The 72089-nt window shown below is 35.7% G+C and overlaps 1 long non-coding RNA gene and 1 pseudogene across 6 annotated transcripts; both read left to right on the top strand.

Moving 5' to 3' along the window:
• Positions 1 to 34786: 34786 nt before the first annotated feature.
• On the top strand, positions 34787 to 38577 carry LOC114163197. 6 transcript variants are annotated; one of them, XR_003599382.1, is made up of 8 exons: positions 34787 to 34905; positions 35184 to 35245; positions 35567 to 35711; positions 35991 to 36144; positions 36434 to 36503; positions 36667 to 36919; positions 37451 to 37574; positions 38334 to 38577. It is a non-coding gene; the product is annotated as an uncharacterized LOC114163197 (long non-coding RNA). The 6 variants fall into 6 exon arrangements; XR_003599384.1 differs by adding an exon at positions 37294 to 37343 and having other exon boundaries at positions 34787 to 35245; positions 36667 to 36798; XR_003599383.1 differs by lacking the exon at positions 35184 to 35245.
• Positions 38578 to 52571: 13994 nt separating this feature from the next.
• LOC114188446 lies at positions 52572 to 58572 on the top strand (annotated as a pseudogene).
• The last annotated feature ends 13517 nt before the right edge of the window (positions 58573 to 72089 follow it).

Genomic DNA, 72089 nt, shown 5'->3' with positions numbered 1-72089 from the left:
GTTTGTTAATGTTTGTGAGTTATTTAATGGATGTGATATATTAAAATTTATATTCAAATCAAAGAAAAACAAGATTACCAAATTGTAATTTATTTTAAAAATAATTAAAATTTATGATTATATAAGTTTGAATTATCGTAAAAAAAAATATGAAAATGTATAAATGAAAGTAACATATTTTAATAAAAAAATATTTAAAAGATAAATTAAATAAAAATTTTATAATTAAAAATTACTTTTTAAATCCTATTTTATTACAAATTTCAAATTTTCGTTATTAATTATTTTTGTAAAAATAATTTGAAAAGTCTCATTTTTACATCATTTCAATAATTAAGCTGAAAAATAAATTGCGGACATCATTGTAATCTTGATATCAACCCCAAACCAAAACATAACAGAGATGATTTAAAAATATAAGAATTTCCCTCTTCCTTCCCCTCTCAACCTCAAGGTTGATTGGATGGAGAGGGAGAGGATGACATCAAGTGGATTAGAGTGTGGAGCTTGTATTGTTCACTATAAGGGGATTAAAGTTGAAAGTGAGTGGATTTAGAGTAAAGTTTGTTAAAGTTTGTGAGTGATTTGATGGATGTGATAGATTAAAAATTATATTTAAATCATAAAAAAACAAGATTACCAAATTGTAATTTATTTTAAAAATAATTAAAAATTATTATTATATAATTTTTATTATCGTAGAAAAATATGAAAATGTATAAATGAAAGTAACGTATTATAATAAAAAAATATTTAAAAGATAATTTAATAAAAAATTATATAATTAAAAATTAATTTTTAAACCTTATTTTATTACAATTTTCAAATTTTCTGTTATTCATTATTTTTGTACACATAATTTGAAAAGTCATATTTGTACATCATTTTCATAATTAAGCTGATAAATAAACTGCGGACATAATTGTAATCTTGATATCACCCTCAAACCAAGACATAACAGAGATGAATTAAAAATAGAAGAATTTCCCTCTGCCTTCCCCTCTCTCTCCCTCAAAGTTGATCGGATGGAGAGGGAGAGGATGATATCAAGTGGATTACAATGTGAAGTTTGTGTTATTCACTTTAAGTGGATTAAAGGTGAAAGTGGGTGGATTAAGACTAAAGTTTGTAAAAGTTTGTGAGTGATTTGATGGATGTAATAGATTAAAAATTATATTTAAATCAAAGAAAAACAAGATTACCAAATTGTAATTTATTTTAAAAATAATTTAAAATTATCGTAGAAAAAATATGAAAATGTATGAATGAAAGTAACATATTTTAATCAAAAAATACTTAAAAGATAATGTAATAAAAAAATTTATAATTACAAATTACTTTTTATACCTTTTTGTATAACAATTTTCAAATTTTTTGTTATTAATTATTTTTGTAAAAATTTATTTAAAAAGTCCTATTTTTACATCATTTTCGTAATTAAGCTGAGAAATAAATTGTAGACATAATTGTAATATGCATATCACCCTCAAACCAAGACATAATAGAGATGATTTAAAAAGAGAAGAATATCCCTCTTCCTTCCGCTGTTTCTCCCTCAAGGTTGACTGGATGGAGAGGGAGAGTATGACATCAAGTGGATTACAGTGTGAAGTTTGTGTTGTTCACTTTAAGTGGATTAAAGGTTAAAGTGGGTGGATTAAGAGAAACGTTTGTGAGTGATTTGATGGATGTGATAGATTAAAAATTATATTTAAATTAAAGGAAAAACAAGATTACCAAATTGTAGTTTATTTTAAAAATAATTAAAAATTATCATTATATAAGTTTGATTTATCGTAGAAAAAATATGAAAATGTATAAATAAAAGTAACACATTTAAATTAAATTATTTAAAAGATAATGAAAGAAAAAAATTTATAATTAAAAATTACTTTTTAAACCTTATTTTATAACAATTTTCAAATTTTCGTTATTTTTACATCGTTTTCATAAATATGCTAAAAAATAAATTATGGACATAATTGTAATTTTGATATCACCCTCAAACCATTGCATAACAGACATGATGGAAAAATAGAGGAATTTCCCTCTTCCTTCCCATCTTTCTCCTTCATCATTGATCGGAGGGAGAGAGATAGAATGAATTCAATCGGATTACAATATGAACCTTATCTTGTTCACTTTAAGGCGATTAAAGGTGAAAGTGAGTGGATTTAGAGTAAAGTTTGTTGATGTTTGTGAGTGATTGGATGGATGTGATAGATTAAAAATTATAATTAAATCATAAAAAAACAAGATTACCAAATTGTACTTTATTTTAAAAATAATTAAAAATTATCTTTATATAAGTTTGATTTATCGTAGAAAAAATATGAAAATGTATAAATGAAAATAACATATTTTAATAAAAAAATATTTAAAAGATAATGTAATAAAAAAATTTATAATTAAAAATTACTTTTTAAACCTTATTTTATAACAATTTTCAAATTTTCATTATTTGTACATCGTTTTCATAATTGTGCTAAAAAATAAATTACGGACATAATTGTAGTCTTGATATTACCCTCAAACCATTGCATACCAGACTTGATTGAAAAATAGATGAATTTCGCTCTTCCTTCCCCTCTCTCCCTCATCATTGATTGGAGGTAGAGGGATAAGATGAATTCAAGTGGATTAGAGTGTGAAGCTTATCTTGTTCACTCTAAGGGGATTAATGGTGAAAGTGAGTGGATTTAGAGTAAAGTTTGATAAAGTTTGAAAGAGATTTGATGGATGTGATAGATTAAAAAATATATTTAAATCATAAAAAACCAAGATTACCAAATTGTACTTTATTTTAAAAATAATTAAAAATTATCATTATATAAGTTTGATTTATGGTAGAAAAAATGTGAAAATGTATAAATGAAAGTAACATATTTTAATAGAAAAAGATTTAAAAGATAATGTAATAAAAAAAATTATAATTGAAAATTACTTTTTAAACGTTATTTTATAACAACACTAGTGTATTTTAGAGCTTTTACAGCGTTGTATATGCCTCGGTTCATGCGGACCCGCTGCATAAAAGCACGCGGTGGCAGTTTTGTAATTAAATTGAACTTTTATGCCTCGGTTGTCATAATAACCGAGGCATATAGAGCTAAAAAAAATTTGACTCAGCGCGTTGACCATAATTTAATTTATTTATTTTTTTCACTGATGCAATATGCCTCGGTTCTCTCTTAACCGAGGCAGTAGAGACACTTAATTATTTTGACCACTGCGTTGACCCCTAATTTGAATTTTTTATTTTCTTTAACTGAAGGAATATGCCTTGGTTCTGTAATAACCGAGGCAGTAAGTGTAATATATGCCTCGGTTCAGCGCCTACCCGAGGCAGTAAGTGTAGAATATGCCTTGGTTTCGAATAACCGAGGCAGTATCCCTTCGTAGGGTTAAAAAACCCAAATTCCTTCGTTGTTCTGCGATTTCATCTTCTCCGTTGTTCTGCGAGTTCGTCTTCTCCGGCCAACCTTCAGTTCTCCGACGACCAGCACCACCGTCACGCACAGGTCCCATCGTCCGGCGCACCTCCGACGCTCCAGCGCAGCTCTGCGCCACCGTCCCGACGCTCTAGCGCCGCGGCTTCTTCTTCTTCGACCAACCACCACCGCACTGCTCCGCCCTTCTCCGACGACCAGCGCAGCTCTGCGCCACCGTCCCGCACACCTCCGACGTAGAGCTCCCACCATCCCGCACACCTCCGACGTTCCAGGGCATCGTTTCGTCGCAGCACCGCACCGCCGCGGCTTCTTCTTCTTCTTCGACCAACCACCACCGTCGCTGCACCTTTGAGGAGTCGTGCACTGCCACCGGAGCCGCAGCGTGTTTGTTCTTCGAGCAACCATCACCAACGGCTACTGCAATTCTGTTCAGTCTGCCTCCACAGCCACTGCACGCAGCTCGAGAAGGTTCTTCCGGTGCCGTTGCCATTGCCTCCATTCAATCCACCGCTCCTTGGTATGTTTATTTTTACGATTTGGATTATTTTTGGATCTGCTGGATTTAATTTTTTTGGATTGCTTGTATGTTTTTATATTTTCAATCTTGAATTTGAGATTATTAAAAATATGGAAGAAATTTTGGATTGTTTGTACTAGAAGATAATTTGGATCCTAGGAGTTAGTATGTATCAATTTCATGAGAATTTATTTTAAACTTTTGACAGTGTTGACGTAGTATCCCTGTTGTCCGACTGTGGGTACAATTGATTCTCCTCCGTTGCTACTCACGTCTCACACTCTAGGTTCTTAATTTTATTATGAGCTTATAATTGTTTAGTATATTGTTTATTTAGTATGTTTTTTATTTATATTTTAAAGTAAATCAATTTATTTTGTTTGATCTCAAATTGTCGTTGCATGGAGTTAGCCATAGTTTCCCGTTTGAGATTGAATACGAAAATTATTTACTTGTCTCCAAGTATTTTTTTTAAAGAATGTGTATTTTTTTTAAAAGGAGACAATACTAATAATTTAAATGTATTCAATCTTGAATTGTCCGGTTGGACAGTTTAAGAAGATTAATCACTTCTTAATAGTTTATTAGTGCATGTCTATTTTAATATACATATCTCAATATTCATGAATATTTGTCAATTGTGTTTTGTATTGATCTTTGGGTGCATATTTGACTGTGGTTAATAATCACTTTCATTTCGTGTAACCTGAAGACCAATGCGAAATGCTGGCGAAATTTCGTGAAATTTAAGATATGTGTTTTAAAATTAATATGTACCAATAAACTAGAAGAAGTGAATCTTCTTGAATGGGATAGGGTCACACCTTAAATACAAAAGCGAGGTGATCATTCATTTAAAGATTACTGAAATTGTTCACACAATTTCAGTATATAAACGTATGGATCGAGACTGGATTTACTTGCCACGGATCAGTGTTGAGTATGAGAAAGGAGTAGAAGAATTTATACAATTTGCGCAACGTTATGAAGGTAGAAGTGATGATGAAGTGAAGTTTAGATGTCCTTGTGTGAATTGTTTGAATGCGAGAAAGTTGAATGCAACTGCAATTAGGGAACATCTTATTTGCGATGGTTTCCTTCCAAGTTATACAATATGGACATGGCATGGCGAATTAATAGACTTTCCAACTGTCTCTCGAACTGAAAATTTTGTGGATTCCATCGTGGAAGATCAACATGAAGAAGACAAATTAGAGGACATGATTCGTGATGTTATACGTGCTCGTATCACAAGTGGTTGGGAAACGGTAATTGTTTCACTATATGAAATACTTATATGCAATTTTGGCTTAGTTTATATACTAATTTAAATTATTCTCTTGTGTGCAGAGATTTGGTACCAGTACATCAATCCCCGTCAAGTCCATCAAATATTTAAGGATAACTTTGGCAAAGTATATTATTCAAATGTACAATAGTACTTAGTATATTTGTTTATGGAAGCACATGATATTGTAATGAGTGCTACAATATGAATAGTATTTAAGTATTGTAATGAGTCCATCAATTATAATATGATATTGTTTCTGGCTGGGTTTGTATTTCTGGTTCAAAATTTGCAGGTTAAATGTGCTAGATTTGAATGAAATAGGACTAGAATTTAAAAAAAAATTAGCTTTATGCCTCGGTTGTAACCAAAACCGAGGCAGAAGATCATCGAATTTTTAATTTTTTTTTTAAATGGCCATATGCCTCGGTTAGACCAGAACCGAGGCAGTAAAGTGCACTTTCTGTCGCGGTCAAAACAGACCCGAGGCAGAAAGTATATTAAATTTTTTTTATTTTTTGAATTTCTGGTACGCATTAGGCCTCGGTTGGGCGGAAACCGAGGCAATAAATATTTTATATGCCTCGGGTTGTAACCGAGGCATAAACTACTGGCTTTTTACCTCGGTCGTATATGCAGCGGTTGCGGACCCGAAGCCAAAAGCTGAAAATAACCGCTGTCATTTCCCTTCCCTGCACTAGTGCAATTTTCAAATTTTTGTTATTAATTATTTTTGTAAAAATAATTTGAAAAGTCATATTTTTACATCATTTTCATAATTAAGCTGAAAAATAAAATGCAGGCATAATTGTAATCTTGATATCACCCTCAAACCAAGACATAATAGAGATGATTTAAAAATAAAAGAATTTCCCTCTTCCTTCCCCTCTCTCCCTAAAGGTTGATCAGATGGAAAGGGAGAGGATGACATCAAGTGGATTAGATTACAGTGTGAAGTTTGTGTTATTCACTTTAAGTGGATTAAAGGTGAAAGTGAGTGGATTTAGAATAAAGTTTGTTGATGTTTGTGAGTGATTTGATGAATGTGATAAATTAAAAATTATATTTAAATCATAAAAAAACAAGATTACCAAATTGTACTTTATTTTGAAAATAATTAAAAATTACCATTATATTAGTTTGATTTATCGTAGAAAAAATATGAAAATGAATAAATGAAAGTAACAAAATTTAATAACAAAACAATTTTCAAATTTTCGTTATTTTTACATGGTTTTCATAATTATGCTAAAAAGTAAATTGCCGATATAATTATAATCTTGATATTACCATCAAACCATTGCATAACAACCATGAATGAAAAATAGAGGAATTTCCCTCTTCCTTCCCCTCTCTCCCTCATCGTTGATTGCAGGGAGAGGGATAGGATGAATTCAAGTGGATTAGAGTGTGAATCTTGTCTTGTTCACTTTAAGGGGATTAAAGGTGAAAGTGAGTGGATTTAGAGTAAAGTTTCTTGAAATTTGTCGGTGATTTGATGGATGTGATAGATTATAAATTATATTTAAATCATAAAAAAACAAGATTACCAAATTGTACTTTATTTTAAAAATAATTAAAAATTATCATTATATAATTTAATTTATCGTAGAAAAAAATAAAAATCTATAAATGAAAGTAACACATTTAAATAGAAATTTTTTTAAAAGATAATGTAATAAAAAAATTTATAATAACAAATTACTTTTTAAACCTTATTTTATAACAATTTTCAAATTTTCGTTATTAATTATTTTTGTAAAAATAATTTGAAATGTCATATTTTTACATCATTTTCATAATTAAGCTGAAAAATAAATTGCGGACATAATTGTAATCTTGATATCACCCTCAAACAAGACATCACAAAGATGATTTAAATATAGAAGAGTTTCCCTCTTCCTTCCCCTCTCTCCCTCAGAGTTGATTGGATAGAGAGGAAGAGGATGAATTCAATTGGAGTAGAGTGTGAATTTGTGTTGTACACTTTAAGTTGATTAAAGGTGAAAGTGAGTTGATTTAGAGTAAAATTTGTTAATGTTTTTGAGTGATTTAATGGATGTGATAGATTAAAAATTATATTGAAATCAAAGAAAAACAAGACTACCAAATTGTACTTTATTTTAAAAATAATTAAAAATTATCGTTATATAAGTTTGATTTATCGTAGAAAAAATATGAAAATGTATAAATGAAAGTAACGTATTTTAATAAAAAAATTATAATTAAAAATTACTTTTTAAACCTTTTTTTATAACAATTTTCAAAATTTCGTTATTTTTACATCGTTTTCATAATTATGCTAAAAAATAAAATGCGGACATAATTGTAATCTTGATATCACCCTCGAACCACTGCATCACAAACATAATTCATAAATAGAGGAATTTTTCTCTCCCTTCCCCTCTCTCTCCCTCATCGTTGATTGGCGGGAGAGGGATATGATGAATTTAAGTGGATTAGAGTGTGAAACATGTCTTGTTCACTTTAAGGGGAATAAAGGTGAAAGTGAGTGAATTTAGAGCAAAGTTTGATGAAGTTTGTCAGTGATTGATGGTTGTGATAGATTAAAAATTATATTTAAATCATAAAAAAACAAGATTACTAAATTGTACTTTATTTCAAAAATAATTAAAAATTATCATTATATAAGTTTGATTTATCGTAGAAAATGTATAAATGAAAGTAACATATTTTAATAAAAGAAATATTTTAAAAGATAATTTAATAAAAACATTTATAATTAAAAATTACTTTTTAAACCTTATTTTATAACAATTTTCAAATTTTCGTTATTAATTATTTTTGTAAAAATAATTTGAAAAGTCATATTTTTAGATTATTTTCATAATTAAGCTGAAAAATAAATTGTGTACATAATTGTAATCTTGATATCACACTCAAACCAAGACATAACATAGATGATTTAAAAATAGAAGAATTTCCCTCTTCCATCCCCTCTCTCCGTCAAGGTTGATTGGAGGGAGAGGGAGATGATGAATTCAATTGGAGTAAAGTGTGAAGTTTGTGTTGTTCAGTTTAAGTGGATTCAAGGTGAAAGTGGGTTTATTTAGAGTAAAGTTAGTTAATGTTTTTGAGTGATTTAATGGATGTGATAGATTAAAAATTATATTGAAATCAAAGAAAAACACGATAATCAAATTGTACTTTATTTTAAAAATAATTAAAAATTATCATTATATAAGTTTGATTTATCGTATAAAAATATGAAAATGTATAAATGAAAGTAGTGTATTTAAATCAAAAAATTATATAATTAAAAATTACTTTTTAAACCTTATTTCATAACATTTTTCAAATTTTCGTTACTTTTACATCGTTTTCATAATTATGCTAAAAAATAAATTGCAGAGATAATTGTAATCTTGATATCACCCCGCACCATTGCATAACAGACGTGATTGAAAAATAGAGGAATTTCTCTCTTCCTTCCCCTCTCTCCCTCATCGTTGATTGGCGGGAGAGGGATAATATGAATTTAAGTGGATTAGAGTGTGAAGCTTGTCTTGTTCACTTTAAGGGGATTAAAGGTGAGTGGATTTAGAGTAAATTTTTTTGAAGTTTGTGAGTGATTTGATGGATGTGATCGATTAAAAATTATATTTAGATCATAAAAAAACAAGATTACCAAATTGTACTTTATTTTAAAAATAATTAAAAATTATCACTCTATAAGTTTTATTTATCATAGAAAATATATGAGAATGTATAAATGAAAGTAACATATTTTAATAAAAAAAAAGTTTAAAAGATAATTTAATACAAAAATTTATAATTTGAAATTACTTTTTAAACCTTATTTTATAAAAATTTTCCAAGTTTTGTTATTAATTATTTTTGTGAAAATAATTTGAAAAGTGATAATTTTACATCATTTTCATAATTAAGCTGAAAAATAAATTGCGGACATAATTGTAATCTTGATATCATCCTCAAACCAGAACATGATAGAGATGATTTAAAAACATAAGAATATCCCTCTTCCTTCCCATCTCCCTCCGTCAAGGTTGATTGAAGGGAGTAGGAGATGATGAATTTAAGTGGAGTAGAGTGTGAAGTTTGTGTTGTTCACTTTAAGTGGATTAAAGGTGAAAGCGAGTTGATTTAGAGTAAAGTTTGTTTATGTTTGTGAGTGATTTGATGGATGTGATAGATTAAAAAGTATATTTAAATCAAAGAAAAACAAGATTACCAAATTGTACTTTATTTTAAAAATAATTAAAAATTATCATTATATAAGTTTGATTTATCGTAGAAATAATATGAAAATGTATAAATGAAAGTAACATACTTTAATAAAAACATATTTAAAAGATAATGTAATAAAAAATTATATAATTAAAAATTACTTTTTAAACCTTATTTTATAACAATTTTCAAAATTTCATTATTTTTACATCGTTTTCATAATTATGCTAAAAAATAAATTGCGGACATAATTGTAATCTTGATATCACCCTCGAACCATTGCATCACAAACATAATTGATAAATAGAGGGATTTCCCTCTTCCTTGCCCTCTCTCTCACTCAAGGTTGATTGGAAGGAGAGGGATAGGATGAATTTAAGTGGATGAGAGTGTGAAGCTTGTCTTGTTCACTTTAAGGGGATTAAAGGTGAAAGTGACTGAACATAGAGTAAAGTTTGTTGTAGTTTGTTAGTGAGTTGATGGTGATAGATTAAAAATTATATTTAAATCATAAAAAAATAAGATTACCAAATTGTACTTTATTTTAAAAATAATTAAAAATTATCATTATATAAGTTTGATTTATCGTATAAAAAATATGAAAATGTATAAATGAAAGTAACATATTTTAATAAAAGAATATTTAAAAGATAATGTAATAAAAAAATGTATAATTAAAAATTACTTTTTAAACCTTATTTTATAACAATTTTCAAATTTTCGTTATTAATTGTTTTTGTAAGGTTAAAATACCTTTTTAGTCCCAATTTTCGTCAAGTTTTTTCAAATAAGTCCTAATTTTGGTTTTGTGTTCAAATAGGTCCAAAATTTGGTCAATTTTGTTCAATTGGGTCCTTTTTTGCTAACACCGTTTAAATCATTAATGGCCATGAACAGTGACTGCCACGTGTCATTTCGTGGTTTTTTTGAATTTTTATTTTATTTTATTTTTTGAATTTTTTTAATTTTTTTTAAATGTACACATGTCAACCCAAGAACGTGCCATGTGTCACTTCGTGGTTTTTTTGAATTTTTTATTTTATTTTTATTTTTTTTTTAAATATCCACGTGTCAACCCAGTAGTATGTCACGTGTCAAAGTGAATATTCTATATTCAATTTGGTCCCTATATTTGTTATTTTTGTTCAATTAGGTCCCAATTTTTGTTAACATTAACCAATTTGGTCCCCATTGAAGATGTGACCAAATTTAATTTTTATATCAAAGTTATAATGATGTTAATTTTAATATATTATATAAAAATATTTAATAAAAAATGTGAATTTTAATATAAAAAATAAATTTGGTTTTAATTTGGAGAGGGACCAAATTGGTTAATGTTAACAAAAATTGGGACCTAATTGAACAAAGATAACAAATATAGGAACCAAATTGAATTTAGAACATTGACTTTGACACATGGTACGCTATTCGGTTGACACGTGGACATTTAAAAAAAATTCAAAAAAAATGTTTAAAAAAATTCAAAAAAAATTCAAAAAAACCACAAAGTGACACGTGACACACTCTTGGGGTTAACAAGTGTACATTTAAAAAAAATTAAAAAAAATTAAAAAAAAAATTCATAAAAATTCATAAAAAAAAAATCATAAAAAAATCAAAAAAACCACGAAGTGACACGTGGCAGTCACTGTTCATGACCGTTAATGATTTAAATGGTATTAGCAAAAAAGGACCTAATTGAACAAAATCGACGAAAATTGGGACCTATTTGAACACAAAACCAAAATTAGGATTTATTTGAAAAAAATTGACGAAAATTGGGACCAAAAAGATATTTAACCTTTTTGTACAAATTATTTGAAAAGTCATATTTTTACATCTTTTTCATAATTGAGCTGAAAAATAAATTGTGGACATAATTGTAATCTTGATATCACACTCAAACAAAGACATAACAAAGATGATTTAAAAACAGAAGAATATCCCTCTTCCTTCCCCTCTCCCTCCGTCAAGGTTGAATTGAGGGAGAGGGAGATGATGCATTCAAGTGGAGTAGAGTGTGAAGTTTGTGTTGTTCACTTTAAGTAGATTAAAGGTGAAAGTGAGTTGATTTAGTGTAAAGTTTGTTAATGTTTGTGAGTGATTTGATGGATGGGATAGATTAAAAATTATATTGAAATCAAAGAAAAACACGATAATCAAATTGTACTTTATTTTAAAAATAATTAAAAGTTATCATTATATAAGTTTGATTTATCGTATAAAAAATATGAAAATGTATAAATGAAAGTAGTGTATTTTAATCAAAAAATTATATAATTAAAAATTACTTTTTAAACCTTATTTTATAACAATTTTCAAGTTTCGTTACTTTTACATCGTTTTCATAATTATGCTAAAAAATAAATTGCAGACATAATTGTAAGCTTGATATCACCCCCGCACAATTGCATAACAGACGTGATTAAAAAATAGAAGAATTTCTCTCTTCCTTCCCCTCTCTCTCCCTCATTGTTGATTGGCGGGAGAGGGATAATATGAATTTAAGAGGATTAGAGTGTGAAGCTTGTCTTGTTCACTTTAAGGGGATTAAAGGTGAAAGTGAGTGAATTTAGAGTAAAGTTTTTTGAAGTTTGTGAGTGATTTGATGGATGTGATCGATTAAAAATTATATTTAGATCATAAAAAAACAAGATTACCAATTTGTACTTTATTTTAAAAATAATTAAAAATTATCACTATATAAGTTTTATTTATCGTAGAAAAAATATGAGAATGAATAATGAAAATAACATATTTTAATAAAAAAATATTTAAAAGATAATTTAATAAAAAATTTATAATTAAAAATTAGTTTTTAAACCTTATTTTATAAAAATTTTCCAAGTTTCGTTATTAATTATTTTTGTAAAAATTGTATCACACCTAGCCGGTTCTGCTAGCTTACCAACACATATCATCCTTGACCGACAACCCATATCGGACAAGGCTGGGGGACTGGTGTACCGTACCTAGCCAAACTCAACCAAGTAAACAGTGTGCATTTCGAAACCGCCTAGTACCCGAACATCACCAACATAAGCCATCTAGGCAAGTAGCCGGTCGAGACCGACTACTCCAATGAACTTAAGCTAACATCGATGCCCCCGCGTTCAATAGGTCTCAAGGGCCTGGTTTGGGGCCCAGGCCCATTCATGGCCCAAACTACAGCCCATGTCAAAACCCAGCCCATGAAATGGTCAAACATCATTAATGCCCTATAAATACACGTGGACCCCATCATTTAAAGGTACGCATTCATTAATCACTGATTTGACTCTCTGAGAGCTTTGACTTACTTGAGCTTCGGAGATTCTTCTGCAGGTAACCCCTCCTGGGTTCAAGTTGACATGTATCGACCGGGAAGAGGCCAACTGAAGAGATAGCGGACTACGTGATAAGGTGACGCTTGTGCCTAACCTCTTGTTTGTTCTCTGCAGGAACAATTGGCGCCCACCCTGGGGCACGAAACGAGCACCTTTAGTACCCGTTTTTCTCCGAAGATGGTTTCTACCCGTAGCAAAGCTGGAGCTAACAAGCAAGCGGACGCCGGCCCCTCTGGACCTCCCGGCATCACCCCCGACTTGGCCGCCATCCTAGACGGCCAGGTAAAGATGCAACAAGAACTCGCAGACCTGAAGAAGCACAGCGCTGAGGAAATGGAAGCGCTAAAACAAGAAAACTCTCGCCTCAGGAGAAGGATCGAGGCAGACGCCAACCTGAAGGGAAAAGCCAAAGAAACCTCTAAAGCTGTGAAATCTCCGGCCTTCCAGCCTACAGAGGAAGAAAGTGAATACAATCCCACGCCCCACACCTTCACCACCACCCAACAGACACCCCTTACCTCCACCCATCCCCATCACTTTCCATCCACTCAACCAGGGCTCACAGCACCCTCAACCACCCACGCTCCCCACAACATACCCCCGCTCTCCACACCACATATATTCCACCCTACAACCTACAGTATCTTCCCACAACCCACATCCTTCCTCATAACATCACCTCCACCTTTCCTGCTATGATCAACCACCCACCCCCACCCCACATTCCCCCCCCTCACCAGCCCAGACGCCGCCACCCATTCACAGATTTTATCGCTAACACTCCTCTCCCAGCCCAGTGGGAACCCTTCAACCTGGATCGCTACACCGACGAAACCGACCCCGACGAACACCTGAAAGTCTACATCACCCACGTTGCCCTGTACACATCCCAAGACGCAGTCTTTTGCAAAGCTTTCCCCACTACCCTCAAAGGCCCTGCCCTAGAGTGGTTTACCACCCTTCCACCCTACTCAATTGATAGCTTCGACACCCTTTCACACATGTTTTCCACACATTTCGCTGGAAGCCGCCCACATCAAACCACCACCATATCCCTACTAGGTATCAGACAGGAACCCAATGAACCATTCAGAACATTCATCGATCGCTTCAGTAAAGCCGCACTTCGTACACCACACCTCAACCAGGAGATGATACTTCAATGTATGACCCTCACCCTACAACCCGGCCCCTTCGCCAACAACGTCTACCTCCACCCACCCACCTCCATGCACGAACTCAAGCTGCGCGCAGCTGACTACGTTCGCATGGAGGAAATGCAAACTCTTCACACCAAATTCTGTAATGACTACGTCGCCAACACCTCCAACCCCACCTCCAATCCCACCCCACAGCCTCACCCGCGCCCTGACATACGCCCACGCGAACCCCGCCAACCTCGCTTCACCAGATATGCTCCACTCACGGTAGCCCGCTCCCGCATCCTAGACGAGGCCCTCCAAGCTGACCTCCTCCCCCACCACGAAAGACAATCACACCTCCTAACGCCGACATGACCAAGTATTGTCGGTACCATCGCAACCACGGTCATACTACGGAAGAATGCAAAGCGCTCTAGGATAAAATCGAAGAACTGGTACGTGCCGGCCACTTTCGCCGCTTCATCCGTAGGGATGACCACTCCTCCTCCTCTTGATCCCGCCACCCTCCACGGCATGACCACAGACGACAACCAAGCAACGCCCACCAAAATAGCCACTCCACCCAACCCAACAATCAACAACCAGAGCCCGCCCACACCAACATTACCCCTGCCGACCCCCCTTACGAGGCACCATTAACACCATCTCTGGTGGCTTCGCAAGTGGAGGCTCCACCTCGTCCGCCAGAAAGAAACACCTCCGCCATATACAATCCATCAACCATATCACTCAATCCCATCACAGACGACATATGCCCCCCATCGTATTCACAGACGATGACTTCCACGGCCTCGACCACCAACAGGACGACCCCATGGTCATCACCATCGAAATCGAAAACTATGCTGTTAAGAAAGTCCTTGTGGGTCATGGCAGCTCCATTGACATCCTCTACTGGGCCACCTACCAAAAGTTACAACTTCCTGACACCGCCATGATACCATATGATGAGCCCATATACGGCTTTTCCGGTGAACAAGTATCCACCCGAGGCTACATAGACCTCCATACCGTCTTTCGGGAAGGAACCCAAACCAATACCATCCCAATCCGCTTCCTTATAGTCGATGCGCCAACATCCTACAACATACTCCTGGGCCATCCTTCCCTCAATACCCTTGATGCAGTCGTCTCTACCCCTCACTTAGCCATGAAGTTCCCAGCCCCATCCGGCGATATCTTGACCATCCACTGTGACCAACGCCTGACACGCGAGTGCTACATGGCAAGCTTAAGACCGCAACTCCCAATCCAACAAACAAACCACATCGAACGACCACCTAATTCCCGCATAGCCCTATCCGGCGAGGACCTTGACCCCAGAATAGGCGGGGATGCCCGCCTCGAACCAGTCGAGGACACTACTCCCCTGGAACTCCCCAATGGCCATTCCATCAACTTGGGCATCGGTTTGAACTCTGATGAGCGTGCCACAATCACACCCATCCTCACCAATAACACGGATCTCTTCGCCTGGTCAACCGCCGACCTCCTTGGAGTAGACCCCAAGGTGGCGTCCCACAAGCTCTCGATATATAAAGAAGCCCGCTACGTATCCCAGAAAAAGCGCAAACTTGGGGAAGAACGCAGACAAGCAGCCAAGGTAGAAGCCGACAAGTTACTGAACGCAGGGTTTATAGAAGAAGCACAATACACCACTTGGCTTTCTAACGTTGTCTTGGTAAAGAAAGCCAATGGCAAATGGCGGATGTGCGTGGACTACACAGACTTGAATAAGGCATGCCCTCGCGACGCCTACCCCTTACCCAACATCGATCGACTCGTAGACGGCGCGGCAGGAAACAAGGTGCTTAGCTTTTTAGATGCATATTCAGGTTATAACCAAATACCCATGGCCACAGCAGATATGCACAAGACCGCCTTCATCACAGACGACGCCAACTACTTCTATAGGGTCATGCCCTTTGGCCTCAAAAACGCTGGGGCAACTTACCAGCGACTAATGGACAAAGTCTTCAGCCATCTGACAGGACACTGTGTCGAAGTCTACGTCGATGACATGGTCGTCAAGTCCCCAAGCCATCATCAACACGCTAAAGATTTGGAGGCAGTATTCTCCGCCCTGCGCCAGTACAATCTCTGCCTAAATCCCGATAAATGTGTATTCAGCGTCGACCGGGGTAAATTCCTTGGTTTCATGTTAACCCAACGCGGCATAGAGGTTAACCCCGAAAAATGCAGTGCCATCATCGAAATGCGCAGCCCCACTACTGTCAAAGAAGTCCAACGGCTAATCGGCCGCCTCACGGCCATTTCTCGCTTCCTGCCAAAACTAGCAGAACAAACTCAACCCATAATCCAGCTCCTAAAGAAATCCGCTCGGTTCACGTGGACTGATGACTGTGAACAGATCTTCCTGAAACTCAAAACATCCCTAACCTCACCCCCTATCCTCCACAAACCAGACATCAGCCAACCCCTGCTAGTATACATCACGGCCACCGATCACACCGTCAGCGCTGCCCGTGTCCAAGAAGCAGAAGGCACGCAACATCTTGTGTATTTCGTGAGCAGAACACTACAAGACCCTGAAACCAGATACCAAATGGTAGAAAAACTAGCCCTATCCTTGGTCCACGACGCACGCCGCCTACGCCCGTATTTTCAAAACCACACCATAACCGTCAAGACCGATTACTCAATCCAAAAAATACTACAAAAGCCGGATCTAGCTAGACGCATGTCATCATGGGCCGTGGAGCTCTCCGAATTCAACATTCGCTATGAACCCCACGACCCCATCAAAGCCCAGTGTCTTTTAGACTTCGTCAATGACCTACAACAAACACCTGTTGAGGACCAATGGACGCTTCATGTAGATGGCTCCTCGAACCCAAGGGGTGTCGGCGCCGGCATCGTGTTGGAAGGCCCCAACGACATCCTCATTGAGAAGTCTCTTCACTTTGCTTTCAAAACGTCGAATAACCAAGCCGAATACGAGGCTATCCTCGCCGGCCTCTCCCTAGCCCGTGAAGTCGGCGTCAAAAAGTTATCATGCAAAACCGACTCCAAACTCACCGTAGGTCATCTGAACAACGAATTCCAAATCAAAGACCCCATCCTTCAACAATACTACCATCTAGTCCGCGCAATTATTCAATCCGCCTTTGAACAGGTCCGCGTCGAACATATCCCCAGAACCGACAACGTCAAAGCCGACATCCTTTCCAAATTAGCCAGTACCAAACTCAAAAACCGTAATCGATCCCTACTACAGCAAACACTATCCACACCTTCCGTCACACACTTGCCAAACGTTAACCCACACCCCATCAAACAACATCACCCCCACTCAAAACCCAAACTGGACCACCCCTTACATTCAGTACCTCAAAACCGGCAACCCCCCTTTCCCCCCGACGCGGACAAAACTTGGCTGGCCAAGGCCGCCAGGTACACTATGGTAGGCGAGGACCTCTACAAACGTGGATACGGCCAACCCCTACTTAAGTGTGTCACGTCAGAGCAAGCCCAGTATATCATTAAGGAACTACACGAAGGAATCTGTGGTTATCATTCAGGCGCACGCACCATGGCCACAAGAGTTCTCAGAGCCGGATACTTCTGGCCCACGATAGAGGCGGACTGCCAGGATCACGTCAGGAAATGCAAGCCATGCCAGAAGCACGGCAACCTTATACATCAGAAACAAGAACAACTACACCACATACTGTCCCCCTGGCCATTCGCTAAGTGGGGAATGGACATCCTAGGACCCTTCACACCCGGCAAGGGGCAGGTCAAGTTCCTAATCGTAGCCGTTGACTACTTTACCAAATGGATCGAAGCCAAGCCATTAACCACCATCACGGCCTAGCAAGTCCAGCAGTTTGTGTGGAAGGACGTTATATGCAGATATGGTGTACCACATACCATCATAACAGACAATGGCCGACAATTTATCGACAAGGAGTTAGCCAAATTCTACACCAGCTTAGGCATCAAACATATCACAAGTTCTGTAGAACATCCACAGACCAATGGGCAAGCGGAAGCGGCAAACAAAGTTATTCTCGTAGAGCTACGTAAAAGGTTGGATACCGCCAGAGGCCGATGGCCTGAAGAGTTAATCGAAGTACTATGGGCTTACAGATGCACCCCTCAATCATCAACAAACGAATCCCCATTCAGCCTAGTCTACGGCGCAGACGCCATGATACCAGTAGAAATTGGCGAACCATCCCTGCGCTGAGAACTATACGACCCAACTCATAACCACCGAAACATGGCCCTACATCTCGATCTCCTTCCCGAACTCAGAGAAAAAGCCCAAATACGCAATCTAGCCGCCAAACAACGAGCTGCCAGAAAATATAACGCAAACCTACACCCACGATCGTTTGTCGTCGGAGACCTAGTATGGAGAATGGCCAACAGTGCTAGAAAGAAGGATGGCAAGTTCTCCGCCAATTGGGACGGCCCATACCGCATACGAGAAGACACAGGAGGAGGGGCTTATCGCCTAGAACAATTATCTGGGGAAGAGATTCCCAACACATGGAATGTATCCCACCTCAAGTTCTACTTCAGCTGAACATGTATCATAGTCGAATCAATACTTGTAACCATGGGTGTACTCTTTTTCCTCACTTGGTCTTTTTTCCCTAAGGAGGGTTTTGGCCAAGGAGGTTTTAACGAGGCACCCCTATTTGAATAAATAAAAAGAATGGTTCCCTACTTTATGACTCTATCCCTCTAATCTTGATTCATTCGTTTAAGTTCCCCACCCTTACCCCAAGTAAGCGGCCTGGGTCGAACACCCTCTAACTTTGGTTCATTCGTTTAAGTTCCCCACCCTTACCCCAAGTAAGTGGCCTGGGTCGAACACCCTCTAATCTTGGTTCATTCGTTTAAGTTCCCCACCCTTACCTCAAGTAAGCGGCCTGGGTCGAACACCCTCTAATCTTGGTTCATTCGTTTAATTTCCCCACCCTTACCCCAAGTAAGCGGCCTGGGTCGAACACCCTCTAATCTTGGTTCATTCGTTTAAGTTCCCCACCCTTACCCCAAGTAAGCGGCCTAGGTCGAACACCCTCTAATCTTGGTTTATTCGTTTAAGTTCCCCACCCTTACCCCAAGTAAGCGGCCTGGGTCGAACACCCTCTAATCTTGGTTCATTCGTTTAAGTTCCCCACCCTTACCCCAAGTAAGCGGCCTGGGTCGAACTCCCTCTAATCTTGGTTCATTCGTTTAAGTTCCCCACCCTTACCCCAACTAAGCGGCCTGGGTCGAACACCCTCTAATCTTGATTCATTCGTTTAAGTTCCCCACCCTTACCCCAAGTAAGCGGCCTGGGTCGAACACCCTCTAATCTTGGTTCATTCGTTTAAGTTCCCCACCCTTACCCCAAGTAAGCGGCCTGGGTCGAACACCCTCTAATCTTGATTCATTCGTTTAAGTTCCCCACCCTTACCCCAAGTAAGCGGCCTGGGTCGAACACCCTCTAATCTTGGTTCATTCGTTTAAGTTCCCCACCCTTACCCCAAGTAAGCGGCCTGGGTCGAACACCCTCTAATCTTGATTCATTCGTTTAAGTTCCCCACCCTTACCCCAAGTAAGCGGCCTGGGTCGAACACCCTCTAACTTTGGTTCATTCGTTTAAGTTCCCCACCCTTACCCCAAGTAAGTGGCCTGGGTCGAACATCCTCTAATATTGATTCATTCGTTTAAGTTCCCCACCCTTACCCCAAGTAAGCGGCCTGGGTCGAACACCCTCTAACTTTGGTTCATTCGTTTAAGTTCCCCACCCTTACCCCAAGTAAGCGGCCTGGGGTCGAACACCCTCTAATCTTGGTTCATTCGTTTAAGTTCCCCACCCTTACCCCAAGTAAGCGGCCTGGGTCGAACACCCTCTAATCTTGATTCATTCGTTTAAGTTCCCCACCCTTACCCCAAGTAAGCGGCCTGTGTCGAACACCCTCTAACTTTGGTTCATTCGTTTAAGTTCCCCACCCTTACCCCAAGTAAGCGGCCTGGGTCGAACACCCTCTAACTTTGGTTCATTCGTTTAAGTTCCCCACCCTTACCCCAAGTAAGCGGCCTGGGTCGAACACCCTCTAACTTTGGTTCATTCGTTTAAGTTCCCCACCCTTACCCCAAGTAAGCGGCCTGGGTCGAACACCCTCTAATCTTGATTCATTCGTTTAAGTTCCCCACCCTTACCCCAAGTAAGCGGCCTGGGTCGAACACCCTCTAACTTTGGTTCATTCGTTTAAGTTCCCCACCCTTACCCCAAGTAAGCGGCCTGGGTCGAACACCCTCTAACTTTGGTTCATTGGTTTAAGTTCCCCACCCTTACCCCAAGTAAGTGGCCTGGGTTGAACACCCTCTAATCTTGATTCATTCGTTTAAGTTCCCCACCCTTACCCCAAGTAAGCGGCCTGGGTCGAACACCCTCTAACTTTGGTTCATTCGTTTAAGTTCCCCACCCTTACCCCAAGTAAGCGGCCTGTGTCGAACACCCTCTAATCTTGGTTCATTCGTTTAAGTTCCCCACCCTTACCCCAAGTAAGCGGCCTGGGTCGAACACCCTCTAATCTTGATTCATTCGTTTAAGTTCCCCACCCTTACCCCAAGTAAGCGGCCTGGGTCGAACACCCTCTAACTTTGGTTCATTCGTTTAAGTTCCCCACCCTTACCCTAAGTAAGCGGCCTGGGTCGAACACCCTCTAACTTTGGTTCATTCGTTTAAGTTCCCCACCCTTACCCCAAGTAAGCGGCCTGGGTCGAACACCCTCTAATCTTGATTCATTCGTTTAAGTTCCCCACCCTTACCCCAAGTAAGCGGCCTGGGTCGAACACACTCTAACTTTGGTTCATTCGTTTAAGTTCCCCACCCTTACCCCAAGTAAGTGGCCTGGGTCGAACACCCTCTAATCTTGATTCATTCGTTTAAGTTCCCCACCCTTACCCCAAGTAAGCGGCCTGGGTCGAACACCCTCTAACTTTGGTTCATTCGTTTAAGTTCCCCACCCTTACCCCAAGTAAGCGGCCTGGGTCGAACACCCTCTAATCTTGGTTCATTCGTTTAAGTTCCCCACCCTTACCCCAAGTAAGCGGCCTGGGTCGAACACCCTCTAATCTTGATTCATTCGTTTAAGTTCCCCACCCTTACCCCAAGTAAGCGGCCTGTGTCGAACACCCTCTAACTTTGGTTCATTCGTTTAAGTTCCCCACCCTTACCCCAAGTAAGCGGCCTGGGTCGAACACCCTCTAACTTTGGTTCATTCGTTTAAGTTCCCCACCCTTACCCCAAGTAAGCGGCCTGGGTCGAACACCCTCTAATCTTGATTCATTCGTTTAAGTTCAAATAAAACGGTCAAAATCCAACACCCCTTCACAATTAGCCATACCGCTAACGCAACACAATCATACATATTAACAACATCTAACATAGCATACACAAGGCATTCATCATATTGAAGGCAAAGTAAAATAATATACGGATTATTACAAACAAAGTTCAAGTTTCAAGAAAAATTGAATTAACTACACCCCCTTGTTCTCCTCACCCACCACAGCAGCTCCCGAATCCTTCTCCTCCTCTGCCGCCCTCTCCTCCACCTCCTCCGCATCCCCCTCATCCTCTCTCACCAACTTCCTACCAACTACATCCTTATCTACGTCAAATCTCGAATCCAAGGCATCCACATCCTGATAGAAGAAGGTCGCTTGCCGCAACCCCTTCTCAAAACCATTTATATGCTCTTGGATAACGCTGTTCTTCAAATCGTCCAACTCCCCAACAGCCCCATCGTACTTATCCTTCAAATCCTCGTAGTCTTCTTCCAACTCCCCTATACGCTTGTTTAGTTTTTCCTCAGAGTCCAAACAACGCACTATCCATGATGCCAGCCTCTTCCTCTCCGCTTCCCAGCCTTCTTTCTCCTTTTCTAGAGCCGCCTTCTCCTCCTCAAGCTTATCCACTTTACCCTGCAACTCCCCCACCTCCTTTACTTCCCTTCTGTAAAGAGACCCCACACGCCGACTCAAGACTAAGGCCTTGCTTCCAAACTCTATCATTGTTCTCACGATATGATCAACCTCCATGTTATCAATAGAGTTAACAACAATGTCCGGCAGGTTGATCGAGATATCCTTCCTCACGGATATCTCCGGCAACTCGATCAACCTGGCCTCAGGCAACTTCTCTCCACTAGCCGATCCCGCCCCGCTAGCCGACCCAAGAATAGTTGCCCTTATTTTCTTCACGTCTTTGCCCTTCCCAGGACGGGGCGGAAGCTCAGCTTTTCTTTTCGTCCCGCCGTGTACATGTACCTCCACAACCGATTCCTGCAAGTTGGGAACATCAACTTTCCCAGCCGCCTTGGCCTTAGCGGCCATCTCCTTCCTCAGTGATTGAAAGAGCGCCAAATTCTTCTTACCAGACTGCGCCATATGCCCTGCAATAACATATCACGACTCGGATCAAAACAACTTAGCATCATTAACACAGCTTAAGTAATAAATAGATACCTTCAATATCTATTATCGGATGCACCGAATTATAAACCCTAACTAGGCCCTTAGTGGGCAACTTATCCACAAATTTCAACAACATCCCCACCACCTCCTTGTCACCAGCCGATAACTCCTCCACTCCCATGTCTTTATAACGAGAAGGATTGTTGGTCCAGTTAAAGGGAAACTTGGTACTCCCATCTGCATTCAAAAAATGCGGTTTACCCCCTTCCTTCACAACGACCTTGAAGTACCCGTCTTTGAAGTGCTTGAAAGACTGGGAGAAAGCATCCAACCTGCTGATGCTGGGGCGATTGATTAAAGAAAGCCAAGTAGCCGGCCTTCGGGGTCTGGTGTCATAAAAATACAAGAAGGCATAGGGAGTAGGCTCCAAGTACAAAGACTCGCACAGAATGCGGAAGGCCTGCAAGTAGGCCCAGCTATTAGGATGTAGCTGGGTAGATGCCACATTCAACGCCCGCAGCACACCCATAGTGAAGTCGTCAAAGGGTAGTCGTACATGAAGCTGAGAAAAGTGGCACATATACATGTAAAAGAATTTCTCGGTAGCCCCCTCCTGCCCGTGGCATACCCGGTCGACGACACTTACCCTCTCTAGCGAAACAATGTCTCCGCTGACACCCCTAGACATAACGGGTGTACAGTTTAGCCAAGAGTTTAACAGACGAGACCACCTAAATAAGGATGATTGGTCACGAACATCAGCAGCAACCCATCCATAGCCGCCTTTGGCCGGCCAGTTACTCTCCTCCAACTCTTCAGGAGGATCCTCTCGAACTTCCCTCACCACCTCCATCGGCATCCCGCTTGTAACAATTCCAGAACTTGTACCCTCTCCGCCAAGTCATCCATCCTTACTCCTATCTGACTCAGTACTTTCACTACTACTAGACGTAGACACGCTACTACTACTGGACATACCTGATTTCGTTTTTTACGAGAAGATGTCGGTCGAAATAGAGGACTAGTCGAACACTTTTACGCGCACAAGGTCTTTAAATTCAGAAATCACAAATGAAATAGGTAGCCTCTTATCTGTTTGCAAACACACATTTATAGCCTGCGATCCCAAACGACGAACCTTTTCCCGCCAAAACCATATCACAGACCAATCGATACCATCATTGCGAAAATTCCCACTCCAAAATGGCGGCGCCAAAACTTTTTCGATGTGACCAACTGACGCCCTTTCACCTACCTTCTGATAGTTGCAAATTCTAAGCCTTAACACTGTTCACCACACTTAAAGGCTGCGGGACTGGTGTATCACACCTAGCCGGTTCTGCTAGCTTACCAACACATATCATCCTTGACCGACAACCCATATCGGACAAGGCTGGGGGACTGGTGTACCGTACCTAGCCAAACTCAACCAAGTAAACAATGTGCATATCGAAACCGCCTAGTACCCGGACATCACCAACATAAGCCATCTAGGCAAGTAGCCGGTCGAGACCGACTACTCCAATGAACTTAAGCTAACATCGATGCCCCCGCGTTCAATAGGTCTCAAGGGCCTGGTTTGGAGCCCAGGCCCATTCATGGCCCAAACTACAGCCCATGTCAAAACCCAGCCCATGAAATGGTTAAACGTCATTAATGCCCTATAAATACACGTGGACCCCATCATTTAAAGGTACGCATTCATTAATCACTGATTTGACTCTCTGAGAGCTTTGACTTACTTGAGCTTCGGAGATTCTTCTGCAGGTAACCCCTCCTGGGTTCAAGTTGACATGTATCGACCGGGAAGAGGCCAACTGAAGAGATAACGGACTACGTGATAAGGTGACGCTTGTGCCTAACCTCTTGTTTGTTCTCTGCAGGAACAAAAATAATTTGAAAAGTGATATTTTTCCATCATTTTCATAATTAAGTTGAAAAATAAATTGCGGACATAATTGTAATCTTGATATCACCCTCAAACCAAGACATGATAGAGATGATTTAAAAACAGAAGAATATCCCTCTCCCTTCCCCTCTCCCTCCGTCAAGGTTGATTGGAGGGAGAGGGAGATGATGAATTCAAGTGGAGTAGAGTGTGAAGTTTGTGTTGTTCACTTTAAGTGGATTAAAGGTAAAAGTGAGTTGATTGAAAGTAAAGTTTGTTAATGTTTGTGAGTGATTTGATGAATGAGATAGATTAAAAATTATATTGAAATCAAAGAAAAACACGATTACCGAATTGTACTTTATTTTAAAAATAGTGAAAAATTATCATTATATAAATTTGATTTGTCATAGAAAAAAATATTAAAAATGTAAAAATTAAAGTAACATACCTTAATGACAAAATGTTTAAAAGATAATGTAATAAAAAATTATATAATTAAAAATTACGTTTTAAACCTTATTTTATAACAATTTTCAAATTTTTGTTATTTTAACCTCGTTTTCATAATTATGCTAAAAAATAAAATGCGAACATAGTTGTTCACTTTAAGGGGATTAAAGGTGAGAGTGACTGAACATAGAGTAAAGTTTGTTGCAATTTGTCAGTGAGTTGATGGATGTGATAGATTAAAAATTATATTTAAATCATAAAAAGACAAGATTACCAAATTGTACTTTATTTTAAAAATAATTAAAAATTATCATTATATAAGTTTGATTTATCGTAGAAAAAAATATGAAATTTTATAAATGAAAGTAACATATTTTAATAAAAAATTATTTAAAAGATAATTTAATAAAAAAATTAAAAATTAAAAATAAATTTTTAAACCTTATTTTATAACAATTTTCAAATTATTGTTATTAATTATTTTTGTAAAAATAATTTGAAAAGTCATATTTTTACATTATTTTTCATAATTAAGCTGAAAAATAAATTGTGGACATAATTGTAATCTTGATATCACACTCAAACCAAGGCATAACAGAGATGATTTAAAAATAGAATAATTTCCCTCTTCCTTCCCTTCTCTCCGTCAAGGTTGATTGGAGGGAGAGGGAGATGATGAATTCAATTGGAGTAGACTGCGAAATTTGTGTTATTCACTTTAAGTGGATGAAAGGTGAAAGTGGGTTGATTTAGATTAAAGTTTGTTAATGTTTGTGAGTGATTTGATGGATGTGATAGATTAAAAATTATATTTAAATCAAAGAAAAACAAGATTACCAAATTGTACTTTATTTTAAAAATTATCATTATATAAATTTGATTTATCCTATAAAAAATATGAAAATGTATAAATGAAAGTAACGTATTTTAATGAAAAAAAATTATAATTAAAAAGTTAATTTTTAAAGCTTATTTTATAACAATTTTCAAGTTTTCGTTACTTTTACATCATTTTCATAATTATGCTAAACTATAAATTGCAGAAATAATTGTAATATTGATATCACCCCGAACCATTGCATAACAGACATGATTTAAAAATAGAGGAAATTTTCCCTCCCTTTCCCCTCTCTCTCCCTCATCCTTGATTGGCGGGAAAGGGATAGGATGAAATTAAGTGGATTAGAGTGTGAAGCTTTCTTGTTCACTTTAACGGGATTAAAGGTAAATGTGAGTGAATTTAGAGTAAAGTTTGTTGAAGTTTGTGAGTGATTTGATCGATGTGATCGATTAAAAATTCTAAAAAACTAGATTACCAAATTGTACTTTATTTTAAAAATAATAAAAATTATCACTATAAAAGTTTGATTTATCGTAGAAAAAATATGAAAATGTATAAATGAAAGTAATATATTTTAATAAAAAAGATATTTAAAAGATAATTTAATAAAAAATTTTATAATTAAAAATTACTTTTTAAACCTTATTTTATGATAGTTGTCAAATTTTTGTTATTAATTATTTTTGTAAAAATAATTTGAAAAGTCATATTTTTACATCATTTTCATAATTAAGCTGAAAAATAAATTGTGGACATAATTGTACTTTTGATATCACACTCAAACCAACACATAACAGAGATGATTTAAAAATAGAAGAATTTCCCTCTTCCTTCTCCTCTCTCTATCAAGGTGGATTGGAGGGAGAGGGAGATGATGGATTCAATTGGAGTAGAGTGCGAAGTTTGTGTGGTACACTTTAAGTTGATTAAAGGTGAAAGTGACTTGATTTAGAGTAAAGCTTGATAATGTTTTTGAGAGATTTAATGGATGTGATAGATTAAAAATTATATTGAAAACAAAGAAAAACAAGATAACCAAATTGTACTTTATTTTAAAAATAATTAAAAATTATCATTATATAAGTTTAATTTATCGTATAAAAAATATGAAAATGTATAAACGAAAGTAACGTATTTTAATAAAATAAAGTATAATTAAAAATTTCTTTTTAAACCTTATTTTATAACAATTTTCAAGTTTCGTTACTTTTACATCGTTTTCATAATTATGCTAAAAATTAAATTGCGGACATAATTGTAATCTTGATATCACCTCCGAACCATTGCATAACGACATGATTTAAAAATAGAGGAGTTTTTCTCTCCCTTCCCCTCTCTCTCTCATCGTCAATTGGCGGGAGAGGGATAAAATGAAATTAAGTGGATTAGAGTGTGAAGCTTGTCTTGTTCACTTTAAGTAGATTAAAGGTGAAAATGATTGAATTTAGAGTAAAGTTTGTTTAAGTTTGTGAGTGATTTGATGGATGTGATAGATTAAAACTTATATTTAAATCATAAAAAAACTAGATTACCAAATTTTACTTTATTTTAAAAATAATTAAAAATTATCATTATATAAGTTTGATTTATCGTAGAAAAAATATGAAAATGTATAAATGAAAGTAATATATTTTAATAAAAGAAATATTTAAAAGATAATTTAATAAAAAATTTTATAATTAAAAATTACTTTTTAAACCTTATTTTATAACCGTTTTCAAATTTTTGTTATTAATTATTTTTGTAAAAATAATTTGAAAAGTCATATTTTTACATCATTTTCATAATTAAGCTGAAAAATAAATTGTGGACATAATTGTACTCTTGATATCACACTCAAACCAAGACATAACAGAGATGATTTAAAAATAGAAGAATTTCCCTCTTCCTTCCCCTCTTTCCATCAAGGTTGATTAGAGGGAGAGAGATGATGAATTCAATTGGAGTAGAGTGTGAAGTTTGTGTTGTTCACTTTAAGTAGATTAAAGGTGAAAGTGAGTTGATTTAGTGTAAAGTTTGTTAATGTTTGTGAGTGATTTGATGGATGGGATAGATTAAAAATTATATTGAAATCAAAGAAAAACACGATAATCAAATTGTACTTTATTTTAAAAATAATTAAAAGTTATTATTATATAAGTTTGATTTATCGTATAAAAAATATGAAAATGTATAAATGAAAGTAGTGTATTTTAATAAAAAAATTATATAATTAAAAATTACTTTTTAAACCTTATTTTATAAAAATTTTCAAGTTTCGTTACTTTTACATCGTTTTCATAATTATGCTAAAAACTAAATTGCAGACATAATTGTAAGCTTGATATCACCCCCGCACAATTGCATAACAGACGTGATTGAAAAATAGAAGAATTTCTCTCTTCCTTCCCCTCTCTCTCTCCCTCATTGTTGATTGGCGGGAGAGGGATAATATGAATTTAAGTGGATTAGAGTGTGAAGCTTGTCTTGTTCACTTTAAGGGGATTAAAGGTGAAAGTGAGTGAATTTAGAGTAAAGTTTTTTGAAGTTTGTGAGTGATTTGATGGATGTGATCGATTAAAAATTATATTTAGATCATAAAAAAACAAGATTACCAATTTGTACTTTATTTTAAAAATAATTAAAAATTATCACTATATAAGTTTTATTTATCGTAGAAAAAATATGAGAATGTATAAATGAAAATAACATATTTTAATAAAAAAATATTTAAAAGGTAATTTAATAAAAAAATTTATAATTAAAAATTACTTTTTAAACCTTATTTTATGAAAATTTTCCAAGTTTCGTTATTAATTATTTTTGTAAAAATAATTTGAAAAGTGATATTTTTACATCATTTTCATAATTAAGCTGAAAAATAAATTGCGGACATAATTGTAATCTTGATATCACCCTCAAACCAAGACATAATAGAGATGATTTAAAAACAGAAGAATATCCCTCTCCCTTCCCCTCTCCCTCCGTCAAGGTTGATTGGAGGGAGAGGGAGATGATGAATTCAAGTGGAGTAGAGTGTGAAGTTTGTGTTGTTCACTTTAAGTGGATTAAAGGTGAAAGTGAGTTGATTTAGAGTAAAGTTTGTTAATGTTTGTGAGTGAATTGATGAATGTGATAGATTAAAAATTATATTGAAATCAAAGAAAAAAACGATTACCGAATTGTACTTTATTTTAAAAATAGTGAAAAATTATCATTATATAAATTTGATTTGTTGTAGAAAAAAATATTAAAAATGTAAAAATTAAAGTAACATATCTTAATAACAAAATGTTTAAAAGATAATGTAATAAAAAATTATATAATTAAAAATTACTTTTTAAACCTTATTTTATAACAATTTTCAAATTTTCGTTATTAATTATTTTTGTAAAAATAATTTGAAAAGTCATATTTTTACATCATTTTTCATAATTAAGCTGAAAAATAAATTGTGGACATAATTGTAATCTTGATATCACACTCAAACCAAGACATAACAGAGATGATTTAAAAATAGAATAATTTCCCTCTTCCTTCCCTTCTCTCCGTCAAGGTTGATTGGAGGGAGAGGGAGATGATGAATTCAATTGGAGTAGAGTGCGAAATTTCTGTTATTCACTTTAAGTGGATGAAAGGTGAAAGTGGGTTGATTTAGATTAAAGTTTGTTAATGTTTGTGAGTGATTTGATGGATGTGATAGATTAAAAATTATATTTAAATCAAAGAAAAACAAGATTACCAAATTATACTTTATTTTAAAAATAATTAAAAATTATCATTATATAAGTTTGATTTATCCTATAAAAAATATGAAAATGTATACATGAAAGTAACGTATTTTAATCAAAAAAATTATAATTAAAAATTACTTTTTAAACCTTATTTTATAACAATTTTCAAGTTTTCGTTACTTTTACATCGTTTTCATAATTATGCTAAAAAATAAATTGCGGACATAATTGTAATCTTGATATCACCCCCGAACCATTGCATAACAGAAATGATTTAAAAATAGAGGAATTTTTCTCTCCCTCATAGTTGATTCGCGGGAGAGGGATAGGATGAAATTAATTGGATTAGAGTGTGAAGCTTGTCTTGTTCACTTTAAGGAGATTAAAGGTGAAAGTGGTTGAATTTAGAGTAAAGTTTGTTGAAGTTTGTGAGTGATTTGATGGATATGATAGATTAAAACTTATATTTAAATCAAAAAAAAACTAGATTACCAAATTGTACTTTATTTTAAAAATAATTAAAAATTATCATTATATAAGTTTGATTTATCGTAGAAAAAATATGAAAATGTATATATGAAAGTAACATATTTTAATAAAAGAAATATTTAAAAGATAATTTAATAAAAAAATTTATAATTAAAAATTACTTTTTAAACCTTATTTTATAACAATTTTCAAATTTTCGTTATTAATTATTTTTGTAAAAATAATTTGAAAAGTCATATTTTTACATCATTTTCATAATTAAGCTGAAAAATAAATTGTGGACATAATTGTACTCTTGATATCACACTCAAACCAAGACATAACAGAGATGATTTAAAAATAGAAGAATTTCCCTCTTCCTTCCCCTCTTTCCATCAAGGTTGATTAGAGGGAGAGAGATGATGAACTCAATTGGAGTAGAGTGTGAAGTTTGTGTTGTTCACTTTAAGTGGATTAAAGGTGAAAGTGGATTGATTTAGAGTAAAGTTTGTTAATGTTTGTGAGTGATTTGATGGATGTGATAGATTAAAAATTATATTTAAATCAAAGAAAAACAAGAGTACCAAATTCTACTTTATTTTAAAAATAATTAAAAATTATCATGATATAAGTTTGATTTATCGTAGGAAAAATATGAAAATGTATAGATGAAAGTAACTTATTTTAATCAAAAAATATTTAAAAGATAGTGTAACAAAAAAATTAATAATTAAAAATTACTTTTTAAAGCTTATTTTATAACATTTTTAGAATTTTCGTGATTAATTATTGTTGTAAAAATAATTTGAAAATTCTTGTTTTTACATCATTTTCATAATTAAGCTGAAAAATAAATTGCGGACATTATTGTAATCTTGATATCACCTTCAAACCAAGACATAACAGAAATGAAAGTAACATACTTTTATAAAAATATATTTAAAAGGTAGTGTAACAAAAAATTTGATAATTAAATATTACTTTTGTAACCTTATTTTATAACAATTTTCAAATTTTCGAATTTAATTATTTTTGTAAAAATAATTTGAAAAATCATATTTTTACATCATTATCATAATTAAGCTGAAAAATAAATTGTGTACATAATTGTAATCATGATATCACACTCAAACCAAGACATAACAAAGATGATTTAAAAATAGAAGAATTTCCTTCTTTCTTCCCCTCTCTCCTTCACGGTTGATTGGAGGGAGAGGGAGATGATGAATTCAATTGGAGTAGAGTGTGAAGTTTGTGTTGTTCACTTTAAGTGGATTAAAGGTGAAAGTGAGTTGATTTAGAGTAAAGTTAGTTAATGTTTTTGAGTTATTTAATGGATGTGATAGATTAAAAATTATATTGAAATGAAATAAAAACAAGATTACCAAATTGTACTTTATTTTAAAAATAATTAAAAATTATCATTATATAAGTTTGATTTATCGTATAAAAAATATGAAAATGTATAAATGAAAGTAACGTATTTTAATAAAAAAAATTATAATTAAAAATTACTTTTTAAATCTTATTTTATAACAATTTTCAAATTTTCGTTACTTTTACATCTTTTTTATAATTATGCTAAAAAATAAATTATGGACATAATTGTAATCTTGATATCATCCCCGAACCATAGCATAACATGATTTAAAAATAGAGGAATTTTTGTCTCCCTTCCCCTCTCTCTCCCTCATCGTTGATTGGCGGGAGAGGGATAAATGAAATTAAGTGGATTAGAGTGTGAAGCATGTCTTGTTCACTTTAAGGGGATTAAAGGTGAAAGTGAGTGAATTTAGAATAAAGTTTGTTGAAGTTTGTGAGTGATTTGATGGATGTGATCGATTAAAAATTATATTTAAGTCATAAAAAAACTAGATTACAAAATTCTACTTTATTTTAAAAATAATTAAAAATTATCACTATATAAGATTGATTTATCGTAGAAGAAAAAATATCAAAATGTATAAATGAAAGTAACATATTTTAATAAAAAATATATTTCAAAGATAATTTAATAAAAAATTTATGATTAAAAATTTCTTTTTAAACTTTATTTTATAATAATTTTCAAATTTTCGTTATTAATTATTTTTGTAAAAACAATTTGAAAAGTCATATTTTTACATCATATCATAATTAAGCTGAAAAAAAAATTGTGGACATAATTGTAATCTTGATATCACCTTCAACCCAAGACATGATAGAGATGATTTAAAAACAGAAGAATGTCCATCTTCCTTCCCCTCTCCCCCCAAACCTCTCCCTCCGTCAAGGTTGATTGGAGGGAGAGGGAGATGATGAATTCAAGGGGAGTAGAGTGTGAAGTTTGTGTTGTTCACTTTAAACCTTATGTTATAACAATTTTCACATTTTCGTGATTAATTATTTTTGTAAAAATAATTTGAAAGTCATATTTTTACATCATTTTCATAATTAAGCTGAAAAATAAATTGCGGACATCATTGTAATCTTGATATCACCTTCAAACCAAGACATAACAGACATGATTTCAAAATAGAAGAATTTCACTCTTCCTTCCCCTCTCTCCCTCAAGGTTGATTGGATGGAGAGGGAGAGGATGACATCAAGTGGATTACAGTGTAAAGTTTGTGTTGTTCACTTTAAGTGGATTAAAGGTGAAACAGGGTGGATTAAGAGTAAAGTTTGTTCAAGTTTGAGAGTGATTTGATGGATGTGCTAGATTAAAACTTATATTTAAATCATAAAAAAACAAGATTACCAAATAGTACTTTATTTTAAAAATAATTAAAAATTATTATTATATAAGTTTGATTTATCGTAGAAAAAAATATGAAAATGTAAAAATGAAAATAACATATTTTAATAAAAAAAATTTAAAAGATAATGTAATGAAAAAATTTATAATTAAAAATTACTTTTTAAACCTTATGTTATAACAATTTTCAAATTTTCGTGATTAGATATTTTTCTAAAAATAATTTGAAAGTCATATTTTTACATCATTTTCATAATTAAGCTGAAAATTAAATTGCGGACGTCACTGTAATCTTGATATCACCTTCAAACCAAGACATAACAGACATGATTTAAAAATAGAAGAATTTTCCTCTTCCTTCCCCTCTCTCTCCCTCAAGGTTGATTGGATGGAGAGGGAGAGGATGACATCAAGTGGATTACAGTGTGAAGTTTATCTTGTTCATTGTTCACTTTAAGTGGATTAAAAGTGAAACTGGGTGGATTAAGAGTAAAGTTTGTTCAAGTTTGTGAGTGATTTGATGGATGTGATAGATTAAAACTTATATTTAAATCATAAAAAAACAAGATTACCAAATTGTACTTTATTTTAAAAATAATTAAAAATTATTATTATATAAGTTTGATTTATCGTAGAAAAAATATGAAAATATAAAAATGAAAATAACATATTTTAATAAAAAAATATTTAAAATATAATGTAATAAAAAATTTTATAATTAAAAATTAGGTTTTAAACCTTATGTTATAACAATTTTCACATTTTCGTGATTAATTATTTTTGTAAAAATAATTTGAAAGTCATATTTTTAGATCATTTTCATAATTAAGATGAAAAATAAATTGCGGACATCATTGTAATCTTGATATCACCTTCAAACCAAGACATAACAGACATGATTTAAAAATAGAAGAATTTCCCTCTTCCTTCCCCTCTCTCTCCCTCAAGGTTGATTGGATGGAGAGGGAGAGGATGACATCAAGTGGATTAGAGTGTGAAGTTCATCATGTTCATTGTTCACTTTAAGAAAGTGAAACTGGGTGGATTAAGAGTAAAGTTTGTTCAAGTTTGTGAGTGATTTGATAGATGTGATAGATTAAAACTTATATTTAAATCATAAAAAAACAAGATTACCAAATTGTACTTTATTTTAAAAATAATTAAAAATTATTATTATATAAGTTTAATTTATCGTAGAAAAAATATGAAAATGTAAAAATGAAAATAACATATTTTAATAAAAAAATATTTAAAATATAATGTAATAAAAAATTTTATAATTAAAAATTAATTTTTAAACCTTATGTTATAACAATTTTCACATTTTCGTGATTAATTATTTTTGTAAAAATAATTTGAAAGTCATATTTTTACATCATTTTCATAATTAAGATGAAAAATAAATTGCGGACATCATTGTAATCTTAATATCACCTTCAAACCAAGACATAATAGACATGATTTAAAAATAGAAGAATTTCCCTCTTCCTTCCCCTCTCTCCCTCAAGGTTGATTGGATGGAGAGGGAGAGGATGACATCAAGTGGATTAGAGTGTGAAGTTTGTGTTGTTCACTTTAAGTGGATTAAAGGTGAAACTGGGTGAATTAAGAGTAAAGTTTGTTCAAGTTTGTGAGTGATTTGATGGATGTGATAGATTAAAACTTATATTTAAATCATAAAAAAACAAGATTACCAAATTATACTTTATTTTAAAAATAATTAAAAATTATCATTATATAAGTTTGATTTACCGTAGAAAATATATGAAAATGTATAAATGAAAGTAACATATTTTAATAAAAAAATATTTAAAAGAAAATGTAATAAAAAAAATTATAATTAAAAATTACTTTTTAAACCTTATTTTATAACAATTTTTAAATTTTCGTGATTAATTATTTTTGTAAAAATAATTTGAAAGTCATATTTTTACATCATTTTCAAAATTAAGCTGAAAAATAAATTGTGGACATAATTGCAATCTTGATATCACCCTCAAACCAAGATAATAGACATGATTTAAAAATAGAAGAATTTCCCTATTTCTTCTTTTCTCTTCCTCAAGGTTGTTGATTGGATAGGGAGGAATAGGACAGTAAAAAAAAACTAATTTTTATTAGTGTGTTTTTTGTTGAGGTTATACTTAACCGCTAAAAAAGAATGTTATTTCTGTTATTTTATTCTAACCGCAACAAATTTATATTATTTAAATATTTTTAAGTTTTTTTTAAGATGTAATTTGAATATTTCACAATCGGTTCTTTGTCTTGTGTATCGTCTTCTTCGTCTCTTTGCCTGGTTTTACTTCTTGAGCTCATAAGTAATGGTCTCTCGCTTGTTTATTCAATTTGTTTTCTAAAGTTTTCAGAAGCTTCTGAAATTTCTGCAACCATACAAAGAGGTATGTGATACTGTTATTTTTTCTTTCAAATTTCATGTGAAATTTCTCATCTTCCTCTAAAGCAATTTGACCTATTTGTTATTGTCTTCGTAAAACAGTAGTAATTTTCTACTCTACTCTTTTTTTTTTTTTATTTAGTGTCATTGTTTGTAACTTTCAATTCTATTGATTTGTTTTTTTTCATTTTGAAACAAAAAATCTAATCACGAATAAGCATGGGTTTACGGTGAGAAATTTTGCTACTGAAACCCTAATCAAGGCTAAGTATGGATTTGTAGTGAGAAATGCGACGTGCGTCGCCATACGCTACACCTAGAGCTGAAATTTTGTCAAATCACAAGTAAGTTGTCGAATCCAACTACAACCTATATTGGATTGATGCATTATTGTGTCTATAATGTGTATTTTGGGGCCATTTGTGTTGTTTCTACATATTTTCAAAGAACACGTAGTCTTATGATGCTAGTTAAGCTTACTGAAAAATAAATGTATAATGCAGAAGAGAATGCTACTGGATAGTGTGAACTTGGTCAAATAGAGTCTCAATGTTTGATTTTTTTTCTCCATTATGTATTATGATTTTCTCGTTTGATCTCATAATACAACTATCTTTGATTTAATTTAAGCATAAATATATAATGTGAAGCTCTTTTTATTGCAGTTTAATGATCATGGTTTACCTTAGTGCCCATTAGTTGACGTATACAACTTACATCATAATTTAAGGGCAACAAGATATAAAACAAGGATAATGTGCACCTAGAGCATGTGGATTTGTCTCTCAAGTGCAAGCTACGAGAGCAGATGTGAGTCTTGTCTTAATAGACCCTTTTCCAGATTGAAATTGTATGTTTTAATGGTTGTTTTATTCTTGAACTCAAAATTTGATTTACAAAATTCATTTAGATGGTGAGAAGTACTTCGTTATTGAATTTTATGCACTTTATTCCCTCTAAACTTTGAGGTAGAATCTTAGTAAGATAAGACAAGGACTAAGGAATCCATTTATATTATACATGTATGAGTGATTTATGTATGATGATGGTGTTTAATTTCTCTATTAATAGTGATATGGTTTTGATTAGAGTTGGACCATCAGGGCTAGTAGCAGCTAGGGAGTTGAGAAAAGAGGGTTACAGGGTGGTTGTGTTAGAGAAGAATCATGATGTTGGAGGGCAGTGGCTTTATCAGGCAAATGTGGAAGAAGAGGACCATTTAGGGAGAAAGCCTTTTCTAAAGGTGCATAACAATATCTATGAATCTATTTATCTGTAACACCCTGTATCTATTTATCTCTAACACCCTGCATCTATTTATCTCTAATACCATGTATTATATCTCTAACACCCTGCATCTATTTATCTCTAATACCATGTATTATATCTAATAACACCCTGTATCTATTTATCTCTAACACCATGCATCTAGTCATTCATTTGTTTCATGCCAAAGAAAATATTAGATTATGTTCATATAATGCTAAGCTTAATCATAATTTTTCTTTGTTTTTGTCCATCTAATGCTCAAGAATGGATACATGGAAAAGAAAACAAATGCATAGTCACATATATAGGACCCCAAAACCATTCAATAATGAGGTATGTGCCTTATGTAATCTCTTTATTTTCAATAATTTGATCGGAGCATGAACTTTGCATACTGAAACATGCCCATGTGAATTAGCTTAAATATGATAAATATTCTTAAACTTTCATATTTTATAAGTCTTAAACTTAACAGAGGCATTTTTTCATGCAACAGATTGTGGTGGTGGTTGGAAATTCTTTGAGTGGGCAAGGAATATCAATAGTGCTTGTGGAAGTAGCAAAGAAAGTCAACATGAGTTTCAGATCTCACTACAAGGCATATCAATAGATTTATTTTTGTCATCTTGTATCCTTGAATTGTATATAATGCATGAATCATTGTGACTTTTCTTCCCAACTCACTTCAAGGAAAGACTAACCGATAAGATTCTGAAAGTCATTCGTTTAAAGCAAGCTCTTGCCATTTTGTAAGTATACTAATACTAAACATATGTTGTTTGATGTTATGTTTCTGAAAATTAATAAAATATTGCAGGAAGTGTTGTAAACATGTTTATGCAATTAGGAAATTATAGGTAAACCATTTTCTGAAGTTTATCATTTTCCATAATATATATACATATATATATATATATATATATATATATATATATATATATATATATATATATATATATATATATAAAATGTTATTGCCACCTAGATTTCCACTAAATAATAACCCTATTGGCTAAGCCAATCATGTCTGATATAAAGTTCTAATTGCCAATTGAGATGTGTGTTTCATTCAATCTACGAGAAGATTAATTCATGGTTTGCCTTAGTTCCTTAAATACCGTAGACATTTCTTTTCTAATTATAGTGTTTGAGGAACACACCAACTTAATTAAGGTAGGCTTCATGGTCCATAAATTGTTTACTGTAACTATAGTAAATGTGCTATTGGAGATTTTATATCAACGCAATATGGGATTTGAATTCTGATACTATTGGTGCAGGTGCATATGAATGTTGTGTAGTGATTAAATCAAATGATGTGGCTATTGCAATAGTAGAGAAAGTGGCTAAGGGTGCTATCACCAAACTTCTTGTTGGAGCTTTATCGTGTGGCATATTTGAAAGGTATTTATTGATATATTGATATATAGTTCAATAAACCAGTTCTGCTAGTTAATATGTGTCACAACTGTAAAAAATCTTGCTTACTAGAGACATTAATATGAAACTAGTTAATGCAACATCTGCGATGTGGGATATGGCATATGAATAAAACAAGAGTATGAAAATTGGAGAAATGTGAATGGTGCATGAGTACGTTAGAAAAGAGATAAATAAAGGTCAAACATCAATGAGCAAATTCAACATACCTAGTGAACACTTTTATCCTAAGCCTGTTTACAATGTAATGAAAAAAAGTAACAAAGCCAGTAAATTGAAAACCTTTTCCACTAAAATTATGTGCACAAGGTGTCTTACTGTCATTTATGTTATATGAGCACTTCTAGTTTTGTGATCTGCCATTTTAATTGAATGAATGACTGGGGTAAAAAGGGTTTGTAAAATAATAGAGCACGTAAGAGGTGGAAACAAATGTCTGTGGTATAGGTTGAATATTTTAAATTCCCAAAGGGGCTTTGTGATTTACATTTCAAATTTTCAACATGCATAACAAGGAATAGAAGAGTCATCCAACAATTTTTAATGAATATACTACATTTGTCTGTACATAGATTTTGGGAAGGATTGTATTCTTGTGTAGAGAAGATTTGAAGAGTTCTGTTATTCAGGAGCATATAAATAGATTCTAGAAGGGGTTGCGGCAAGCGACCTTCTTTTATAAGGATTTTGATGTTAATGATGTTAAATTTGATGTAAATAAAGATGTGGTTGATGGTATACTTGTGGATGAGGTGGAGTCTAGCCTTGAGGAGGATGTGGGGAAGATGGCGGAGGCGGAGAAAGTAGATGCAAATCCTGATGATGCTGGGGATGCGAAAGATGCTTAATAGGGGCGACTTAGGATTCATATTTGAATATTTTCAATTTGACTTTGATTCTAAGTCTGTATTGATCCGTACATTTTCTATATTTTCGTTAATCCGTACACTATCTTCTTTATCGTTAATGTCATGGTTATTCTTGGTATGTTTGTTGTTGTGTGATGCCGATGGGATATGTTATAGGGACGTGCGGAATGATGTTTTTGTAAATGTGTTTTGACGTAGGCCGAAATTGGTTATAGTTCGTTTTAATTTGGGAAGTAGTTCAATGTTTTGGGGTGCGATTGTTGTAATAGTTGTAAGTTAAGGGTGTTCGACCCAGGCCGCTTACTTATGGTAAGGGTGGGGAACTTAAACGAATTGAAATTAAGTTAAGGGTGTTCAACCTAGGCCTCCTACTTATGGTAAGGGTGGGGAACTTTAAATGAATTGAAATTAAGTTAAGGGTGTTCGACCCAGGCCACTTACTTGTGGTAAGGGTGGGGAACTTAAACGAATGAAAATTAAGTTAAGGGTGTTCTACCCAGGCCGCCAACTTGTGGTAAGGATGGAGAACTTAAACGAATTGAAATTAAGTTAAGGGTGTTCGACCCATGCTGCCTAGTTGTGGTAAGGGTGGGGAACTTTAAATGAAAGGAAATTAAGTTAAAGGTGTTCAACCCAGGCTGTTTACTTGTGGTAAGGGTGGGGAACTTAAACGAATTGAAATTAAGTTATGGGTGTTCGACCCAGGCCGCCTACTTGTAGTAAGGGTGGGGAACTTAAACGAATTGAAATTAAGTTAAGGGTGCTTGAACCAAGTCTCCTACTTGTGGTAAGGGTGGGGAACTTAAAAAAATTGAAATTAAGTTAAGGGTGTTCGACCTAGGCCGTTTACTTGTGGTAAGGGTGGGGAACTTAAACAACAATGTGAAAGATGGATGAAGAGATGAACATGTAATCAAGAACCCTATACTTTATTCATAATTTATTGGGGTGCCTCGTTAAAAACTCCTTGGCCAAAACCCTCCTTAGGGAAAAATGCCAGGTGAGGAAAAAGAGTACACCCAAGGTTACAAGTATTCTGTACAACAAGTTTTCAAGCTGAAGTAAAATTTGAGATGGGACACGTTCCTTGTGTTTGGTATTTCTTCGCATGTTAGTTGTTCTAGTTTGTAAGCGCCACCCCCGGTATCCTCGCGTATTCGGTATGGGCCATCCCAATTGGCAGAGAATTTGCCATCCTTCTTTCTCGCGCTGCTGGCCATTCTCCAAACTAGGTCTCTTGCGGTGAATGATCGTGGTCATAAATTTGCGTTGTAATTTCTAACCGCTTTCTATTTAGCTGCTAAGTTGCGTATTTGAGCTTTCTCTCTCAATTTAGATAGGAGGTTGAGGTGGGTGTACATGTTTTGATGGTTTTTCTCCGGATCGTATAGTTCTCGGCATAAAGATGGTTTGCCAATTTCTACCGGTATCATGGCCTTCGCACCGTATACTAGACTGAAAGGGGATTCATTTGTTGATGATTAGGGGTACACCTGTAGGCCCACAGTACTTCCACTAATTCTTCTAGCCATCGTCCTTTGGCGCTATCTAACCATTTGCGTAACTCTACTAGTATGACTTTGTTGGCTGCCTCGACCTGCCCATTGGTCTGCGGATGCTCGACAGAGCTGGTTACATGTTTGATGTCGAGACCGGCGTAGAACTTAGCGAGCTCTTTGTCTATGAATTGTCGGCCATTGTCGGTTATGATTGTATGTGGGACGCCATATCGGCATATGATATCTTTCCAAACGAACTGCTAGACTTGTTGGGTCGTAATGGTGGCTAATGGTTTGGCTTCTATCCACTTGGTGAAGTAATCGATGGCTACTATGAGGAATTTTACTTGGCCTTTTCCTGGGGAAAGGGGTCGAGGATGTCTATTCCCCATTTGGTGAAAGGCCATGGGGAGAGTATGGAATGAAGTTGTTCTTGCTTTTGGTAAATGAGGTTGCCATGTTTTTGGCAGCGTATGCACTTTTTGACGAAAGTGTCGCAATTTGCCTCCATGGTTGGCCAAAAGTAACCGGCGAGGAGGATTCTGGTGGCCATGGTGCATGCGCCGGAATGATATATGCATATGCCTTCATGTAATTCTTTTATGATGTATTGGGCTTGTTCGGCTGTGACACATTTGAAGAGTGGCTGGCCGTATCCCCGCTTTTATAAGTCATCTCCAATCATGGTATACCTGAGGCTTTAGCTAGCCAACTCTTGTTGGCATCAGGTGCGGGGTTACCGATTCAGAGGTACTGGATGTAGGGAGTTGTGCAATTGTCGGCTTGGTTATGGGTTAGGTTAAGGCAAGTGTTTGTTGTGGAAGGTGTGGATAGTGTTTGTGTTAGGAGTGATCGGTGTCAGCTTTTTAGCTTAGAGTTGGCCATATTAGATAATATGTCGGCTCTGACATTTTCATATCTGCAGATGTGTTGGATGCATACTCGTTCAAAAGCATATTGGATGACGTTTCAGACCAGGTGATAATATTGCAGGAGGGTTGGGTCTTTGATCTAGAATTCGTCATTTAGATGGCCCATTGTGAGTTTAGAATCAGTTTTGCACGTAAGCGTTTTGACGCCGACTTCGCGAGCGAGGGATAGGCAGGTGAGGATGGCTTCGTATTCGACTTGGTTGTTGGATGTCCTCAAGGCAAAGTGGAGGGATTTTCGATAAGGATGTCGTTGGGGCCTTTTAGGACAATGTCGACACGTGCCCCCTTTTGATTTGAAGAACCATCAACGTTAAGTGTCCACTGGTCTTCTTCGGGGGTTTGTTGCAGGTCGTTGACGAAGTCTAGGAGGCATTGAACTTTGATGGGGTCGTGGGGTTCATAATGGATGTTGAACTCGGATAATTCTACGACCCAGGATGACATGCGGCCGACAAGGTCTGGCTTTTGGAATATCTTCTGGATGGGGTAATCGATTTTGACGATGATGTTGTGGTTTTGGAAATAGGGGCGTAGGCGTCGCGCTGCGTGTACTAGGGATAAGGCTAATTTCTCCACCATTTGGTATCTGATTTCGGGACCCTGTAAGGTTCGGCCGACGAAGTATACAGGGTGTTGAGTGCCATCAACATCCTGAACTAGCACGGCGCTAACGATGTGATCCGTGACGGTGATGTAGACAAGGAGGGGTTGATGAGTTTCTGACTTATGGAGGATGGATGGTGATGTTAGAGTGTTTTTGAGGTTCTAAAAAACTTGTTCACATTCGTCGTTCCATGAGAACCTGGCCAATTTCTTGAGTAGTTTAATGATGGGTTGGGTTTGCTCGGCCAATTTAGGAAGGAAGCGGGAAATGGCGGTTAGAAGGCCGATGAGGCGTTGTACTTCTTTGACACTGTTAGGACTTCGCATCTCAAAGATGGCATTGCATTTTTCGGGGTTAGCTTCTATGTCGTGTTGTTTTAGCATGAAGCCGAGGAATTTACCACGATTGATGCCAAAGACGCATTTGTCGGGGTTGAGGCGAAGGTTGTATTGTCATAATGCGGAAAATACTGCCGATAAGTCCTGAGCGTGTTGGTGATGTCTCGGGGATTTGACAACCATGTCGTCGACGTATACTTCGACACATTTGCCCATTAAATGGTTGAAGACTTTACCCATCAGTCGTTGGTAGGTTGCCCCTGCGTTTTTGAGACCAAACGACATAACTTTGTAAAAGTAATTGGCGTCGTCTGTGATGAAAGTGGTCTTGGTCATGTCAGTTGTGGCCATCGGTATCTGATTATATCTGGAGTATGCATCTAGGAAATTGAGGACCTTGTTGTCGGCAACACCGCCAACGACCCGATCAATGTTGGGTAAGGGGTAGGCGTCCCTAGGGCAGGCCTTATTAAGATCTGTGTAATCAACACACATTCGCCATTTACCGTTAGCTTTTTTTACCAGAACAACATTGGAGAGCCAGGTAGTGTAGTGGGCTTCTTCGATAAAACCTGCGCTGAGTAATTTTTCGGCCTCGATCTTGGCTGCTAGTCGACCTTCTTAACCAAGCTTTTGTTTCTTCTAATAAACATATCTGGTGTCTTTGTATATGGAAAGTTTGTGGACCGCGACTTGTGGGTCAACGCCGGGTAAGTCGACAACAGACCAAGCAAAGAGGTCGGCGTTGCTGATGAGGGTAGGGGTGAGTATGTCACGCTGCTCGTGTTGAAGGCCAGTGGCCATTTTGAGGGTGCGTCCATTAGGGAGTTCTAGGGGTAGAGTTTCATCAACAGACTCGAGGCGTGCGTCGCAGCCTACTTTGGGGTCGAAATCATTACCAGATAAAGAGATGTCAAAGCTAGGTGGACGTTCAATGTTGTGTGTTTGAAGGATGGGTAGTTGTGGTCTTAGACTGGCCATGTAGCATTCTCGCGCGAGCCGTTGATTGCCGTGGATGGTAAGGATGTCTCCGGATGGGGAAGAAAATTTCATGGCCAGATGAGGTGTAGATACGACTACGCCGAGAGTGTTAAGGGATGGTCGGCCGAGAAAGACATTGTATGATGTAGGCGCGTCGACGATAAGGAAACAGATATAGATTGTCTTGGTTTGAGCGCCATCGTGAAAGACGGTATGGAGGTCGATGTAGCCGCGGGTGGAGACCTTCTCCCCTGAGAAGCCATATATGGGTTCATCGTAGGGAACCATGGCGGTAGTGGGGACCTAGAGTTTCTGGTATGTCGCCTAATAGAGGATGTCGACTGAACTCCCTTGGTCGTAGAGAACTTTCTTGACGGCATAGTATGTGCTTGATGGACTAAAGGTGGCGGAGATGTTTCTTTCTAGCTGATGAGGTGGATCCCCCAATAGCAAAGCCACCAGAGATGGTGTTAATGGTGTCGCGTAGTAGGGGGTCGGTCGGGGCGATATCAGTGCAGGTAGGTTGGGGATCATAGCTGGTGGGTTGGGTAGGACATCTATCGTGGCGAGAATCGCGGGGAGGACGTCAATGGTCAGATCATGGAGGGTGGTCGTCTCTACGAATGAAGCGGCGGAAATGGCTAGCACGAACCAATTCTTCAATCTTGTCTTGTAGTGCTTTGCATTCGTCTGTGGTGTGGCCATTGTTACGGTGATAGCGACAATATTTAGTCATGTCAGCGTTGGGGGGAGTGGACGTCTTTCGTGGTGGTGGGATGAGGTCGGTCTGAAGAGCTTCATCAAGGAGACGAGATCGAGGAACATTCACGGGTGCGTATTTGGTGAAGCGAGGTTGTCGGGGTTCCCTGGGTCTGGGATCAAGTCGTGAAGGTTGTTTAGGGGGGTGGCCATGGAGGATGTGTAGTCGTTGCAGAATTTGGTGTGGAGAGTTTGCATCTCTTCCATGCGGATGTAGTCCGCGGCACGGAGCTTCAGTTCATGCATGGAGGCGGGTGGGTGTAGGTAGACGTTGTTGGAGAAGGGGCTGGGTTTGAGTGTCAGTGACATACACTGAAGTATCATCTCCTGGTTAAAGTGTGGTGTGCGGAGGGCAACCTTACTGAAGCGATCGATGAAAGCCAGAAGCGTCTCGTCTTGTTCCTGTTCGACGCCAAGAAGAGGGATGGTTGTGGTTTGATGTGGGCACCTGCCGGCGAAGTGAGTAGTGAACATGTTGGAGAGGGTGTCGAAGCAGTCGGTGGAGTATGGTGGTAGGGTGGTAAACCATTTAGGGGCGGGGCCTTTGAGGGTGGTAGGAAAGGCCTTGCAGAAAACGGCATCGTGAGAAGTGTAGAGGGTGACATGGGTGATATAGACTTTGAGGTGCTCGTTGGGGTCGGTCTCACCTGTATAACGGTCTAGTGTGAAAGGTTCCCACTAGGCAGGGAGAGGGGTGTTGGCGATGAAATCAGTACAAGGGTGGCGACGCCTGGGTTGTGGGAATGGTAGCGGGTGAGGGGGGATGGGATGGTGGATAAGGGTAGGAAAGGTTGATGTGAAGTTTTGAGCTGGGATATGGGTGGTGGGAAGGGTGGGAGGGAAGTTGTAAGGTGGGATGTGGGTGGTGGGGAGGGCGGCGGCGGGGGTAGGTGCCGCAGTGTTTCTTGGGAGGGTGGGTTAGAAGTGTGTATTATGGGTTGAGAGGATGGGAGTCTGTTGAGTGGTGGTGAAGGTGTGCGGAGTATGATTCTACTCGTTTTCTTCTTCAGTAGGCTGGAAAGCTGGGGACTTTGCGGCGTCAGATGTTTCCTTGGCCTTTCCCTTTCGGGTGGGATCGGCCTCAATCTTTCTCCTTAGACGTGAGTTTTCCTGTCTAAGTGCCTCCATTTTGTCAACATTCAATTTCGTTCGAGCAAATGATGTTGTTTTAAAAATAAAATATATAAAAAAATATAAAAAAGTAAAAAATAAAATATATATAAAATAAAATAACAATAATAAAAATAAAATAAAAATAAAATTATATATATATATATATATATATATATATATATATATATATATATTCAAAAATAAGTGTTACATAAAAAAAGAAGATAATAAATAATAAATTGTTAAAAAAATAATAATAAATAAAAGTTAAATAATAAAAGATTTTAAATTTATGTTTTTAAACGTTAAGTAAAATAATCTTTTTGTTTATATATATATATATATATATATATATATATATATATATATATATATAATTAAAAAATATATTTTCGTTTTTAATTAATTAATAAATTCATAAATTAAAAATTAAAAATAAAAATTAAAAATAAAAATTGTGGATTGGAGGGAACATTTTTTTTCTTCTATCCCAACTTCTTCCAACTGCTGTCCACCCCATCTACTAATGAAGTTAACACAAGAACCAGGGGGTTACCACACACACACGTTAATTTCATCATAAAAATATTCTCTACATATTTTTGGCACCATGGCTATGCAACTTTTTTATTGAAATCATTGAATTCAGAATTGCAACAAAAGAGAACCAATTGGTAAACCAACAATTTTTGGAATCAAAGGCAGAATTGCAAAAGAGGTACGCATTTTCTATCTTCAAACCTTTTGAATGTTGTATGATGTTCTGAGTTGAGGCTTTTGATTGATTGATTATATGCCGGTAAAAATAATTGAAATAGTTTCATATCACAAAAATACTTCTCTGTTCTTTTTTTTACAATGCAAATCAATTAAATAATGAAATAGAAAGAAGTAGAAAGGAGTGGATTTGTCACTGGAAAATAAAATTCAGCGGTGAACATTGTCATTCTGTGAAGTGTAATGTTGGTGTCGGTTTTAGTAAGTGTTGGTTCACGGTGGTCACCGGCGTTGCTGTGGTGGTCACGACAAGAGAGATAGCGAGCCATGGTTGAACCAGTGTTGGATTCTGGGGTGATGCGATGTGAGAAGGTGTTGGAGTTGGTAACGTCATTTGATGGCATTAGGGGTTGCCGCCGTTGTTGGCCTTTCGCCGTCGTTGTTGGCCGTTCACCGTCGGTGGTGGTCCGCTTGTGGGTCTCGAACAGGGACGGTCATGGTGTTTGGGTGGTGACCGCGGGAGGTAGGAGACGAAGTAAGAGTTGCGTTTTTTATATATGGCTTTAGGGTTTGTTTAAGTTTTTTCTTCTTGTATCACCATAGTTCATTCACGCACTCGCTCTTCTTTTATTAAAGTTAGCAGGTTTAAGTTTTTACTTCAGGCACCACCATAGTTCATTCACGCACCCCCTCTTCTTTTATTAAAGTTAGCAGATTTAAGTTTTTTACTTCATGCACCACTATAATTCATTCACGCACCACCTTTGTTTTAATTAAGGTTAGCATATTTAAGTTGTTTCTTCACGCACCTCCAGATTTCAGTTTATGCACCCTTGCTTTTAATATTGGATTTTGTTTATTTATTTGCTTCATGCACTCTCCAATGTAATAACCTCACACCCCTTTCATTAAGTTTTAGTTTACTTTACGTACATGCGTTTTCACTAAGCACACACCCATTTCCTTTATTTTCTTCTTAGATATAATGGTTTACTTTACTTTATGCACCCCGCGTTTTACTTTAATGCACCCCGCGTTTACTTTATGCACCCCGCATTTTTCTTTATGTATCACGTTTCTGCGTTTTTTAAGTAAATTTCACATTTCAATCACGTCATTTTCAAAAAATAATAAAAATATTTTAAATTGAAATAAAAATTAAAATAATTTTCAAAAATAAGAATAAATAAAAATTTAAAATTATTTTCTTTATTCTTTGTTTTGGTGTCTAATCAGCCGCTCGCGTCGTACGAAACTTTCTTTTAAAATGCAAAAATATTAAAAATTGCTTTTGGTGTCTAATTGATCGTTCGCCGCACAGTACACTTCTTTTAAAAATATAAAAATATAAAAATTATTTTGGTGTCTAATCGGCCGCTCGTGTCGTACGACACTTTCTTTTAAAATGCAAAAATATTAAAAATGTTTTTGGTGTCTAATTGACCGTTCGCATCACATGACACTCTCTTTCTTGTCAATAAATAAGTTATAAAGAGGTGTTTGATGTCTAATCGACCGTTCGCATCGCACGACACTTCTTTTTAAATAAAAATTATAAAAATAGTTTTGGTATCTAATTGACCGCTCGCGTCGCACGATACTTCTTGATGAGTACGTATTTTTGCCCTCATTTAATGTTTAATTCTGGGTATTTAATTGAATTTGTGTGCCTAAAGAGTGATTTAATTGATAATTCTGATAATTAGGTTGTTTGAGCTTGTGTGATAAAAATGTCTTAAAAAGTTATTTTTAGCTGCATAAATTATTTTTGGATATTTTAACGTTTGTTGATGCAGCTGAAGTTAAGTTTTAAGCTCATTTAGAGGTGCGGAAATAAATTGATTAAAGCTTCATGACACCTTAAAGATAAATCAAAGAATAAGAAATTATCAAAAGCACAAAAATTCAGGCCAAGCATTACATGAAGACGGCAAGAAAAGCTGAAAAAGTGAAGAAGTTTGGCTAAACCAAGAAGAGAGGAAAGAAAAATTGGACCTTGCGGTTTTCTTTATCTTTATGATAGAAGATAATTTGGGAAAATATATCTTTAGATATTTTATTTGATATTTTTAAATAATTATCTTATTTAATTATATCATAAAATATTAAAAGATAATAACTACCAAATCTTTTTAAATATGACAAGATCTTCTTGAATCTTTTTAGTTCCACAACAAACAAATATATCTTGAAGATATTGGATTATTTAGAAGATAATTTAAGGAGATTGCAAAGGGTTAATTTGGAAAATTAATACAAATACTAATTGGTGATAATTTATCATATATCTTTAAGTAATTAATTAATTTAATTATATTAGATATTGATATTATCAACCAACTATATTTGTCAAATAGTATATATCTCTCTAAATATTTTTAAATATTTATATTTATCTTTATTTTAAAAGATATTTGAGAGATTTTAGCAACAGAAAAGCCCAGTCCAATTCCTATATAAAGAGACAAGGGAGAAGCAGAAAAGACAAGCTCGGCACGTCGGAATTTAGGAACCCTTAGGGGGACCTAATTTCTTTCTTCTCTCCATTCTTCTATTTTTATTTTGTATTCCATGGATTGCTAAACTTCTTGGGTTGATTCCATTGTAATTTCATTATGGATTTTGAGGTTAGAATGAAATAATTTCTTTGTTCTTTTTATTATTGTTGAGGTTTTAATTCATCTATGTCTTTTATCTTTGAATCACGTAAAAAGTAATGATTTTAAATCTATATACATATTGATCATATGAGTTCAAGGGTTTTTAAATTTAATTAAGACTTTACTTTGATTTTATTTAAAAACTTTCATGTGATTGAATGAGTTTTTACCAATAATTGAGACTTTACTTTGATTAAAGGTATTTACTCTAACTAAAATTAATTGAGACTTTACTTTGATTAATTAAGCTTTTTATTTGATGAGGAGATAAAAGACTAGACATGATTAGGCATAGTAAATTTGATTGAGACTGTACTTTGGTTGAATTTACTGTGGATAATCTAAAAGTTCTCACTTTTAATTGAGACTGTACTTTGGTTAAAAGTGAGAACGCCAACAAATTAATTGAGACTTTACATTGATTAATTTGCAAATCTATAATAATAATTAATCGAGCAATAATCTTTAGATAACCGATGATGAATCTATTTTGAAAAAGTAATGGAATCAATCTATTTTCTTTACTATTGTTTATATCTTATTTTATCTTTTTATCTTTATCCCTCCTATTTTTATAATTTTATTTGACTAACACTTGTATAGTTTTATAAGAACTAATTTGTTAAAAATCAATTCCGTGTTCGTTGGGAGACGACTTTGGGTTACTTTACCCTTACTATTTTGTTGACTACTTTCTTAACAATACTGAAGTTGTTATAGATAAGTAGTATTAATTTGATCGCGTCAACGACAGCGTTATCACTTCTGTTTAAATAAAAATTATAAAAATATTTTGGTGTCTAATTGACTGCTCGCGTCACACGACACTTCAAAAAAATACAATATATAAAAAATGATTTTGGTGTCAATCCGGCAGCACACGTCGCATGACACTCATTTTCAAAAATGTCAAAAGACAGCTTTAAAAATTAAATATTCTAATTAAGTTTTATCAAGAACTACGTGATCCTTGATTCTCTATTGTGAATAGAGATACGTAGGAGCAGGACAAGTCCTTGTCAGGATCCCTTCCCAACAATCAAAAGGTTTTCCAAATCATTTTCAAATAATTTTATAAAGAACTACGTAGCCTTGATTTCTCATTTTTAATGAGAATACGTAGGACCAAGGTTAATCCTTGTCGAGTCCTTTTCACTCAAAAATATATTTGTTCAATTTATGTTCTTACTTTTGGGAAAAATAAATATTTAAAATAAACACATCTTTTTTGCAAATTTAATTAAAGGTACCGCCTTTGGGCAGGCGCTGTAGGGTGCTAATACCTTCCCTATGCGTAACCGACTCCCGAACCCTAAATTTGGTTTTCGCGGACTTTATGTTATTTTTATGATTTTCCATAGTTTTCCAGAATAAACTATGGTGGCGACTTCTAATCTCTTTTTCCAAATAATTTATTTTTAGTTCGTCGTCCCGTCGTGATTTAGGTTGCGACAGATGGCGACTTCACTAGGGATCGTAGAGAGTCAGGCCTATTTAATCGAATATGCGAAAGCGATGTGTTAAATTTAGATGTTTTGTTTTTCCCTTTCTCAATTTATGTATATATTCCTGTTGGTGTATGACATATTTGTGGATATTGAACCTTAGGGTAGAAAATATGTTTTTGTATGGATCTCTTTTGCAGGTGGGGGTTTAGGTTTGCGTGTTTTCTCTCCCAGCACACACTCACCTTATATTTTGTACATGACATGAGCGCGGCCCTATACCCGGGTCTGAGTAGCTTAGAATTAGAAGGGGATTGTGTAGCAGTGCCACAGTGGATGTACTTCCCAAGTGGTCATTGTGAGAACCCTAGCTAGAGTCTGTTTGCTTCATTTGATACTCTCACATCGTGTTGTTTACCAACTGTTGTGAGAAATGTCGTGAAGTGGGCCATAACTCTAGTGACATTTTATCCTTAAGACATTGGAGACTATCCTGGTGAGCACATATACATACCTTAATCCTATGATACGCTTGAACCCTATAAGGCACGAAAGAGAGATGTGTATTCCTATAATTCCTTCTCTGTTTATTTTATTTTATTTTATTTTATTTTATTTTATTTTTATTTCTTGGTTTGTGTTCTTTTCTTTGGGTTGTAATAAGTTATGTAAATTATTCATAGCATCATGTAGTCTGTAATTTTTTTTTCTTTTTTTCTTTTACATTTTCATTGTATCCATTCTAGGTAGAAAATTATAAAGCTGTGTCATTTTCTTAGAGAAGAAATGGAAATTAATAGGGAATATGGAGTTGGAGAGCATTTTGGTTCAGAGTCACTAAAAAAGAAGCAGTCAATTAGAGCAAAGGAAGGAAACTTGACTTATCTTCGAGAGTTAGTGGGGAAGATGAAGACTATCCAGAGGAACAATTTTCGAAGGAAATATGGGAATTTACTGAATCTTCTAGAGATTGATACTCAGGTTCCAGCCGTTACTGCTTTGGTCCAATACTATGATCCGCTGCTCCAATGCTTCACCTTCAAGGATTTTCAATTAGTGCCGACAGTGGAGGAATTTGGGGATATTCTAGATCTACCATTAAAAGGCAAGATTCCTTACAAGCATGCAACGCAAAATACATCTGTTTCAACACTAGTAGGAATCTTGAAGATACACCCTGCAGAGTTAGAAAGCAAAATGATTACAAAGGGAACCATCAAAGGCATTCCTCAAGGGTTTCTAGAGGGACATCTACGTCAATTGGCTGATAAAGACATGGGGGAAACCTTCATGGATGTACTGGCGCTCGTTCTTTATGGCGTCATGATTTTTCCAAGCATCAATAACTTTGTTGATCTCTCAGCCATCAATGTTTTCATAGCATATAAGATCAATGCAAAAAACCCAGTCACAGCAATTTTTGCTGATGTTTATGGAAATTTGAATATGTGTTATGAATCTAAGAAGAAGAAGTTGTCATGTTGCTTGCCAGTATTATATAAATGGTTTACTTCTCATATTAGTCCAAATTACAAGCCAACAGCTAAAGGAGCGCAAGAATGGGCGTGTTTTTTTGCTAAGTTACATAATGGAATGATCAAACGAGAGGTATCCTGGCAGCAGAGATCACATATCATACACTATGGGGAGTACCCAAATGTACCTCTAATAGGAACCAAATATTGTGTTAATTATAATCCGGTATTAGCACAAAGACAATTTGGATATCCTATACGGGGTGCACCAAATCCAGAATCTTTAGTTGTAGTGTGGAATTGCTATGGAGAAGGGACCTCTAATGATTTACTCTGGCGAATTAGAAGTGCTTGGGGCAGTGTGGTGCGTGCAGAAAAAGACTCTAGGCCATGGGTAGTAAATGAGAAGACGTCTTATCAGCAATGGGTAATGGATAGGGTTAAAGTGGTGAAGCTACCGTTCAAACCAGTTGCCTTCATGCCAGAACAACAAGATATGGAGAGTGAGGAAGTCAAAACCCTTAAGGAAGAAATAGAAAAGATGAAGTAGAAAAATGTTAAGCTTGTTAATGATCTTCAGAAAGCTCACCATGAATATATAGATCTAAAACATGACAATGAAGCCAGGATCAGAACTTGTGATGTATTAATAAAGAAGCAGAGAGAGGAAAGAAACCATCACTTTAGAGTACAACAAGATCTCGAGGCAGCTAATAAAGAGCTAGCTTTGAGAGGCAAAGAGAAGAAAGCAGTGGTATTGTCTGAACGTGAGAAAATTGCATTATGTGAAGAATTGGCGAGAGACAAAAGGGAGGCATTAAACAAGTTGCGAAATGCACAGGTTAGGATTAAGGAGATGGAGCAACAGACAGAAAAAATGACAGCAGCTTATGATGCAAAGCTAGAAGAAGAGCAGTGGTATAAAGCAGAGTTAGAAAATGACATACAGTACAAGAACAAAGAGTTTGAGAGACAGATGAAGGATACAGTATCGGCTTATGAAGCAAAAGTGGCTGAGGAGAGTTGGTATCGGGCAGAGTCGGAGGAGGAAATCAGAGATTGATAACTGAATGTGCTGAGTTAAAAGGAACTGTAGAGTATTGGAGAGGATGTTTTTCAAAGTTAGCAGCTATAGCTAACGGAGCAATTGAAGATGTACCCAGGATGTTAACTGATGCTGAGATTGCAATGCCTATATTCAATCCACCAAAAGCAATCGAAGATTTCCTCGGTTACTGTAGAGAGCTAGTAGGGGAAATGAAGAATATAGTGGCTAGAGCTCGCAGTTGATGTTTATGCTTTCTTTCTTTTTCATTGTTATGAACTTCTGAACATTGTGGATTTTTGTTTGAATCGACTACTTTATTCCGCGTTAATTTCCATTATTACTCGCAGTATTATTCACACAGCTTTATAATTTCTAGCTAGAATGTTTGCATTTGCATTTTGTCTTTTCTTTTCCTTTTTCGCACTTCTCATTTCATTTGAAATTAAACAGAAGAGTGACAGTAAGTGAATACGGCAAAGTTTTCGAGACACCCTTATAGAACTCGGGCAAATTCCAAAACAATGGAGGATTGGGAAAATGCACACGAGGAAGTGAAAGAAGAAATTAGCCAAGTGAAGGGTGAAATCAGCCAACTAAAGGATCAAATGGGTCAGATCTTGGAGGCATTGAGGACTCTGAAGAGTTCAGGAGAAAGTTCAGCAGTTGACGGTGGTACTTCCTACCCTCCAGGCTTTCATCCTCACGTATCAAGTGGACCTCCGGTTTACCCATCACATCATCTAGTGAGTCAAGGGACATCATCTCAAGCTTTTCCACCTTATGGCTTACCCCCGGGTTACACACCTCCAATGGGAGAGTATGTAGAGCAAGTTAAGAATCCGTTTTCTGGAGGTAATACAAGCATACCTGTTTCATCACCTAATGAGCAGTTCCAAGTTTCAACTGGGATGGCTGATTTTAGGAACCAGGTACGCCCAGGAGAGAATGTGGTTGGAATCACAACCTACACAGATCCTAATGTATCGATTCCACCACATGTTTCGACTGTAGGTGTGGGTTTACAAGAAAAAACACTAGCTCAAGAGATTTCATCGACTGAGAATAACAAGGGAAAGTTAGAGATATTGGAGGAAAGACTATGGGCTATTGAAGGGAATAAAAGTTATGAATTCGGTGATGCTGTAGGCTTATCTTTGGTCCCTGACGTGGTGATACCCCCTAAGTTCAAAGTGCCTGAGTTCGAGAAATGTAGGGGGACTACGTGTCCAAAAAGCCATATAACAATGTACTGTCGAAAGATGGCTGGTCATACTCATGATGAGAAATTGTTTATCCACTTTTTCCAAGATAGCCTAGCTGGGGCAGTGTTGAATTGGTACATGCATCTTGAGCCAACTCATATTCATTCTTGGGTGGATCTAGCTTATGCTTTCATAAAGCAATATAAATTTAACATGGATACAACACCAGACAGAATACAATTGCAAAATATGACAATGAAGAAAAATGAAACTTTCAAAGAGTATGCCCAGCGTTGGACAGAGATTGCTGCCCAGGTTGAGCCACCACTATATGATAAGGAGATGGTTACAATATTTGTGAATACATTACAGTCGCCATTTTATGAGCATATGATTGGGAATTGGAATATATCTTCTAATTTTGCGGACATCATCATCATTGGTGAAAGGATTGAGACTGGGATAAAAAATGGTAAAATTGCATATGGCCCGCTCGCGGCTGCAAATACCGAAAAACCAGGTTTCAATCAAAGTAAGAAAAAAGAAGTTGAAGTTCATGCCGCATCCGCATGGGATAACCGTGCACTTGTTAATTACCAAATACAGCCTGTTTCAAACAATCAGTTGCAACCTCAGAAAGCGACTGCTAGTGATAGTGAGAACCCAGGTCAAAGTACTAATACAAGAAGGGAGAGGAAGTTTATTCATTTTACTCCTATTCCTATGACATACACAGAGTTGTTACCGATGCTTCTTCGTAAATCTTTTGTTGCAATTTGCCCAATGAAGCCACAACATGGAGGGGTAAAGGGGCATTCGACAGAAAGGTGTTTTCCTCTAAAATATAAGGTACAATCTTTGATTGATGCAGGGTGGTTGACATTCAAAGAAGATAAACCCAATATTGAAAATAACCCTTTGTCGGGGCATGAGAAGACTTCAACAAATGCTATTGAGGTCAGGGAGAAAAGGTTGGTAAGAAAAGTGAGTGAAATTCGGAGCTCTATGAAATTCATTCTTGAAGCACTATTAGAAAGGGGGCTAGTAAAAGGTGAATATGATTTGAGTAATGCATGTGCATTCCATCCGGGTGCCAAACATTCTATTAATGATTCCGTGGAGTTCAAGCTAGAGTTGCAAAATCTAGTTGATAAGCATTTCCTGCAAGTTTTTCATGGAAAGAAGGATTAGGATGTATTGGCCCAAACTGATGAACAATCCAATTTAACCACGCCAGAACCTTTAGTGATTCATTTCACTAGACCTGCCCCTTCTTTCATGGAACAAGGAAGGCAATCCATAGTGATAAAAACGCCCTCCTATTTTCCTTATGAAAGTGATAGAGCTGTTCCATGGAAGTATGGAGTACATGAATTAGGTGAGGGACAACAAGTTGAAAACACTTCTGTGCATGAAGGTCCAATTGTTGAAAATATATCAGGTCTTGGTGGGATAACAAGGAGTGGCCGTTTCTTTACACCACCAGATCTAAGGAAGGAAGCATGCCATAAAAGTAAAGTAAATGATGGAATTGAAAAAGCAAAAGAGATATTAAGAGAAAAGACGATACAAGATGAAGAAGAATGCAAAAAAGATAAACAAAAAGAAATATCAGATGAAGAGGCCGGTGAATTTTTGAAATTCATACAACAGAGCGAATACAAGGTGGTGGAGCAGTTGAATCGTATGCCAGCTCGTATTTCGCTTTTGGAACTGCTCATGCATTCGACAACTCACCGAAAGTTGCTAATGAAAATACTGAGTGGGGCTCATGTTGAACAAAATATTTTGTTGGATAAATTTGAAGGGATTGTTAATAATATTACCATTAATGATTTACTTACTTTTTCGGATGATGAGATACCAGTTGAAGGAAGAGGACACAATAAAGCTCTTCATGTATCTGTTAAATGTCTCGACCATGTCATAGCTCCTGTGTTGATTGATAATGGTTCTTCCCTAAATGTGATGCCTAAGGTGACGCTGGAGAAGTTATCACGTGATAAATTCCCTATGAAGCCAAGTACTATGATTGTGAGAGCTTTTGATGGTAGCAAAAGAGAGGTGATGGGAGAAGTAGAGTTGCCAGTTCAAGTTGGTCCGTGTGTATTTCAAATAACTTTTCAAGTAATGGATATCTTACCGGCATACAGTTGTTTACTTGGTAGACCTTGGATTCATTCTGCTGGGCCTTCCACTTTGCATCAAAAGTTGAAATATGTAATGGGGGATAAGATGGTAACAGTTTCAGGAGAGGAAGATTTTCTGGTGAGTGGTCCTTCATCTGCTCGATATATTGAAACAACAGAGGAGGCTCTTGAGACGACTTTTCAAGCTTTGGAAATTGTGGGGAATACATATGTTGAACCATTTCAGATAAAGCCATATTTGTCATGTGCCTCTTTGATGATGGCAAGGGTTATGTTGAGAGAAGGTTATGAATATGGGAAAGGCCTAGGCAAAGTTGGACAGGGACCAATATTTCCACTAAAAATTGTTGAGAACAAGAACAGATACGGCCTGGGGTACAGGCCTACTAAGGAGGACAAAAGAAGATTAATGGAGGAAAAGAAAGAACGAAGCTTAGCTCGCTTGCAGGGTCGTGAGCCAAGGGTAGGAAAGATATCCATCCGTGACTTAAAGAAGAGCTTTCGTAGTGCTGGATAGATCAATGCTAATCAAGTTGTAGTTATTGAAGATGAATCTGGGGAAGGAAGTTCCAGTTTGGTGCAACCTTGTCCTCCCAACATGCAGATCGATAATTGGAAGACCGTGAATTTACCCCGTGGTGTTTAAGTTCAATCAAATGTAATGCTTGTTATTTTTATTTTGTTTTTCCCCAAAACATTCTATGATGTCTTTATGGACTGGTTCTATTTTTTGTTTTCAGTTAATGTGATGTTCAATTATGTTTTCTTTCACTATATACTTTATTTTTCTATTTATTTTCTTTTATAAATCCAAATAATGCAGATATGACAATGAATGTTTTGAAAATAATGATGTCAATATTCCTAATTTTTAGCACCTTATCGATAATATGGATGATGATCATGAAGACGATTGGGAACCTTGTTCTGAGTTGTTAAGGTTAGTGAAACAAGAAGACCGAGAAATAAAACCCTATCAAGAGATCATTGAAATACTTAATCTAGGGGATGAAAATGAGAGAAAAGAGGTTAAAATTGGTAACAACATGAGCAAGGAGGTACGAGGAAAATTATGTGATTTGTTGAAAGAGTTCAGAGATGTGTTTGATTGGTCATACCAGGATATGCCTGGGTTGGATACCGATATAGTGCAACATCAACTTCCACTTAAAGAAGAATGTCCCCCAGTTAAACAAAAGTTAAGACGAATGAAACCTGAAATGTCACTAAAGATTAAAGAAGAAGTGAAGAAGCAATTTGATGCAGGGTTTTTGGCTATAGCAAAATATCCTCAATGGGTGGCTAATATTGTCCCTGTGCCGAAAAAAGATGGTAAAGTCCGACTGTGTGTTGATTATAGGGATTTGAATCGAGCTAGCCCTAAGGATAATTTCCCATTGCCACATATTGCCATCTTGGTGGATAACACTGCTAGATTTTCCTTGTTCTTTTTCATGGATGGATTCTCCGGGTATAATCAGATTAAGATGGCACCGAAAGATATGGAGAAAACAACATTTATAACGCTTTGGGGAACATTTTGTTACAAAGTAATGCCATTTGGACTTAAAAATGCTGGGGCAACTTATCAAAGAGCGATGGTGACTCTTTTTCATGATATAATGCATAGAGAAATCGAGGTTTATGTGGATGATATGATTGCTAAATCTGAATCAGAAAATGATCACATCGTTAATTTGAGAAAATTGTTTGAGAGGTTAAGAAAGTTTAAACTCAGATTGAATCCGGCTAAATGTACCTTTGGTGTAAAGTCAGGAAAGTTATTGGGTTTTATTGTCAGTGAAAAAGGTATTGAGGTTGACCCAGATAAGGTACGAGCAATAATGGAGATGTCAGCTCCTAATACTGAAAAAGAAGTTCGAGGGTTTTTAGGCAGACAGAACTACGTTGCTAGATTCATCTCCCAATTAACCTCCACCTGTGAGCCAATATTTAGATTGTTGCGTAAGAATCAAGTTGTGGAATGGAATGAAGACTGCCAGGCAGCCTTCGATAGAATCAAACAGTATTTGCAGGATCCTCCCGTATTGCGTCCGCCGGTATCAGGGAGGCCCCTCATTTTATATTTAACTTTGTTGGATGAATCGATGGGTTGTGTTTTAGGGCAACATGATGAGACAAGGAAGAAAGAGCATGCCATTTATTATTTGAGTAAAAGATTTTCAGGTTGTGAACAAAGATATTCTATGTTGGAACGAACTTGTTGTGCATTAACATGGGCAGCACATCGTTTACGTCAATATATGTTGAGTCACACTACTTGGCTGATATCTAAGATGGATCCGATTAAGTATATTTTTGAAAAGCCTGCTCTCACTGGTAGATTGGCTCGATGGCAAATGTTGTTATCAGAATACGATATAGTCTATGTGACTCAAAAAGCCGTAAAGGGAAGCGCTTTAGCAGAATATCTGGCTCAATAGCCCATTGAAGATTATCAGTCTATGCAACCTGAATTCCCAGATGAGGACATTCTTGCCCTATTTGGACATGGAATAGGGGCAGTGCTCATCTCGCCAGAGAATCATTACATTCCGATGACAACAAGATTGTGCTTTAGTTGTACCAACAATGTTGCAGAATATGAAGCATGCGCCATGGGTATTTTGGCAGCTATCGAGTCGAAGGTGAAGGTGTTGGAGGTGTATGGTGACTCGGCATTGGTGGTTCATCAGTTAAAAGGGTAATGGGAGACTAGAGACCAAAAGTTAATCCCTTACCAATCATATATTAGAGGATTGATGAAACATTTCAATTCCATTGAGTTCTATCACATTCCACGAGAGGATAACCAATTAGTTGATGCTTTGGCCACCTTATCATCAATGTTTGAAATTAGTCAAGATGAGGAAATGCCAATGATCGAGATGAGGAGTTATGAACAACCAACATACTGTTATTTAGTGGAAGAAGAATCAGATGGTAAGCCTTGGTATTTTGATATAAAGCGCTACCTCAAAAGCCGAGAATATCCTGAAACAACTTCTGAGAATGATAAAAGAACCTTGAGAAGGTTAGCTTCAAGTTTTATTCTGAATGGGGATGTCTTGTATAAAAGAAATCATGACATGGTACTCCTCAGATGCGTCGATGCAAGAGAAGCAGGGTTGATATTAAAAGAAATTCATGAAGGAGCTTTTGGCATATGAATGGGCACTCTATGGCTAAGAAGATTTTGGTGGCAGGTTATTTTTGGTTGACTATGGAGAATGATTGTTACATGCATGTGAAAAAATGTGAAAAATGTCAGACCTATGCAGATAATATTAATATAGCTCCTACAACCTTAAATGTTCTATCTGCACCATGGCCATTTGCGATGTGGGGAATAGATAGAGCCGAAGGCGTCAAATGGACATCGTTTCATTCTGGTTGCAATTGACTATTTTACCAAAAGGGTGGAAGCAACTTCTTACGCCAATGTGACTAGAAAGGTGGTAGTAAAGTTTATAAAAAAGGAGTTGATATGTCGATATGGGTTGCTTGATAAAATTATCACTGATAATGCAACTAATCTAGATAATCAAATGATGAAAGAGCTATGTGAAGAATTCAAAATTCAACATCACAATTCGTCTCCTTATCGCCCGAAAATGAATGGGGCTGTTGAAGCTGCTAATAAGAATATAAAGAAGATCTTGTAGAAAATGGTGATTACATATAAAGATTGGCATGAAATGCTTCCCTTTGCCCTACACGGATATCGTACATCGGTATGGACCTCAACTGGTGCAACACCTTTCTCTTTGGTATATGGGATGGAAGCAGTCCTTCCTTTTGAAGTAGAAATCCTATCTCTGAGGGTGTTAATGGAAACTCAGTTAGAAGAAGCAGAATGGGTACAGGCTAGATTTGACCAACTTAACTTAATTGAAGAAAAAAGGTTAACAGCAGCTTGTCATGGAGAAAAGGGCATTTGATAAAAAGGTTCGTCCAAGAGAGTTTCATGAAGGTGATCTAGTCTTGAAAAAGATTTTGCCTATACAAAAAGACCACAAAGGGAAATGGACTCCAAATTATGAAGGGCCATATGTAGTGAAGAAGGCATTTTCAGGTGGTGTGCTAGTTCTCACAAAAATGGATGGGGACGAGTTATCTCTACCTGTCAACTCAGATGTAGTAAAGAAGTTCTATGCATAATGATCTGATAATAATTGGGAAATATTGATATTGTTCTTATGGTTCATTGTATTATGCTTTATTGTAGTCAAGACTGGATTGTCATTTCTTTGTAATTTTGTTTTACGTTCTTTTGTAAGTGTCTTTTGTCATCACACTGAGCTTTTTTAAATAAAATACCATGGGTTTAAATCACGAAGTACAAGTCATTCAGTATAGCCCAAAATGGTTCTTGAAGGGTGTCATGGAAGTGAGCAAAATAAATAAAGAAGATCACAAGTCAAAATTGTTTGACTATGCAGTTGCAAATACAGTGCATCGCTAGAAGAGGTGAAAGAAAGTGAAGAGAGAGTTAATCAAAGTGAGGAGGTATGGTTTGTCTATGTTTTGTGGCTTTGAGGGTGGCGGATCAAATACTTCCTATTTTGAAGCATTTTTACACTCATGTTGTTTGAATTCCCCAATTCATGAAGATTTCCCTAAGATAAAGGATTTTCCAAAAGAAAAGAGAATATAAATAGTATGCTGGGGCACATTTTTGATAGCCCTGTTTGACTAAAAAGGCTGTTCTGAGTTAAAAAAAAGTGAAAAGAAAGAGAGAGAGAGAGAGAGAGGGAGAAGAAAAAGAGAGTTATACACGCAAACAAAAATAAACAGTGATATGTGTCTGATGCCATTTGTTTTTGTCACTCAGTTAACTCTTTGAAGAGGATAGGGCAGTCAAGATTTAAAATGATATGTGGCCATCTTTTTCTTATCCAAAAAATGATTTAAAAATATGTTTCCATTGTACCCTCTTGGAGCCAAAAAATAATAATTTGTTTCCCAAAATACCCTTGAATAAGGATCATCAACATGTCAAGAATTGCAAGGCTATTAAAGGGACTCAATAAAGTGAAAAAAGTATTTCAATGGAAAAAGCCAAAAGTTGAAAATCCAAAGAAAGTCATAAAGTAATGGCGAAAAAAGAACTTGAGAAGGAAAAGTTAAGAATGATGAGAACTTTAAAAGTTCAAGACCCTAGATGATAGCCGAAGCGATAATCTTGCAAAACGATCTTTATTACAAAATGTAAAAGCCACCAATATTTTATTTGGGCCTTTAATATCTATTTCTTTCAACACCCTTAAGCCCGGGCCACGTTACAAACTAGTTAAAGTCCACACTGATTGAAAAATGTCTGTCAGATTTTGTTCATGGGAATAACTTAGAAACAAAAAAATTTGGTTGATGACACATATTGAAAAAAGGAAAGAGAGAAAAGAAAAAGAGCAAAAAGCTCAGTCAGTTCTTAAATTTAGTCAAAAGTTTTAAAGTGAGGCAATCCTTTTTCGGTACAAGTTTTTGAAACACGTTGCTGACACAAGATTGCATCAGTTGTGTAACACCTATCCATGGGTTCAAACATACATGAGATGTATTGTGCATCAAGAAAGAGAATGTAAGGTATACGGTGCTCTCATTCCGCGCAAAGATTTGCCTAATTCCTCGTGATTCTGATATAGAGTGTGAGGTGATAATGTGAAACACAAATTATGAGCATGCATTGAATTTGATGGCTACAAAACCAAATAATTATAAAGACATGTGTCTTCTTAAAGAAATGATAAAATGAGGAAAAAAAGAGAGAGAAAAATAAGGAATGAAATGAAAAAATGAAGGAAAAATGAATGACTGGGGATGAAAAGAAAAGAAAAATGAACAGACAAAGGTTCTAGGTGATTCATGCATAACATGCATTCATATTTTCTAAACTAGGATATCATGCTTTCAAATTACTTTATATATATATATATATATATATATATATATATATATATATATCGAGGCCCTCTACAAAGGTACTGGTCATCGATCTTTCATATTGAGGCGCTCTGCAAATGCAATGGTCATCAATCTTTCATATCAAGACCCTCTTCGATGAATCGTCATTGATTTTCATATGTTTTCATATCGAGGACCTCTACAAAGGTACTGGTCATCGATCTTTCATATCGAGGCCCTCTGCAAATGCAATGGTCATCGATCTTTCATATCAAGACCCTCTTCGATGGAATGGTCATTGATTTTCATATGTTTTCATATCGAGGCCCTCTACAAAGGTACTGGTCATCGATCTTTCATATCGAGGCCCTATGCAAATGCAATGGTCATCGATCTTTCATATCAAGACCCTCTTCGATGGAATGGTCATTGATTTTCATATGTTTTCATATCGAGGCCCTCTACAAAGGTACTGGTCATCGATCTTTCATATCGAGGCCCTCGGCAAATGCAATGGTCATCGATCTTTCATATCAAGACCCTCTTCGATGGAATGGTCATTGATTTTCATATGTTTTCATATCGAGGCCCTCTGCAAATGCACTGGTCATCGATCTTTCATATCAAGACCCTTTTCGATGGAATGGTCATTGTTTTTCTTAAATGTTTTACATTGATGTGATTTCTTTTTAGAGCCCAGATGAAATTAGTGTTTCTGTCTTTTCTTATATTTTACTTTGATGATACGAAAATGACTAATTTTTCGTATCATCTAGTAAGATATAAGAAAAGAGGGGCAGCTGTCAACACCAAATTTCGTCCGGGCAAATAATGTTGTTTTAAAAATAAAAAATATATAAAATAAAATAACAATAATAAAAATAAAAATAAAATAAAATAATATATATATATATATATATATATATATATATTCAAAAATAAGTGTTACATAAAAAAAGAAGATAAAAAATAATAAATTGTTAATAAAATAATAATAAATAAAAGTTAAATAATAAAAGATTTTAAATTTATGTTTTTAAACGTTAAGTAAAATAATCTTTTTGTTTATATATATATATATATATATATATATAATTAAAAAATATATTTTCGTTTTTTATTAATTAATAAATTCAGAAATTAAAAATTAAAAATTAAAATTGTGGATTGGAGGGAACAGTTTTTTTCTTCTATCCCAACTTCTTCCAACTGCTGCCCACCCCATCTGCTAATGAAGTTAACACAAGAACTAGGGGGTTACCACACACACACGTTAATTTCATCATAAAAATATTCTCTGCATATTTTTGGCACCATGGCTATGCAACTTTTTTATTGAAATCATTGAATTCAGAATTGCAACAAAAGAGAACCAATTGGTAAACCAACAATTTTTGGAATCAAAGGCAGAATTGTAAGAGGTACGCATTTTCTATCTTCAAACCTTTTGACTGTTGTATGATGTTCTGAGTTGAGGCTTTTGATTGATTGATTATATGTCGGTAAAAATAATTGAAACAGTTTCATATCACAAAAATACTTCTCTGTTCTTTTTTTTACAATGCTTATCAATTAAATAATGAAATAGAAAGAAGTAGAAAGGAGTGGATTTGTCACTGGAAAATAAAATTCAGCGGTGAACATTGTCATTCTGTGAAGTGTAATGTTGGTGTCGGCTTTAGTAAGTGTTGGTTTGCGGTGGTCACCGACGTTGCTGTGGTGGTCACGGCAAGAGAGATAGCGAGCCACGGTTGAACCAGTGTTGGATTCTGGGGTGATGCGATGTGAGAAGGTGTTGGAGTTGGTAACGTCATTTGATGGCATTAGGGGTTGCCGCCGTTGTTGGCCTTTCACCGCCGGTGGTGGTCCGCTTGTGGGTCTCGAACAGGGACGGTCATGGTGTTTGGGTGGTGGCCGCGAGAGGTAGGAGACGAAGTAAGAGTTGCGTTTTTTATATATGGCTTTAGGGTTTGTTTAAGTTTTTTCTTCTTGTATCACCATAGTTCATTCACGCACCCCCTCTTCTTTTATTAAAGTTAGCAGGTTTAAGTTTTTACTTCAGGCACCACCATAGTTCATTCACGCACCCCCTCTTCTTTTATTAAAGTTAGCAGATTTACGTTTTTACTTCATGCACCACTATAATTCATTCACGCACCACCTCTGTTTTAATTAAGGTTAGCATATTTAAGTTGTTTCTTCACGCACCTCCAGATTTCAGTTTATGCACCCTTGCTTTTAATATTGGATTTTGTTTATTTATTTGCTTCATGCACTCCCCAATGTAATAACCCCACACCCCTTTCATTAAGTTTTAGTTTACTTTACGTACATGTGTTTTCACTAAGCACACACCTATTTCCTTTATTTTCTTCTTAGATATAATGGTTTACTTTACTTTATGCACCCCGCGTTTTACTTTAATGCACCCCGCGTTTACTTTATGCACCCCGCGTTTACTTTATGCACCCCGCATTTTTCTTTATGTATCACGTTTCCGCGTTTTTTAAGTAAATTTCACATTTCAATCACGTCATTTTCAAAAAATAATAAAAATATTTTAAATTGAAATAAAAATTAAAATAATTTTCAAAAATAAGAATAAATAAAAATTTAAAATTATTTTCTTTATTCTTTGTTTTGGTGTCTAATCGATCGCTCGCGTCGTACGAAACTTTCTTTTAAAATGCAAAAATATTAAAAATTGCTTTTGGTGTCTAATTGATCGTTCGCCGCACAGTACACTTCTTTTAAAAATATAAAAATATAAAAATTATTTTGGTGTCTAATCGACCGCTCGTGTCGTACGACACTTTCTTTTAAAATGCAAAAATATTAAAAATGTTTTTGGTGTCTAATTGACCGTTCGCATCACATGACACTCTCTTTCTTATCAATAAATAAGTTATAACGAGGTGTTTGATGTCTAATTGACCATTCGCATCGCACGACACTTCTTTTTAAATAAAAATTATAAAAATAGTTTTGGTATCTAATCGACCGCTCGCGTCGCACGATACTTCTATTTAAATAAAAATTATAAAAATATTTTGGTGTCTAATTGACTGCTCGCGTCACACGACACTTCGAAAAAATACAATATATAAAAAATGATTTTGGTGTCAATCCGGCCGCACGCGTCGCATGACACTCATTTTCAAAAATGTCAAAAGACAGCTTTAAAAATTAAATATTCTAATCAATTTTTATCAAGAACTACGTGATCCTTGATTCTCTATTGTGAATGGAGATGCGTAGGAGCAGGACAAGTCCTTGTCAGGATCACTTCCCAACAATCAAAAGGTTTTCCAAATCATTTTCAAATAATTTTATAAAGAACTACGTAGCCTTAATTTCTCATTTTTAATGAGAATACGTAGGACCAAGGTTAATCCTTGTCGGGTCCTTTTCACTCAAAAATATATTTGTTCAATTTATGTTCTTACTTTTGGGAAAAATAAATATTTAAAATAAACACATCTTTTTTGCAAATTTAATTAAAGGTACCGCCTTTGGGCGGGCGCTATAGGGTGCTAATACCTTCCCTACGCGTAACCGACTCTCGAACCCTAAATTTGGTTTTTGCGGACTTTATGTTATTTTTATGATTTTCCATAGTTTTCTAGAATAAACTATGGTGGCGACTTCTAATCTCTTTTTCCAAATAATTTATTTTTAGTTCGTCGTCCCGTCGAGATTTAGGTTGCGACAGATAGCTGTCAACACTCAATTTTGTCCAAGTGAGTAAAATTTTTTTTTAAAAAAAAACAACAAAAAATAAGTGTTAACTAAAGAATAAAAAAAATTGTTTAAAAAATTGTTTATAATAAAAAGGATTAAAAAATGTTTTTTAATTTATGTTTTTAATTTTTAAGTTAAGTAAAATAAAGTTTTTTTTTAGTTAAAAAAATATTATTTATTAATAATTATATTTTATTTTCTTTAATTAAAATAAAAATCAGATTTAATAAAAAATTTAAAAAAATTAAAAAAGTTAAAAAGTTAAAAAATTATTTAGTATTAATTACTTTTCGTTTTTTTTATTAATTAAATTAAAAATTAAAAAAATTAAAAAAACACAAAAACAGTTTTTTCTTATGATTTCAACTTCTCTCACGGTTTCAACTACCGCTCACGTAATTCACAACCGCGCGCGGACAGTTTTTTATTAAATTAGTGAACTTTTATTTTAAAAGGAGAGAGAATTTTTGGAGAGATTTACGTACAAACACTTTCATCTTCTCTAACATTTTTAAGCCATCATCAACCATCCTCTGCACCCATTTTTTCACACACTTTCATCCAAACCATTCTTCGTACAAAGACAGAAAAAAATCAAAACAAAAAAACAGTACAAGAAAGAGCAAGAAAATCAATAAATCACGGTGAAGAAATGGGGGAAGGGTGGAATAGGCTTCGAGAAACAGAGAGGGAAGATGGCGATGTAAGAGGCATTAGTAGTTGGCAACGATCTCTTTGACGGAATGGCAACCGCGGCAGTGGTCTTGGTGGCCCGAAGAAGACGCGAGCAGAGGAGACGGTGCGGTAATGTTTCGCATGGCTATAAGTGGTGCAGTGGTGAGCAGTGCCGACGTTTACAAACCTCCGAGAGTGGTTGTCATCACCGTTGGCGGCTTTGCCGCGAGCATGGTTGCGTTTTGAACGTGATTGGTGGACGCACATGATGTTGTGGTGGCGTAGATGGCTGCCGGTACCGTCGTGGGTGGTGCCGCCGTGAGTAGTGTCGTCGGCGGTTTGGCCGTGAGTAGCAGCAATGGTGTTTGCGTGGTGGCTTTGTGTGGGAGGTAGAAGATGAAGTTGGGGAAGAAGAGTTTAAGTGATGTGCATTCTGGATTTGATTTAGGTTTAAGGTTTTGGAAGATTCATTTAATTATTCTTCGTGAACCCCCATAACTTAATTCTCACACCTATGCAGATTTATTTCATAATTGGACCATTTGTTTTTTTTTTCATGCACTCCCAAATGTAATAACCTCACACCCCTTACATTAACATTAAGTTTTATTTTACCTCATGTACCTGCGTTTTCACTAAGCACACACCCCACTTCTTTAATTTCCTTTTTAGACTAGGATGCGTTTACTTTATGCCCCATGCATTTCTTCTATGTGCACCCCATTCCTACGTGTGTAGTTTTTCTCATTGCACCCACATATTTATTTATGCACTTTCATTTTCATTTTCTATTTCCAATTTTACCTTTTTATTTTATTAAATATCACATTTCAATCATATCATTTTCAAAAATAATAAAAAATATTTTAAATTAAAATAATTTTCAAAATTTTCAAAAATAAGAATAAATGAAATTTAAAATTATTCTATTTATTTTATCTTTTAGTGTCTAATCGACCGTTCGCGTCGCATGATACTTCTTTTTAAATAGAAGAAATATAAAAATAGTTTTGGTATCTAATCGACTGCTCGCGTCGCACGATACTTCTTTTTAAATAAAATTTATAAAAATTATTTTTGGTGTCTAATCGACCGCTCGCGTCGCACGACACTCCTTCTCACAAATATAAAAAACTATAAAAATATTTTTGATGTCTAATCGACCGCTCGCGTCGCACGACACTCCCTTTCATAAATACAAAGTATAAAAAATGATTTTTGTGTCAACCTGGCCGCACCCGTCAAATGACACTTATTTTCAAAAATGTCAAAAGACAACTTTAAAAATTAAATATTTTAATCAAGGTTCTCAAGAACTACGTGATCCTTGATTCTTCATTGTGAATGGAGATACGTAGGAGCAGGGCAAGTCCTTGTCAGGTTCACTTCCCAAAAATCAAAAGGTTTTCCAAATCATTTTCAAATACGTAAGATCAAGGTTAATCCTTGTTGGGTCCTTTTTAATAAAAAAATAACAATTTTGTTCAATATTTTCATATTTATGGGAAAAATAAATATTTAAAATAAACACATATCTTTTGCAAATTTAATTAAAGGTACCGCCTTTAGGCGGACGCTATAGGGTGCTAATACCTTCTCTACGCGTAACCGACTCCCGGACTCTAAATTTGGTTTTCGCAGACTTTATTTTATTTTTATGGTTTTCCATAGTTTTCCAAAATAAACTATGGTGGCGACTTCTAATCTCTTTTTCCAAATTAATTTATTTTTAGTTCGTCGTCCCGTTGCGATTTAGGTTGCGACACATTTCATCAGCACTGCGCTTTTTCAAATCAGCTAGCTCTTGTTGCATTTTGGCTTGGCGTTCCAGGATAGTGGCCAAGTCCGATGGGGTATTAGCAGGTGCTGCGGGTTGAGACCATCTTCAAGAGAAAGCAGGTTGATCCGTAAAGTATCACTTTGTGCCCTATGGTGGGCACAAATTGTTCCTGCGAAGAACAAATAAGAGATTTCAGACTTGAGTATCACCTTACCTTAATCCGCAATCTCCCTAGCAAGCTTTCTTCCGGTATGTATGCACTGCCTGCTGATGTCTCAATTTAGACCGATTTGGACCCGGGAGGGGTTACCTGCGGAAGAGACTTCGACGCTCAAGTCAGCTAAGGATTCTCATAAAGTCAAATCTCGTGATTAGGGAATTAATGCATGTGTTCCTTTAATTCGTGGAGTCAATGTCTATTTAGAGATTATTAATTATGTTTGGCCACGTAGTGGGCTGGGCTTTTGATTGGGCCATGGCTGGGCTTGGGCCAAGTCCAAGTCCCATAGTTTGGTTATTGAGGGCCTACGATCCTGGTTGGAAGTGGGTTAGGTTTATCAAGTTCTCGCTCTATTTGCTCAAGTTGGCGGCTTAGGTCGCTTACTATTGATTGTTTGCCACACATGATCATAGTTCGCGTCCTTGAGGGGTTGTGTAGGCGGATCTCATGGTTGTGGCTAAGTTAGGTCGCCTAGGTGTAGTACACCAGTCCCCCAGCCTGTGCCAGTGCATCTATAGCGGCACAGGATGATAAGTGATGGCATGTTTTATTGGGCCGACCAGGCGTAATACAGGAGGGAAAGCAAACTTTAATGGATAAGGGGTGATTGGATGTCAAACATCATTGCAAGTCATTTAATAGATGGCCAAATTGGATGAAACAATAGGAATATTATCTTAGGGTTGATGAATTGGGAGTTTCTATAGTGGCAGCAATCTAAGGGGAAAATGTGAATGAATTCGTGAATGGGAAGTGTTAGGGATGACTGTAATCCCAATAACTGGGATCGTATCCTATGGAGTCAGAAATTGATGGAAATCAGAGTTGTTGATAAAAGGGTAAGGTTTGCATGTGCAGGAACCGCCTGACGGCACCCTTTTGGCCGCAAGGCGCCATACTAGAGAGGCATGGTGTTCTGATTTACGAAAATGTTGTTTTTCGTATTTTTGCGGAACAGGAACCGCCCGACGCTGGGTTTGTACCGCCAGGTGCCAGGATCCTGATTCTGGGCGCTAGGAACCGTCCGATTTAGGTGACATTTTGACACGTGGTCTATAACATGTGGTTCTTCACTTTGAACGGTGGAGATTGGAGTTGGAGGTTAGTAGCTAGAGATATACATTACTTAATATTGCTAATTTTGGAGTCTGTAAAATACATGTATAAGCCCTTGATTAGTTCAAGTAACTTCTAATGAAGCATAATTGGGTTATGTGGTAAGTCTCTATCACTTTGAATGTTCCTTTGGGTTAGTCACATGTGGAAAATTGGTTTGGTGAAGGCATGGGTGTCAATATTAAATTGCATTGGTGCATAACATCATGCGCTTAAAATTGTTAGAGTGTTGCTGCTTATATTTTGTTTGAGCATGCTTGGGATGGTCTATATGACTAGGGGATGATATTTTGTTGGAGGTACGTGTCCCCTGCTAGGCGATTTTGCTGCAGTAGATTGGTGTTATGCTTGCTATGATGTGCGTGATCTACAAGGCTTCTAGGGTATCTTAAATGTGGGTTTGCTGGTGTTCCTTGAGATGAGCTCGGAACGTATCCCTTGAGTTGTGGCTCGGGATAGGGGTTAAGCACATGGCATTCCTTGAGTTGTGGCTCGGAATGGCATCCCTCGAGTTATGGCTCGGGATGGCGGATGAACACGAGGAACTCTTGAGTTGTGGCTTGGGTTGAAGAGTGTTGTCGGTGTGAGTGTGCTGGTTGTGGCCAGTACGGATGGGTCCAGATAGATTGCCTTCCTCAGTAGTTGATTGACGATTTTGGTAGTCTTAGGACGTTGCGAACTTTGTTCATATTTGGGAACTCCACCTGGTGTTACGGTGTGTGATCCGTAGCAATGGTTTCCCGCACGTGCTCTATCGGTTGTGGCCGATAGGTATGGCAGCAAGACACCTTGAGGTACTCATTAGAAGACGTAGAACACAATTAACATGGTGATGGCCTTGTGATGGGATATCAAGGGATGGATTTCCTTCGGTGTGATTGTGTGATTGTATAATTGTGCCATATATATATATATATATATATATATATATATATATATGTTTATTTTGTTAGCTCACCCTATCTGCTTGTGTTTGGTGATGAATATGTACGCGGTACACGAGAGCAGATGATGTTGTAGGTGCGGTACGCGGTACACCGGAGCGGGGCTAGACTGGGATAAAGAGTTTTCTCAGAGTTTTATTGTTTTATGATTTGGAATAATTTTGTAAACACTTTGCGATACTTATGATTTAATCAAGTTTATGATTTGGATTTAGTTTATTTGACTATGTAATGAAGTTTTAAATTTCCCGCATTTTAGGAAATGAGATTTAATAAATGACACTAACGTATTATTTCTATTTTATTTTATTTAAAATCGTAATATCCGGATGAGATGTTACATACCACGTGTTTCTTTTTATGCACCTCGTTCCCATATGTATAGTTTTTCTCATTGCAACCACATACTCACTTATGCACTCCCATTTTCTATTCCTAATGTACCATTTTTAATTAAATCTCATATTTCAATCACGTCATTTTCTAAAATAATAAAAGTATTTTAAATTGAAATAAAAATTAAAATAGTTTTTAAAATGATAAAAATAAGAATAAATAAAATTTAAAATTATTTTATTTATTTTATCTTTTAGTGTCTAATTGACCGTTTGCGTCACATGACACTTCCTTTTTAAAATTTGAAAGTTATAAAAATAGTTTTAGTATCTAATCGACTGTTCGTGTCGCACGACACTCTCTTTTAAAATACCAAAATTATAAAGATAGTTTTGTTGTCTAATCGACCATTCACGTCACACGAGACTCCTTTTTAAAATATAAAATATAAAGATCATATAAATGTTTTTATGTCTAATCGTCCGCTTGCGTCGCACGACACTCCTTTTCAAAAATAAAATATAAAAATGTTTTTTGTATCAACTTGGCCGCAAGCGTCGCATGACACTCATTTTCAAAAATTTCATAAGACAACTTTCAAAAATTAAATAATTACATATCCTTGATTTCTCATTTTTAATGAGAATACGTAGGACCAAGGTTAATCTGTGCTGGTTCTTTTCACTCAAAAAGTATATATGTTTAATTTATTATGGGAAAAATAAATATTTAAAATAGACACATCTCTTTTTCAAATTTAATTAAAGGTATTGCCTTTTGGCTGGTGTTGTAGGGTGCTAATACCTTCCCTACGCGTAACCATATCCCGGACCCTAAATTTGGTTTTCGCTGACTTTGTTTTATTTTTATGGTTTTCCATAGTTTTGTTTTTGTAGACAAAACTATGGTGGTGACTTCAAATCTCTTTTTTCAAACCAATTTCTTTTTAGTTCGTTGTTCCGTCGCGATTTAGGTTATCACAATATCAATGCAATGCTTAACTTGTAACTTCGACCAATATGGAAGATCAAAGAATATTGATTTTTTCTTGCTAGGGCTCAATGCATATGACTTCTTTGATGTTTTCCCAAATACATGATGTACTTTATTAACTTTTTCATGAATTTAAAGGCCAGTCAATGGAATTGGTGCTTCGTCATTCTCTTGATGTCCATTGAATGTTTTCTTTAACCTTCAATAAGGATGATTAGCTTCTAAAAACCTTTGATGGCGCAGATACACGATCTTCCTTTCGTTTTTCAATTGATGAGATGTAGTGTTTTCTTCACATATAGGATATGCTTTATGACCCTTGACACTATACCCCGACAAATTACCATAAGTTGGAAAGTCATTAATTGTGCAAAATAAAATTGCATGCATCATGAAATTTTAAGAAGCAACAACATCAAATACTTCAACCCCATCAACCCACAACATCTATGTCATTTCCAAGCTGCTTTGGACCACATATCATTATAGACAACATCATGTATTTTCTCTTCATGTAGAGTCCAAGAGATAAGTTGTAAATGAATAATATAACGGGTCAACAATTGTGGTTTGTACTTAAATTACCAAATGGATTCATTCCATCGGTAGCTAAGCCAAACCGAACATTTCTACATTGTTGACCGAACTTGGGAAATTCCTGATCAATATTTTTCCATTGCGTTGAATGAGCTAAATGACGAAGTAGTTCATCACATCTTTTCTAAGTTGCATGCCATCTAAGGTTTTTAGCATATTTAGGATTTGCAAACAAACGCTTAAGTTTGGGCACGATTGGAAGGTACTAGACTACTTTCAAAGTAGATCCTTCCTTTTCTATTTGACCATTATCTTCACTATTTATTTTCTACTTGTACCATGATGGCCCACACTTTGGACATTTTTTCAAATCTTCAAATTATTTTCTGTATAATATGCAATCATTAGGATATGCATGTATCCTTTTATACACCATACCCA

Source organism: Vigna unguiculata, chromosome 1 (genome assembly GCF_004118075.2).
Source record: "Vigna unguiculata cultivar IT97K-499-35 chromosome 1, ASM411807v1, whole genome shotgun sequence".
NCBI classification, from domain to species: Eukaryota; Viridiplantae; Streptophyta; class Magnoliopsida; order Fabales; family Fabaceae; genus Vigna; species Vigna unguiculata.
This window is presented reverse-complemented; position numbering and strand designations above follow the sequence as displayed.